Consider the following 72,089-nt stretch of genomic DNA (forward strand, 5'->3'; position numbering starts at 1 on the left):
TAAGACATAGATCTACAAGTTTGTAGTTTTGACCGAAACCCGAAACCAAGGGAACTAGGCCGTTCGGCTAGGTTAAACTAGTATCCCGAAATCCAGCAATTTGCAATGAAATGCAAGAAAACGCAATATACATAGAATTGAGTTTGGTAACACGTACCAATCCTAAAATATTATCGAATGTGACATATTAATGACACTAAAACCTAATTTACCTAGAAAACATCGAGGGTCGGTATATTAGGTGATTAAGCAAATAAAGGTATTCAGTGAATTGTTTATCGAACATTATCGTTAGAGGCAAATTAATTTAGCACTGAAACACTTCAAATTGTGTTTCTCAGTTAGGACTCAGCAAAAGGGAAAGAAATACTGAGTCAAGACCAGGGGACAAATATCAGAGGTTTGTGCACAACAACTATTTCTTTTGAATTATTTTCAATTGAAATAAATATTGACTATTTGTATATTATTGTTTTAAATTGTGGAAATGTATTTGAATGAATATTTATTGCTTGAAAAGCATTGTAAATGATTTGAAACTGTGAGAAATTGTTTGAATGACATTGATGGATACTTATTGATTTAAAAGCATTGGAAATGGTTTGAAACCACAGCTATCATGTATATTGATTGTATTCCTCATTAGCTTGTCTAGTGGGACGAATTGAATTCCCTCTCTGGCTGAAGTGTTGAGGTGTGTGCCTGTTGAGGACGAATTGGATGAGTACTCATATTTTTGCTAGCTAGCTATGTTATTCCTCATTAGTCATCGACTTTTGGGACGAATTGAATACCTCATTAGCCATTGGCTTTTGGGACAAATTGAACTATGGATCATGATTAAGCTGTGTGTGATTTATTGATATGTATTGTGAGATTGTGAAATGGATTTAAACTCTCATTGACATATACTGTCTTTTGAATTCAAACATGATCTAACTTATGAAAATTATTGTGATATTGACTAATGGAGTTTAAATTCTTGTTGACAATTATTGTCTTGAATTTAACTATGATTTTAAGTATCCACTATTTACATGACTTATGAATTGTGATTTAAATTGTATTTGGTTAATGTTGTGCACCATTGAGACATTGTCTCAGCGATAGCTTTCTATTGCTGTCGCAGGTAGAGAGACGGACAGGGCAGCAGACTAGGCTGCTAGTACATCCAGCGAGGGATTACCTGGTATAATGAGTATACCAATATTTTGCATTTGTACAGTAATGTATGACACTGTATGTACATTTTGCTTTTGGTTTTGAGCAGTTATAAATTCAAATTGTAACTTGAGGTTGTAAAATAATTATGAGTTATTTTGACTTGTAAAAATTGTATTATATTTCCTTATCTCAAACTTTGAAAAATTTCTATGGAATTGAGTTGATAAATTGTTGTGTTGAGAAATGTATTGGAGTTGAGATTTGGAAAATTATTGAAGTGTCTTTTTACAAGTTTTCTAAAGAACTGTTTTATCCAAAATACAGATGGCACTCTGCCAAAATTTTTACAAAAATTCCAAATAAATCAAATGAGTTAATTGTTTCACTTCTGTTCACCAAAGTCTTTAACACCTGTAAATAGTGCTCACCACTGTAAAAGAAGTAAGAGAAGTTTTTAAAATCCCTTCTAGTGTATTTAATGGGTTATCAGTAGACGGAGTTGGTAATTCATTAAGTATACTACGGGATCATGTTATACCTTACAGAGGGGTAGGGTGTGACATCTGGCATCTTGGAGATTCTTTTGGGAGCAAAAAGAAAAGGAAAGGAAGAACTTTATCAAATTGGAAAGCTCACTCCTTTAAGGTTAGTGACCTAACCATAAATTTTTACTTTGAATACATGTTTAGGGACTTGAATAAGTGTGAGTTGCAAAGAAAAATTATTGAATACCATTTGGATGGAAACCCTAGATTTTGGGCAGCCATGGTTAGGGTTTGATTGGGTTGAGTTTAATGAAGATAAAAGACTATTATGGTTGCCCACAACATGTATTTACTAAGTGGATTGATGAAATGCAAGTTAAATGCATGATTTGAGATGTTAGGGTTAGAGTTTGGGTATAAAAATGGGATTTTGACCATGTGATGATGAAAATAGATTTTAATGGTCAATTAGTGACCATTTAGTTTTGTTTAAATTAAAAATGAAGTGTGTTGAGTGATGGGATTGGGTTTGGTGTGGCTGCCATGAAAGGGACCTGCAGAATGGAGTGACCTGCAAAATTGGACTTGAGTCCAACAGGTTTGGACAGCCATAACTTGAATTGTAGAGATTCAATTGGTGCAAGGCCAATTGGACATGAAACTAGACACATAATGGCACAACTTTGGTGAAGAAATCATGCCCATAAAACCAAACCAAGTGGACCAAAAGCTTGCTCAAATCCGGGTGACCTGCAGTCTGATTCTGCAAAATGACCAAATGAACAGTGATTGTTCATTTGGCCATAACTCAATGTAGAAAGGTCCAATTGACCTGAAATTTTACCAGAAACAAGCTGAGATGTATACCAACAACTTTCATGAAGAAACCTACCCCAAATTATGACCATAACCTATCCAACAAGTGAGTTGCAGTCGGTGACGTGCAGTCTGATTCTGCAGAATGACCAAATGAACAGTGATTGTTCATTTGTCCATAACTCAATGTAGAAAGGTCCAATTGACCTGAAATTTTACCAGAAATAAGCTGAGATATAGACCAACAACTTTCATGAAGAAACCTACCCCAAATTATGACCAGAAACTATCCAACAATTGAGTTGCAGTCACTATTCACTGTACTATAGATATGGTCAGCCCTGAAAAATTTTAATCCGGCCAGTTGTGGTTTTTGGACCATAACTTGAGCTACAAAACTCCAAATGGAGTGATTCAAAAAATGAAATTCAACTAGACAAAATAAGGAACAACTTTCATGTTGATCATTTTGCCAAATTCCCGCTGCAAAAATAACTAATGGAACAGTAAATATAAGGTATAAAAACTAAAAATTCTGCTCAATTAACTTTAAGCTTAGAAATGGTATTGGCAACCAATACCGACAAATTTTAAATGCAAAAAGTGGTATGTTGGGAGTGTTAAAACCAATGTACCTATTGTCTATGCAAAAGTCAACATTTTGGTTGACTAATGAAGTGAATAGTAACACAAAAACTTAAAATTTAAAAATTGTAGAACTTAAAAATGTAATATGCCCTAGTATACCTAGCAAGATTGGTTTGGATAGCTTGGCATGCCAATAGGGTTCTATTAGCAGTACTGCATATGGCTTTATGCCATTCTTTGTTTCATGGCTTTCCCATGCCATTCTGTGAAATAATAGCCTTTGGCTATGTTATTTGAGTTGATATACTTGAGTTTTAACTCTGATCATTATTACAGCTTATTAGCTGTTCTGTTGCACACCGGGAGACACAATGTGACCGATGGTGTGATGGTCCGAGGTATTTAGTACCCAGTGCCAGTTTACCCATTTATCCAGTCCAGTCAATTAGTAAGGGTTACTCGGGCAATGTTAAAGAACCTTACCAAAATTTTAATTGAATAATAATGCAAATAATATCAGAAGTTAAGTCTACCAAAAATTGTAAACACACATTCTGCATCTTTGTTTTATTTTATTTTATTTCATTTTATTTTATTTTATATTGTCACCACTAAGCAGAATTGCTTAGCGCGTCGCTTTTGCCACGCGCAGTAATCGGAGACCTATTGGTGAGCCCAGCAGACATCGACCGGTGAGCCTTCAGATTTGCATCCGGAGTCCCGAGTCACCTCACACCTGCAGTGCATATGGTAGGACATAGGATTTTGGGAGTATTTTGTATTTTGGCATTTTGTATTAATTTGGATTGTAACTATAAACTCCTGTAATTATGTATTAATGTAAATATATGAAATTTCATATTATTGAGATTTTCTGCATTATATATGTTGATAAATGAAATGTTGAGAATTATTTGTGAATATGCTTCAAGTGATGAAGTGAACAGAAAAGTTTTGAAAATAATATCGTTGTCACACGTACCCCTCTGTAAGGTATAACATGATCCCGTAGTATACCTAATGAATTACCAACTTCGCCTACTGATAACCCATTAGATACACTACAAGGGATTTTCAAAACTTTTCTTACTTCTTTTACAGTGGTGAGCACTATTTACAGGTGTTAAAAACCTTTTTGAATTGAAGTGATAGGACTAACACATTTGAATTATTTAGAATTTCTGTAAAAATTTTGGCAGAGTGCCATCTGTATTTTGGATAAAACAGTTCTTCAGAAAACCTGTAAAAAACACTTCAATATTTTTCCAAATCTCAACTCCAACATATTTCTCAACTCAAATCCACAGTGATTTTCAAAGACTGAGATAAAAGAAATATAATATAATTTTTTTACAAGCCAAAATAACTCATAATTATTTTACAACTTCAATGTACAATTTGAATTTACAATTGCTCAAAACCAAAAACAATATGTACATACAGTGGTCATACATTACAGTACAAAATGTAAAATGTTAGTATACTCATTATACCCGGTAATCTCTCGCTGGAGGTACTAGCAGCCTAGTCTGCTGCCCTGTCTGTCTACTGCATGACAAAGAATAAAGCTATCATTTGAGACAATGTCTCAGTGGTGCACAACATTAACCAAATACAATTTTAAATCACAATTCATAAATCATATAAATAGTGGATACTTAAAACCATAGTTAATTTCAAGACAGTAATTGTCAACAAGAATTTAAACTCCATTTCTCAATATCACAATAAATTTCAATAAGTCAGATCATGGTTGAATTCAAAAGACAGTATATGTCAATAAGAGTTTAAATTCATTTCACAATCTCACAATACATATCAATAAATCACACACAGCTTAATCATGTTCCAAAGTTCAATTCGTCCCAAAAGCCGATGGCTAATGAGGTATTCAATTCGTCCCAAAAGTTGATGACTAATGAGGAATAATATAGCTAGCTAGCAAAAATATGAGTACTCATCCAATTCGTCCTCAACAGGCACACACCTCAACACTTCAGCCAGAGAGGGAATTCAGTTCGTCCCACTAGACAAGCTAGCGAGGAATACAATCAATATACATGATAGCTGTGGTTTCAAACAATTTCCAATGCTTTTCAATCAATAAGTATCCATCAATATCATTCAACAATTTCTCACAGTTTCAAACCATTTACAATGCTTTTCAAACAATAAATATCTATTCAAACATATTTCCACAATTTAAAACAATAATGTACAAATAGTCATAATTCATTTCAATTGAAAAATTCAAAAGAAATAGTTGTTGTGCACAAACCTCTGATAATTGTCTCTTGGTCTGGACTCAATGTTTCCTTCCCTTTCCCTGAGTCTTTACTAACTGAGAAACACAATTTGAAGTGTTTCAGTACTAAATTAAACTATCTCTATCGATGATGCTTGATAAGTAATTCACTGAAAGCTATTATTTGCTTAATCACCTAATATATCGACCCTCGATGCGTTCTAGGTAAATTAGGTTTTAACGTTACTAATATGTCACATTCGATAGTCTTTTAGGGTTGGTACATGCTACCAATTTCATTTCCTTGTTTAGTGCATTTTATTGCAACTTGCTGGATTCCGGGATACTAGTTTGACCTAGTCGGACGACCTAGTTCCCTCAGTTTTCGAGTTTTGGTCAAAACTACAAACTTGTAGATCTATGTCTTATGGAACGCGGGGCAAAATTTCAGGTCATTCTGAGTTATGTAGATCAAGTTATGGTCATTTTCCTATTGCTGGTCAAATGGCATCAAATTAGGTCATTTTAGGTCAATTTTGGTCAACTTTGGTTCAGCCAGTTTTTGGACCCGAACTTGTGCAAGTTGTTTGACTTGCTTATGGTCATTTCTGGGCTTTTGTAACACCCTCCCGGTAACTACTCCGTACATCCTACTGTTCCGGTGACCGGTGTCGGTCCGGACAGCTAGAATGTCCGGAAAAATATTTAAATTAAAGTCAGGAACCATAATTAACTCAAATATTAATAAGAAAAATTTAGTAAAAATTTTAGGAATAAAATACAACCGAGTTAAACGAGCCGGTGCCCAAGCGATGGGTAACCAGAGGGAAGTTGCGGTTCTTCCAACGAGGAGCCCTAGACCCGGGAGAAAAATTATAAAATAATTTTTGGGACTCCAGAGAAGGGTTATTGAGGTTCCCATAGCATTAGAATGCCAAGAAAATACCTAGAAAAATTTTTCAATCGGTACAGACAATTTTGACCCGTTAAGCCAAACGGAGGGCATTTTGGTCATTTCGCCTTCAGAGGTGATTTTTGGCCGACTTGTCCAGTTGAGTAAATAATTAATATGACATAAAATATGAATAAGCATTACTAGAAATTAAATTGAAATTGAGTAGTGGAGGAAAGAAAAGAAATTGAGGAAAAAGGGCTATTTATGACATCATGGTGATGTCATTTATAATTACCAACCAATCACAATTAAGCCCTTATTTGACTAACTAATAAAGAGACAAATTGAAGACTAAATTCATCAAAGATCCAGCAGCCATCTCCTTCCCCAAAACCAGCCAAAAACGTAGAGAGAGAAAAGAGAGGGTTTCCACCATAGTTCAAGCTTCCAAGCTTTGAAACCTTGCTTATCTTGCACCAAAAACCCTAGATCCCTTCAATAAAAATTACCCCCACACCTTGTTGGAGTGTTTGGCAGCCAAGAAAAGCCAAGAAAGTGAAGGAATTGCTTGGGAAAAATCTGCCCTAATCAAGGTTAGTGCATTAGATACTTAAAACTCCTTATTTTCATGATTTGCAACTTGAATTGAGTAAGAATTGTAACTAAAATGAACAAGATTTATGTGTACACATACTATGAATTTTTGGCAGCCCTTGTGAAGGAATTATTTTGATTGTTTTGATGGACTTAAAGTGGGCTATAGATCAAGTTTAAACCATGTGTGTATGTGATTATTGAAGGAGCTAGTAATTAAGGTGTTGTGAAAACCTATAATGGAACTAGGGTTTTGAAGAGTGAAAAATTAGCTTGGCTTGGGAAATTGTTAGAGCACATTTTAATGGTCAATTAGTGACCATTTTAGGTAAGTTGACCATAATTAGAACTGAAAAATAGTATGGTAAAGTGAAGGTGTAATCTACCCTAGGGACAAAGAAGAATGGTGAGATTTCAGTCCAATTACACAGCCATAAATTTGGCTGTGTTAGTCCAATTGGTGTTTGGCCAATTGGACATGAAACTAGGCTTATAATGGCACATTTTTACTGAAGAAACCATACCCAAAAGACCAAAGCAAGAGGGCCAAAACTTGGCCCCAATCCGGACACCCAGCAACTGATTCTGCAGAATTGACCAAATGAACAGTAACTGTTCATTTGGCCATAACTCACTGTAGATATGGTCAATTGACCTGAAATGTTTACAGCAACAAGTTAAGACCTAGAAAAACAAATTTCATGAAGGAACCTACCCCAAATTATGGCCAGAACCTAACCCAAATGGCAGTGGAAGTCACTGTTCATGTTACTGTAGATATGGTAATTTCTGCAGAATGCAAATCCGGCCAGCTGTGGTTTTTGGACTATATCTGGAGCTACAAAACTCCAAAATGGAGTGATTCAAAAAAAGAAATTCAATTAGACAAAATAAGGAACAACTTTCATGTTTTACATTTCTTCAAATTCCCACGATGATTGTCCAATGGAACAGTGAAGTTGACTCACCAAAACTGAAAATTCTGCTTGTGTTGGTTTAAACTTGAAATGGTATTAACACTTAATGCCAACAAGTTTTAAACACAAAATGTGGTATGTTGGGAGTGCCAAAGTCAATGTACATATTTTCTATCCAAAAGTCAACATTTTTGTTGACCAATGAGGTGAATAGTAACACCAAAACATGAAATTCACAAATTGAAGAATTTAAAAGTTTCAAATGCCCTAGTATACCTAACAAGATTGGTTTGGATAGTTTGGCATGCCAATAGGGTTCAGTTAGCAGTACTGCACATGGCAATATGCCATTCCGTGATTTCATGGCTTTTAGCCATTCTGACTTTGTATTGAGACTTGGCCTTGTGCCTGATATTATTTACAGCTTGTTAGCTGTTCTGTTGCACACCGGGAGATGCATATGTGACCGATGGTGTGACGGCCCGAGGTGCTAGGTACCCAGTGCCAGTTTACCCGTTATCCAGTCCAGTCGTCTAGTGTAGGTTACTTGGGGCAACCAAATGAATAAAAGTGGACAAAGTAAATGATATACAAATACCAAACAAATAAAACGTACACATTCACTACACATTTAATTTCTTACTATTTTCTTTTATTATATTATTGCACCACTAAGCATTATTGCTTAGCGCGTTGCTTTTGCCACGCGTAGGTACTGGAGATACAGATCGTGAGCCCAGTAGACCACAGACTGGGTGAGTCCATCCTGCAGCTCTGCACAGTGTCCGTGTCACCTCAACTTCTGCAGTGCATTGGTAGGACATTAGGTGTCATTTTGACATTTTGTAACTTAACTTTATTTTTCTCCTATGTAATTAAACTTGCGTAATGTATATTGATGTTTATGTAAATTATGAAAATTGTACTTGTGAATGGAAAAGTAAATGTTTACTTGTGATTTATATGTGATCATCACATGTGATGGATGATTGAGAACTGGAATTGAAATGTTGTTGAGATCTTAATATTGAGATTTTGTTGATAAATTGAAGTTGGGATTATTTGGTAATTATTTGGAAGTGTTTTTAACAGGTTCCGAAGAACTGTTTTCTCCATTTTTAGCCGGTACTCCGCCGGATTTTCTTTAAAATTTTCGGAACCTCAAATAAATAATAATTTCGATAAATGGCTTAAATAAATCATATTTCATAAATTAGCTTCAAAAGCATGATACAAATTAAGTAAGGTATATTAGAGTGTGCAAGACACCGTGTGGCATTACTTACTCGTATACTTTGATAAGGGTAAGGGGTGTCACATTTAGTGGTATCAGAGCACGGTTTAGGCGTTTCTGGTCCTAGATTGAGTCCATACCATGCATTGCATTTGTAAGAGTCGAGGTGACACTAATGCAGATCTGTTTGTTTTTGTTATTTTGAATAGGATATGGACCCTTCATCTCAGAGAGCTGTTGAGGAGGAAGTGGAGAGTCATACTCCACTGCGGCGGTGAGGCTGGGGCATGAGAGAATCTGCTCCACCGGCTCAAGCGAGCACCTCGCCTCCACGAGCCATGTTTTAGCAAATGGCCGACTTCTTTAGACAAATGGCCGAGTAATGCCAAGACCACCACCACCACGGCTCCACGCAGTAAATCACACCTGGAAAGGCTAAGAAAGTTTGGGGCGGTGGATTTCTTCGGCAAGAGAGAAGATGATTCTGTGGCAGCCGAGAATTGGTTGAACAGAACAGGCAGAGTTCTAAAATAACTCCACTGCAACCCAGAGCAAAATTTAGAGGCTGCCATATCTCTGTTGCAAGATGATGCTTATGAGTGGTGGGACACGGTGTCCAGTGAAGTGCAGCCAGAAGCTGTAACTTGGGACTTCTTTCTCTCTGAATTCAAGAAGAAATATGTGGGTACTGTATACCTGGAAGAGAGAAGAAGAGAGTTTATTAACTCGAGGCAGACACCGTCAGTGGCCGAATATGAGAAAGAGTTTGTTCGATTAAGCCGTTATGGAAGGGAGATAGTCCCTAATGAAGCTGAAAGGTGCAAGAGATTTGAAGAGGGACTAAATGACAACATCAAGATCCAGCTCACTGCCTTGGGAATCACAGAATTTAGCAAGCTAGTGGAAGCTGCAATAAGAGTTGAAAAAGTGAGAATCAGTGAGCAGACCAGAAGGGAAAGACAGCAAAAGAGGGGACCCGGTCAGTCTAGCTCAGCCCCTGCATTTGGAAAGAAGTTCAAGGGTCCGCCTGCACAGAGTTCAGCTCAGCCACATGGTCGTGGTCACCTCGGGGCCCAGCCACGCTCACCCCTAGGAGAGGTCACCCACACCATCGTGGGCGCCTCTCGAGGATGGGGTTCAGGGGACCAGCCCCAACATCTTCTGCATGTCCACACTGCCTTAAATGGCACAAGGGGGAGTGTTGGAGAGTAACTGGTGCCTGCTTGAGATGTGGGTCGACAGAGCATCAGTTGAGAAATTGTCCACGCAGAACCACTACAACTGCTCCAACACAAGCAGACAGACCTGCTCCTGCACCACAGAGAGGTAGAAAATCTGGCAAATCTGACGCAGTGGGACCATCACAGAGGCCTGCATCTGAGCCAGCAGAGAGGCCAGATAACAGACCACCTGCCAGAAATTATGCCCTGAGAGCTCAGGAGGAGCAAGATGCCCTGGACGTCATCAGGGGTACGTTCTCCCTCTACAATACTCCTGTGCATGCATTGGTGGATCCAGGATCCACTCATTCCTACATTTGCATCAACTTACCCCGTAGTAGGGGAGAGTGACCAAGACATTCTGGTCACTAATCCATTGGGCCACAGTGTGGTAGTGAACAAAGTATACAAGGGTTGCCCGTTAAGGATTCAGGGGTATGAATTCTTGGCAGACCTAATTGAGTTGCCCTTCCATGAGTTTGACGTGATATTGGGAATGGACTGGTTGTCACGTCATCAGGCAATAGTTGATTGCAAATTGAAGAGAATTTCTCTAAAAACTTCAGAGGGTAATGAGATCACAGTTGTGGGGGAAAGGACAGATTTCTTGTCCAATGTCATCTCAGCCACAGTTGCAAGAAGAATGATGAGAAAAGGCTGTGAAGCCTACCTAGCACATGTGGTGGATACTAGGCAGGCTAAGCCAAACTTGAGTGACATACCCACAGTAAGAGACTTCCCAGAGGTATTTCCTGAAGAGTTGCCTGGTTTGCCATCAGAAAGGGAAGTTGAATTTGCTATTGAGACACTGCCAAGATCTGACACCCATTTCCATTGCTCCTTATAGGATGGCACCTTTGAATTGATAGAGTTGAAAACTCAGTTGCAAGAGTTGTTAGATAAGGGGTTCATACGCCCCAGTGTGTCACCATGGGGAGCTCCAGTGCTGTTTGTGAAAAAGAAGGATGGGACTTTGAGGCTATGCATCGATTACCGGCAGTTGAATAAAGTGACTGTGAAGAATAAATATCCGTTGCCTAGAATTGATGATCTGTTTGATCAGTTGAAGGGAGCAGGAGTGTTTTCCAAGATTGATCTCAGATCAGGATATCATCAGTTGAGGGTGAAGGATGCAGATGTGCCAAAGGCGCATTCGGGACCCGATATGGGCATTATGAGTTCCTAGTGATGCCCTTTGGCTTAACAAATGCACCGGTATTCATGGACCTTATGAACCGTATCTTCCATCCACACTTAGATCGGTTCGTAGTGGTCTTTATTGATGATATTTTGGTGTATTCTAAGACCAAAGAAGAACATAATGAGCATTTGAGGATTGTTCTGCAAACCCTGAGAGAAAAGAAGGCGTATGCTAAATTGTCCAAGTGTGACTTTTGGTGAATGAGATAGCATTCCTTGGACACATAGTGTCGGTGATGGGATTAGGTGGATCCCAAGAAAATAGAAGCGATGATGGAATGGAAGCCTCCCGGGAATACAAGCGAGTCGAAGCTTTTGGGGCTATTTGGGTATTACAGGAGATTTGTGAAGGGATTTTCCCTAATAGCTGCTCCAATGACCAAGTTGTTACACAAGAATGTCAAATTTGACTGGAATGACAAGTGTCAGACCAGTTTTGAGAAGTTGAAGGCTATGTTGACAGAGGCACCCGTATTAACACAACCAGTGTCAGGAAAGGACTTCGTGGTCTACAGTGATGCCTCTCATAATGGGTTAGGGTGTGTATTGATGCAAGAGGGGAAGGTAGTCGCCTATGCTTCCAGGCAGTTAAGGCCACATGAACAGAACTACCCTACCCATGATCTAGAGCTGGCAGCAATTATCTTCGCACTGAAGATATGGAGGCATTACTTGTATGGTGAAAAGTGCTACATTTACACAGACCACAAGAGTCTAAAATATTTGCCAACTCAGAGGGAGCTCAACCTTAGACAGAGGCGATGGATTGAGTTCCTGAAGGACTATGATTGTGTGATTGACTATCATCCTGGGAAGGCAAATGTAGTTGCTGATGCTTTGAGCAGAAAGTCCATCACAGCTTTGAGATCATTGAATGCCCGTCTAACTTTGATTCGAGATGGAACTATTTTGGCTGAGTTGCAAGTGAGGCCAAACCTGCTACAGCAGATTTTAGATGGGCATAAGGCAGATGGAAAGTTAACGGCCATTATGAGCAAAATCCCAGAAGGAAAAGCAACTGACTATGAGGTAAAAGCAGATGGGTGTCTGTACTACAAAGGAAGACTGTGTGTATCAGATGATAGGGAATTGAAGACCAGTATTCTAAAAGAGGCACACACCAGTGTATATGCTATGCACCCAGGAAGTACAAAGATGTATCATGATCTGAAGCTTGATATTGGTGGCACAGTATGAAGAGGGATATAGCTGACTATGTGACTAAATGCTTGACATGTCAGCAAGTCAAGGCAGAACATCAAGTTCCATCAGGTTTGCTACAGCCTATACGCATACCTGAATGGAAATGGAATCGGGTCACCATGGATTTTGTAAGTGGTCTACCTCTCACCCGGAAGAAACATGATGCAGCATGGGTGATAGTTGATAGATTGACAAAGTCAGCACACTTCTCGCGATTAGGATGACTACTCCTTTGGAGAAGTTAGCAGAATTGTATATCAGTGAGATAGTTAGACTACATGGAATTCCACTTTCCATCATATCTGATCGAGACCCAAGATTTACATCGAGATTTTGGAAGAAGTTGCATAAATCCTTGGGTACACAACTCCATTTCAGCACAGCTTTCCATCCTCAGACGGATGGGCAATCCGAAAGAGTAATCCAGGTAAACAATTGAAACCAATGAAATTGATACAAATATTGAATTGAAATGATAACAATAACGTGAAATACTTGTCAGGTCCTTGAGGATATGCTGAGGAGTTGTGTCATTGAGTTTGAGGGAAGTTGGGATAGATACCTCCCACTGGCAGAATTTGCATACAACAATAGCTACCAAGCTAGTATCCAAATGGCCCCGTATGAAGCCCTGTATGGGAGAAAATGTAGAACTCCAGTGTGCTGGACTGAATTGGGCGAAGATAAACTGGTAGGGCCAGACCTGGTGAAATAGGCTGAGGAAAAGGTGAAATCAATCAAAGCCAACTTAAAGGTTACCTCAGACAAACAGAAATCTTATGCCGACCTGAAGAGGAAAGAAATAGAATATGGGGTTGGCGACAAAGTGTTCCTCAAGGTGTCACCATGGAAGAAGGTATTGAGGTTTGGAAGGAAAGGTAAGTTAAGCCCTAGGTTCATTGGCCCATATGAAGTCATTGAACGTGTGGGTCCAGTGGCCTATAGGCTAGCTTTACCACCAGAGCTGGACAAGATCCACAATGTGTTCCACGTATCCATGCTTAGAAGATATCGCTCAGACCCTTCACATGTCATCTCCAGAGAAGAAATTGAAATACAACCGGATTTGACATATGAAGAAGAACCTCTACGAATCCTAGCTCGGGAAGTGAAAGAGTTGAGAAACAAGCAAATTCCATTGGTGAAAGTGCTTTGGAGGCACCACAACACCGAGGAGGCAACTTGGGAAAGTGAAGAGACGATGAGACAACAGTTCCCTCGACTGTTTGCATCAGGTAAATTTCGAGGACGAAATTTAAATTAGAGGGGAAGAGTTGTAACACCCTCCCGGTAACTACTCGTACATCCCTCATTAGGTGGCCAGGTGTCGGTCTGACGACTAGAATGTCATGAAAAATATTTAAAATAAAGTCATGAAAGATAATTAACTAAAATATTATTATTAAAAATTTATTAAAAATTTTATAAATAAAATACAACAGAGTTAAGCAGTAGGTGCCCAAGCGATGGGTAACTGGAGGAAGTTGCGGTTCGCAACGAGGAGCCCTAGACCGGGAGAAAAATTATAAAATAATTTTTGGGACTCAGAGAAGGGTTATTGAGGTTCCCATGGCATTAGAATGCCAAGAAAATACCTAGAAAAATTTTTCAATCGATGCAGATAATTTTGACCGTTAAGCCAACCGGAGGGCATTTTGGTCATTTCGCCTTCAGAGGTGATTTTTGGCCGACTTGTCCAGTTGAGTAAATAATTAATATGACATAAAATATGAATAAACATTACTAGAAATTAAATTGAAATTGAGTAGTGGAGGAAAGAAAAGAAATTGAGGAAAAAGGGCTATTTATGACATCATGGTGATGTCATTTATAATTACCAACCAATCACAATTAAGCCCTTATTTGACTAACTAATAAAGAGACAAATTGAAGACTAAATTCATCAAAGATCCAGCAGCCATCTCCTTCCCCAAAACCAGCCAAAAACGTAGAGAGAGAAAAGAGAGGGTTTCCACCATAGTTCAAGCTTCCAAGCTTTGAAACCTTGCTTATCTTGCACCAAAAACCCTAGATCCCTTCAATAAAAATTACCCCCACACCTTGTTGGAGTGTTTGGCAGCCAAGAAAAGCCAAGAAAGTGAAGGAATTGCTTGGGAAAAATCTGCCCTAATCAAGGTTAGTGCATTAGATACTTAAAACTCCTTATTTTCATGATTTGCAACTTGAATTGAGTAAGAATTGTAACTAAAATAAACAAGAATTATGTGTACACATACTATGAATTTTTGGCAGCCCTTGTGAAGGAATTATTTTGATTGTTTTGATGGACTTAAAGTGGGCTATAGATCAAGTTTAAACCATGTGTGTATGTGATTATTGAAGGAGCTAGTAATTAAGGTGTTGTGAAAACCTATAATGGAACTAGGGTTTTGAAGAGTGAAAAATTGGCTTGGCTTGGGAAATTGTTAGAGCACATTTTAATGGTCAATTAGTGACCATTTTAGGTAAGTTGACCATAATTAGAACTGAAAAATAGTATGGTAAAGTGAAGGTGTAATCTACCCTAGGGACAGCAGCAATGGACTGAGATTTCAGTCCAATTACACAGCCATAACTTTGGCTGTGTTAGTCCAATTGGTGTTTGGCCAATTGGACATGAAACTAGGCTTATAATGGCACATTTTTACTGAAGAAACCATACCCAAAAGACCAAAGCAAGAGGACCAAAACTTGGCCCCAATCCGGACACCACAGCGATTCTGCGAAATTGACCAAATGAGCGATGAATCGTTCATTTGGCCATAACTCACTGTAGATATGGTCAATTGCCTGAAATTTTTACAGCAACAAGTTAAGACCTAGAAAAACAACTTTCATGAAGGAACCTACCCCAAATTATGGCCAGAACCTAACCCAAATGGCAGTGGAAGTCACTGTTCATGTTTCTGTAGATATGGTAATTTCTGCAGAATGCAAATCCGGCCAGCTGTGGTTTTTGGACTATATCTGGAGCTACAAAACTCCAAAATGGAGTGATTCAAAAAAAGAAATTCAACTAGACAAAATAAGGAACAACTTTCATGTTTTACATTTCTTCAAATTCCCACGAATGATGTCCAATGGAGCAGTGAAGTTGACTCACCAAAGCGAAAATTCTGCTTGTGTTGGTTTAAACTTGAAATGGTATTAACACTTAATGCCAACAAGTTTTAAACACAAAATGTGGTATGTTGGGAGTGCCAAAGTCAATGTACATATTTTCTATCCAAAAGTCAACATTTTTGTTGACCAATGAGGTGAATAGTAACACCAAAACATGAAATTCACAAATTGAAGAATTTAAAAGTTTCAAATGCCCTAGTATACCTAACAAGATTGGTTTGGATAGTTTGGCATGCCAATAGGGTTCGATTAGCGATCGCACATGGCAATATGCCATTCGTGATTTCATGGCTTTTAGCCATTCGACTTTGTATTGAGACTTGGCCTTGTGCACGATATTATTCTGACTTGTTAGCCATTACATTTGCACCGGAGATGCATATGTAACCGATGGTGTGGCCCGAGGTGCTAGGTATCCATGCGGTTACCCGTTATCGATCCGATCGTCTAATGTAGGTTACTTGGGGCAACCAAATGAATAAAAGTGGACAAAGTAAATGATATACAAATACCAAACAAATAAAACGTACACATTCACTACACATTTAATTTCTTACTATTTTCTTTTATTATATTATTGCACCACTAAGCATTATTGCTTAGCGCGTTGCTTTTGCCACGCGTAGGTACTGGAGATACAGATCGTGAGCCCAGTAGACCACAGACTGGGTGAGTCCATCCTGCAACTCTGCACAGTGTCCGTGTCACCTCAACTTCTGCAGTGCATTGGTAGGACATTAGGTGTCATTTTGACATTTTGTAACTTAACTTTGTTTTTCTCCTATGTAATTAAACTTGCGCAATGTATATTGATGTTTATGTAAATTATGAAAATTGTACTTGTGAATGGAAAAGTAAATGTTTACTTGTGATTTATATGTGATCATCACATGTGATGGATGATTGAGAACTGGAATTGAAATGTTGTTGAGATCTTAATATTGAGATTTTGTTGATAAATTGAAGTTGGGATTATTTGGTAATTATTTGGAAGTGTTTTTAATAGGTTCCGAAGAACTGTTTTCTCCATTTTTAGCCGGTACTCCGCCGGATTTTCTTTAAAATTTTCGGAACCTCAAATAAATAATAATTTCGATAAATGGCATAAATAAATCATATTTCATAAATTAGCTTCAAAAGCATGATACAAATTAAGTAAGGTATATTAGAGTGTGCCAGTACACCGTGTGGCATTACTTACTCGGGTATACTGTACACGGGTAAGGGGTGTCACAGCTTTGGTGTCCTCATAAGACTTGTAGATATGGGTCTTAATATTCATGGTTAGAATTTCAAGTCAATTGGACCTGCTTTGAGTGAGTTATGGCCTAAACACTAACTGCTGCCCAAATGGTCGATTCAGCCTCACTTGCACTTAATCCGGATTTGGTCATTTTTCAAGCTACCTTGCAAGCAGAATTTTGGTATGTTTCCTTCATGAAAGTTGGCACATTTTGTGCCTAGTTTCACCTCCAATTGGTCTCATACCAATTGGAGTTACACATTTAAAGTTATAGGCTAAAATGCATACTGCCCTTAAATACATTGCATAAACATGTATCAATTACACATTTGCCTTGCTACAAGTCCACTTCTCTTACCAATTCTGTTTTGGTACATTACCAAAACCATATATCACTTCACTTTAAAGTCACTTTGGGTAGAATACAAATATCTTCAATACACCAAATGAAACTCTAATTCACAAAGTCCAATTACAATAATATATATACACATAACATTCCTAATTATTACATACACTTTCCACAACCAATTTACATACATATTCATCAATCCTCAATGTCACAATTTACCCAATATCTTCATGAATTTAAACACTCATCAAGAAGCCTCAAGGCTGCCGAAATACTTCACATTGCCAAAATTCCCCATAGTTTCTTCCACTTCAATTCCAAATGCACAATCACCACATATACATGGAAATAACTTACTAGGACATTAATCACCCTACTCAACATAATTTCCCATCAAACAAATGTAAGAATAAATCATCAAATATACAACTCCATGGCTGTCCAAACTGGATATATCAAGAACTCCTCAAAACTTAAAAATTCCTTCACAAAGCACACCCCCATAACATGTATACAAAGTTTAACAAAGCAATATTCAAAAATACAAACTTACTTATTGTTAGGACTTGTTAAACCTTCACTAAACTTCTTGATTTTGCTATCAAACTCTTCCTTATGATGTGGAGATAAACTTTGATGAAGAAACCTAGGTGTTTAGAGGTGAAATGAAGGAGTGAATGAAGGTTTAAGCAAAACGGCAATGGAGGTTCTCACTTTCTTCATTTCGGCATGGTTGAGGGAAATGGAGAAGATGAAGATTTCAGATTGTATAATGGACTTACACCTGCCATTTAATGTTTAATTTATTCTATAGTGGTCCACTTTCACAAAGTAATTCATTTTATATGTTAAATTTTCCTTTATTCCACATTAAACCCATAATTTTTGCTATTTACTTTAGGTACCACCAAATTAATTTTTCATTATATTTTCTAAGTGTAATATTATTTATTTTTAATGGACATTTAGGTCAAAAGACAATTCAGGATGTCAAATGACCATAATGCCCCTGTTCGGGTTGCATTCCCGATTTTTCGGTAACATCGGGTTTTGTCTGTTTTTTGATTTCTCACTTTTCTTTGTACTAATTATTTAATTTTTATTTAATATTTCTAATGATATTTATACTTCAATTGATGTCTCTTTAAGTCCTATAAATATTTTCCGTGGTTCCTCGATCCGTGTATTAGTCAACGGTCCACGCCGTGACTTCCTGCAAGGGTCACCCATCGCTAGGGTTCTCGGCTCGCTTAACTTGGTTACCTTTCTTTGCTATTATTTTTCCTTTGTTTTTCTTATATTTTCTTTTCTTGTATTTCATTATTTTATGTCTCCTCACTCATAACGAAGTGTAGTTCTAGGCATCCTAGCTGTCCGGACAACACTGGTCACCGGAACAGTAGAACGCACTACCGAACATAGGGGTGTTACAATTCTCCCCCCCTTAAATAAATTTCGTCTCGAAATTTTACCTGGCATTAGTCTCTGAACAGCTGTGGGTGCTGTCTCCTCATATCCTCTTCACGTTCCCAAGTAGCTTCTTGACCTGAATGATGGTTCCACAAAGACTTTAACTGTGTGTATCTGTTTGTTCCTCAGCTGCTTCACCTCATAAGCCAGAATTTTTATGGGTTCTTCCTCATATGAGAGGTCTGGATTTACCTCAATCTCTTCAACTGATAGTACATGAGATGGGTCAGATCTGTACCTCCTTAACATGGACACATGGAAGACATTGTGTATCCTTGCTAACTCTGGAGGTAATGCCAACCGATATGCCAAAGGACCCACTCTTTCCAGAACTTCATATGGTCCGATGAAACGAGGACTCAGTTTCCCCTTTCTGCCAAATCTCACAATTCTCTTCCAAGGAGAAACTTTGAGGAATACCTTATCACCCACTGCATATTCAATATCCCTTTTCTTCAGATCAACATAGGACTTCTGACGGTCTGATGTAGCTTTGAGTCTATCTCTGATCAATCTAATCTTTTCCTCTGTCTGCTGAACAATTTCTGGTCCAATCATCTTCCTTTCACCTACTTCATCCCAACATAAGGGAGTTCTGCACTTTCTGCCATACAAAGCTTCATATGGAGGCATCCCAATGCTTGATTGGTAGCTGTTGTTATAAGTAAACTCAATCAAAGGCAAGTGTGTATCCCAACTACCTTCAAATTCAATCACACAAGCCCGTAGCATATCCTCCAATATTTGAATAACCCTCTCAGACTGGCCATCTGTCTGTGGGTGGAATGCTATGCTGAAGTTCAATCTAGTTCCTAGGGCTCTCTGAAGACTACCCCAGAATCTAGAAGTGAACCTAGGATCTCTGTCAGACACAATTGATACTGGCACTCCATGCAATTTTACAATCTCATATATGTACAATCCGCCAATTTTTCCAGCTATAGTCCATCCAAGACTGCAAAAAGTGAGCAGACTTGGTTAATCTGTCAACTATAACCCATACTGCATCATGACTACTCTGTGTCCTTGGAAGTCCTGTAACAAAATCCATAGTTATTCGTTCCCATTTCCACTGCATCGACAAAGGATGTAATGCATCACTGAACTTGATGTTACGCCTTTACTTCGACAAGTTAGGCATTTGGAAACAAACTCAGCTATATCTCTCTTCATACCTATCCACCAGTAATGCTCTTTCAGCCCACTGTCCATTATAGTTCCACCAGGGTGCATAGCAAATGGAGACTCATGTGCTTCCTTCATAATGATCTGTCTCAATTCAAAGCATCATTAGGAACGCACATTCTCGCTTCGATGTAGCAATAAACCATCATCTCTCACAGAGAATTCGTGTTTCTTGCCTGCTGACTTCTTTCAAAGCTTCCGATATTTTCATCACTCGAGCAGCCATTCGACCGATCAATCAACACCGTTGTACATGCCATGCAACTACTGTCTGTCCCTCATCATCAATCTCTAAACTGGCATGCTGTGCTTTCAATTCATATACCATGGACAAAGGAGAAACTCTGAGACTTGCCATAGTCTTGCGACTTAAGGCGTCAGGCACCACATTTGCTTTCCCTGGCTGATAGTCTATTAAGCAATCATAATCTTTGATGAGTTCTAACCATCTCCTTTGCCTCAAATTTAATTCCTTCTGGGTGCCTAAGTACTTCAAGCTCTTGTGATCTGTGTAAATGTAGCATTTCTTCCCATACAAATAGTGTCTCCAGATCTTCAGAGCAAAAACAATAGCTGCTAACTCCAGATCATGTGTTGGGTAATTCCTCTCATGCGGTTTCAGCTGGCGTGATGCATAAGCAATGACATTCCGATCTTGCATCGATACAGCCTAACCCATTGTGAGAAGCATCACTATAAACTGTGTATTCTTTACCCGGAGTAGGTAAAGTGAGAACTGGAGCTTCAGTCAAACACCTCTTCAACTCATCAAAACTTTGCTGGCATTTATCAGTCCACTGAAATTTTACATCTTTCCGCAACAGTTTGGTTAGTGGAGAAGATAACATAGAAAACCCCTTCACAAACTGACGGTAATATCTAGCTAGACCCAGAAAACTGCGAATTTCTGTGATGTTCCTGGGCGGCTTCCAATTAAGGATAGCTTCTACCTTGCTGGAATCTACCTTGATCCCTTCAGCCGACACAACATTTCCCAAAAAGGAGATTTTTTTCAGCCAAAATTCACACTTCGACAATTTGGCGTATTGTTGTTTCTCCCTTAAAGTCTGTAGTACAATCGGCAGATGTCTGTCATGCTCCTCTGCATTCCTTGAATATATCAAAATGTCATCAATAAACACCACCACAAATTGATCAAGATATGGTCTGAAGATAGTGTTCATCAGATCCATAAAAGCAGCTGGAGCATTTGTTAACCCGAATGGCATTACTAGAAACTCATAGTGGCCATACCGAGTTCTGAAAGCAGTTTTTGGAATACTCTGCTCTTGCACCTTCAACTAATAATAACCAGATCGCAAATCAATTTTGGAGAATACAGCTGCACCCTTCAACTGATCAAATAGATCATCAATGCGAGGCAATGGATATCTGTTCTTTATTGTCACCTTATTCAACTGTCGGTAGTCAATGCATAAGCGGAGAGTACCATCCTTCTTCTTAACAAACAACACTGGTGCTCCCCAAGGTGACATGCTAGGGCGGATGAAGCCCTTTTCAAGTAATTCTTGCAACTGTATCTTCAACTCCTTCAACTCTGCTGGTGCCATTCTATATGGCGTTATGGAGATTGGATCCACACCAGGCATAACATTAATTTCAAACTGCACTTCTCTTCCGAAGGTAATCACGCAATTCATCAGAAACACATCCGAAAGTCATGTACTATAGGGATGTCCTTCAATGCCGACTCCCCACTTGGGTGTCTACCACATGTGCCAAGTAGGCTTCACACCCTTTCTCGATCATTTTTCTCGCTAGTGCAATTAAATGATGTTTGATGGCAATAATCGCCTTTCCCATGTATTACCACATCATCAGATCGAGGAAGGCCAAAAGTGACTGTCTTCAGCCTACAGTCAATCATGGCATGATGCCTAGCTAACCAATCCATGCCCAAGATGATATCATAATCTCTGAAGGGCATTTCAATGAGATCAGACAGAAAAGTGTGTCCTTGGATCACCAAAGGACAATCTCTATACATTCTATTAACCACGACTTCTGTCTAGTGGACTTGTTACTAGCACCTCAAAGTCCATTTTTGTACATGGAACAACAATGCAATCAATGATGCTAGCACTCACATAAGAATGGGTAGAACCGGGTCAAATAACACAAACACATTACGATTAAAAGTTGAGAAGGTACCGGTACAACATCGGATGTCTCGGCCTCTTCCCTCTGTCTCATTGCATACATTACGATTGGAGCCTTTGTCTTGCTCGATTGTTTCATCGTGCCTTGGCTTTCTTTGAGCTACCTCTACCCCTGCCTCTACCTCTGCTGGGTGGTTGTGAACTTCTGGTGACAGGGCTCTGAACTGACCCTTCTGCAGTAGTAGGAGATGGTCCAACTCTGAGACTACTAGTTCAGTCCTTGGCAAAGTGTCCTATGCCTCCACAATTATAACAGGCTCCAATAGCCTTGTAGCAGATCCCACCATGATTTCTTCCACAAGTTTCACATTGGCGGAGAGGGTAGGAACCTCTGGTACTCTGCTGACCAGATAGGGGAGGCTTCTGTCCTGAATATCTTCCCCTACCAGATTTCTTGCCACCTCTGCTGTGTCCCCCATGATTCTTCCTCTTTCCAGTAGGACCACTGGAACTCTGTTCTACAGATTTTCCCTCTTTCTCTGTCTTCTTTGATTTCTTTTTCTCAGGAGCAGCTTCAGACTCAATTCTTTCTAACTCTAGAGCTTGAGAAATAAGTTCAGAGAAGTTAGTGTTTTTAAAGCCGACTACTTGTAATCTGATACTGGGCTTCAAGCCAGTTTCAAACCTCTTGCATCTCTCCCTGCTAGTAGAAAGTAAACTCACTACATAATGGCTCAGACGGGAAAATTCTCTTTCATACTCAGCCACTGATCTGCCCCCCTGTTTTAGACTTAGGAATTTTTGTAACTTCTAGTCTACATAAGCATCAGGGACATATTTCTGTCTGAATTCCCTGAGAAAGTCATTCCATGTTAGCACTGCAGGTTCTACCAGACTGTGGGGAATGGTTTTCCACCAGTCATAAGCATCTCCCTGTAACAAAGATACAGAGTATTCGAATCTGAGCTCCTCTGCGCAATGTAGTTTCTTGAATAACCTATCCATCCTTTCTAACCACTGTTCAGCCTCTAGAGGATCTACTGTCCCCTTAAACTCTGTAGCCCCATACTTCATCAATTTGTCATACTGCCTAGAAGGAGATTGTGGTTGTACCACTGGTGTCTGTATTGGGACTTGAGTAGGCACATTACCAGCTATTTATTGGAACATTGCAGCCATCTGCTGAGCGAATTGAGCAGGAAACTGCGGTACTGCAGGGGCTGGTGCTGCTGAACCACTGACATTATGTAGGCTTGGCGCATCCCCTTGCACCTCAGCCTCAATAGATTGATCGACTGAACGATCACCCTCTTCCATAGTCAATGCAAGGATTTTAGATCTCCTGAACAAATAACACAAGGAGATTTCCTCCCATTAGTGCATATTTATAATGTAATGTACTGTATGTATCAAACAATGATGTTGAGCAGTTGTACTATGAAGAAAGAATATTCAAGTAACATGTGAAAGCAGAATTTAAAAACTTTGCTCTGATACCACTAAAACATGTCACACCCTACCCCTCTGTAAGGTATAACATGATCCTGTAGTATACCTAATGAATTACCAACTTCGCCTACTGATAACCCATTAAATACACTACAAGGAATTTTCAAAACTTTTCTTACTTCTTTTACAGTGTTGAGCACTATTTACAGGTGTTAAAAACCTTTTTGAACTGAAGTGATAGGACTAACACATTTGAATTATTTGGAATTTCTGTAAAAATTTTGGCAGAGTGCCATCTGTATTTTGGATAAAATAGTTCTTCAGAAAACCTGAAAAAAGCACTTCAATATTTTTCCAAATCTCAACTCCAACATATTTCTCAACTCAAATTCACAGTGATTTTCAAAGACTGAGATAAAAGAAATATAATGCAATTTTTTTACAAGCCAAAATAACTCATAATTATTTTACAACTTCAATGTACAATTTGAATGTACAACTGCTCAAAACCAAAAACAATATCTACATACAGTGGTTATACATTACAGTACAAAATGTAAAATGTTGGTATACTCATTATACCCGGTAATCTCTCGCTGGAGGTACTAGCAGCCTAGTCTGCTTTGCCATGCTGTCTGTCTACTGCGCGACAATAAAAAGCTATTGCTGAGACAATGTCTCAGTGGTGCACAACATTAACCAAATACAATTTTAAATCACAATTCATAAATCATATAAATAGTGGATACTTAAAACCATAGTTAGTTTCAAGACAGTAATTGTCAACAAGAATTTAAACTCCATTTCTCAATATCACAATAAATTTCAATAAGTCAGATCATGGTTGAATTCAAAAGACAGTATATGTCAATAAGAGTTTAAATTCATTTCACAATCTCACAATACATATCAATAAATCACACACAGCTTAATCATGTTCCAAAGTTCAATTCGTCCCAAAAGCCGATGGCTAATGAGGTATTCAATTCGTCCCAAAAATCGATGACTAATGAGGAATAACATAGCTAGCTAACAAAAATATGAGTACTCATCCAATTCGTCCTCAACAGGCACACACCTCAACACTTCAGCCAGAGAGGGAATTCAATTCGTCCCACTAGACAAGCTAGCGAGGAATACAATTAATATACATGATAGCTGTGGTTTCAAACCATTTCCAATGCTTTTCAATCAATAAGTATCCATCAATATCATTCAACAATTTCTCACAGTTTCAAACCATTTACAATGCTTTTCAAACAATAAATATCTATTCAAACATATTTCCACAATTTAAAACAATAATGTACAAATAGTCATAATTCATTTCAATTGAAAAATTTAAAAGAAATAGTTGTTGTGCACAAACCTCTGATAATTGTCTCCTGGTCTGGATTCAGTGTTTCCTTCCCTTTCCCTGAGTCTTTACTAACTGAGAAACACAATTTGAAGTGTTTCAGTACTAAATTAAACTATCTCTATCGATGATGCTTGATAAGTAATTCACTGAAAGCTATTATTTGCTTAATCACCTAATATATCGACCCTCGATGCGTTCTAGGTAAATTAAGTTTTAACGTTACTAATATGTCACATTCAATAGTCTTTTAGGGTTGGTGCATGCTACTAATTTCATTTCCTTGTTTAGTGCATTTTATTGCAACTTGCTGTATTCTGGGATACTAGTTTGACCTAGCCAGACGACCTAGTTCCCTCGATTTTCGGATTTCGGTAAAAACTACAAACTTGTAGATCTATGTCTTATGGAACGTGAGGCAAAATTTCAGGTCATTCTGAGTTATGTAGTCAAGTTATGGTCATTTTCCTATTGCTGGTCAAATGGCATCAAATTAGGTCATTTTAGGTCAATTTTGGTCAACTTTGGTTCGGCTAGTTTTTGGACCCGAATTTGTGCAAGTTGTTTGACTTGCTTATGGTCATTTCTGGGCTTTGGTGTCCTCATAAGACTTGTAGATATGGGTCTTAATATTCATGGTTAGAATTTCAAGTCAATTGGACCTGCTTTGAGTGAGTTATGGCCTAAACACTAACTGCTGCCCAAATGGTCAGTTTTCAGGCCTCACTTGCACTTAATCCGGATTTGGTCATTTTTCAAGCTACCTTGCAAGCAGAATTTTGGTATGTTTCCTTCATAAAAATTAGCACATTTTGTGCCTAGTTTCACCTCCAAATGGTCTCATACCAATTGGAGTTACACATTTAAAGTTATAGGCTAAAATGCATACTGCCCTTAAATACATTGCATAAACATGTATCAATTACACATTTGCCTTGCTACAAGTCCACTTCTCTTACCAATTCTGTTTTGGTACATTACCAAAACCACATATCACTTCACTTTAAAGTCACTTTGGGCAGAATACAAATATCTTCAATACACCAAATGAAACTCTAATTCACAAAGTCCAATTACAACAATATATATACACATAACATTCCTAATTATTACATACACTTTCCACAACCAATTTACATACATATTCATCAATCCTCAATGTCACAATTTACCCAATATCTTCATGAATTTAAACACTCATCAAGAAGCCTCAAGGCTGCTGAAATACTTCACATTGCCAAAATTCCCCATAGTTTCTTCCACTTCAATTCCAAATGCACAATCACCACATATACATGGAAATAACTTACTAGGACATTAATCACCCTACTCAACATAATTTCCCATCAAATATACAACTCCATGGCTGTCCAAACTGGATATATCAAGAACTCCTCAAAACTTAAAAATTCCTTCACAAAGCACACCCCCATAACATGTATACAAAGTTTAACAAAGCAATATTCAAAAATACAAACTTACTTATTGTTAGGACTTGTTAAACCTTCACTAAACTTCTTGATTTTGCTATCAAACTCTTCCTTATGATGTGAAGATAAACTTTGATGAAGAAACCTAGGTGTTTAGAGGTGAAATGAAGGAGTGAATGAAGGTTTAAGCAAAACGGCAATGGAGGTTCTCACTTTCTTCATTTCGGCATGGTTGAGGGAAATGGAGAAGATGAAGATTTCAGATTGTATAATGGACTTACACCTGCCATTTAATGTTTAATTTATTCTATAGTGGTCCACTTTCACAAAGTAATTCATTTTATATGTTAAATTTTCCTTTATTCCACATTAAACCCATAATTTTTGCTATTTACTTTAGGTACCACCAAATTAATTTTTCATTATATTTTCTAAGTGTAATATTATTTATTTTTAATGGACATTTAGGTCAAAAGACAATTCAGGATGTCAAATGACCATAATGACCCTGTTCGGGTTGCATTCCCGATTTTTCGGTAACACCGGGTTTTGTTTGTTTTTCGATTTCTCACTTTTCTTTGTACTAATTATTTAATTTTTATTTAATATTTCTAATGATATTTATACTTCAATTGATGTCTCTTTAAGTCCTATAAATATTTTCAGGGTCCCATGATCCGAGGGCTAGTCAACGGTCCACGCCGTGACTTCAGTCTGATCACCATCGCTAGGGTTCTCGGCTCGCTTAACTTGATTACCTTTCTTTGCTATTATTTTTCCTTTGTTTTTCTTGTATTTTCTTTTCTTGTATTTCATTATTTTATGTCTCCTCACTCATAGCTAGGCATCCTAGCTATCCGGACAACACTGATCACCGGAACAGTAGAACGCACTACTGAACATAGGGGTGTTACAATCGTGATTGAGATTGAGATTTTGAGATTGACTTGAATATATATAATGGAGTTTGGATTTGGAAATTATTTTGGAAGTGTTTTTAAACAGGTTCAGAAGAACTGTTTTTCCAATTTACAGCTAGCACCCTGCCGGATTTTCTATAAAATTTGCGGTTAAATTCAGATTTATCAAAATTGAAAATAAATGAATTATAAAGGGATAAATTGTAATAGAAACATAAATTGGTGCTCCGGCACATTGAGTGGCATAACTTACTCGGCTACACTGTAGACGGGTAAGGGGTGTCACAATTATATTTTGAGTTGACATGTCAAATTCATCTATATTGTTGCTGGCCATAATCTTTTAAGATCTTGGAGAATATTTAGTGGTCAAATATATGCCAAATTGACTCCCAACCCATATAAGAATATAAAAGACATCAAAAATACCAAAATCTCTTTAATATGAGCTTTCAAAAGCAAATAAATAATAGCATATTATGGACCCATGAATTTTAAAGAATAAAGGCCCATCACAAGTCAGCCCAATACCTACTCAAATAGTGTGCTCCATTTGGGCTTAATTTTCTTAACCCCAAATAAGCTTAACTCTTTTGCTTTCACTAAGCCCATGTAATCACAATGAAATAGTTTCCCACGTTCTTTCCACTTTAAATGCTTGTGATGAACATGCTTCAAAGTTCTAAAATTGATGAAAATTCTTGAAACCCTTGTAGGTACATTAAATACCACACACTCTAAAGGGATGTAAAAGTGCTCCATAAGCCAAAGAAGAAAAAGAAATTACACTAGCAACTAGATCAAGCAATTAACACTTTTGAATGCACAAAGAGGAAATTTGGCCACAATGAGTAGAAGAGAATTTTTTAGCTATAGATCTATATTTTGACTCTTTTTATAGGGAAGAATAGGTTAACTAGGACTCTAAATCTACTTTGGAAGTCTTAGTTACGTTTTGACTTAAAACTCTCTCAAGAATCCTAGTTAAAGTAGGAAGACAAATTAAAAATAAATCTTCTTATAGAAATCTGTCACTTGCATCACCATGGGCACCCACACACCTTTATTTTATTTATTTTAGGCTATTTTATTTATTTTAGGCCTTAAATAAAATAATTAAACCCACTAATTAGGGCCCTAACTCCTGGTCTCATATAACTCAACATAAAGAGCCAAAACACACTAAACATGTGACCCTGAAAGTAATCTGGCCCAATTGCTATCATTTTTCATATATCACCTCAAAATATGTCAAATATGGTCCTTCTAAGCCCTTCTAGACTCTATGTCATGCGTTGATTCTAATTTTTTGGAATTTACTTTTCTATCCATAAACCTTTGGACTCTATGTCATATGTTAATTTTCATTTTTTGTAACTAACTTTTTTGTCTAACAACATTTGGACTCTCTGTCATAAATTGCTTTTAATTTTCTGCAATATACTTTTCCGTCTGCTAACCATTGGACTTTATGTTGTTTGCTTATTTTAGTTTTTTGTAATTTACTTTTATATCTTCCAATCTCTGGACTCAATGTCGTATGTGGATTTTAATTTTATGCAATTTACTTTTCTGTCTATGAACCTTGGGACTTTATATCGTATGCATATTTTAATTTTCTATAATTCACTTTTCTATTTAGCAACCTTTGGACTCTATATCGTATGTTGATCTTCACTTTCTGCAATTTGATTTTTGGTATATTAGCCTCAGGACTCTATGTCGCACGTTGATTTTAACTTTTTACAATTTATTTTTCTGTGTAGCATCCTTTGGACTCTATGTCGATTTTGATTTTTATTTTCTGCAATTTACTTTTCTTTCTCCAAACCTCTGGACTTTATGTTGCTTCTTGTTTTTAATTTTTTGCACTTTACTTTTTTGTCTAACAGCCTTGGGACTTTATGTCTTGTATTGATTTTAATTTTCTGCAATTTACTTTTCTATGTAACAACCTCTGGATTCTATGTCGTGTGCTTTTTTTTTTTAATTTTTTGTTGTTTACCTTACTGTCTAACAACCTTTAGACTCTATATCGTATATTTATTTTAATTTTCTATAATTTACTTTTCTGTCTACCAACCTCTAGACTCTATGTCTTTTTTTTATTTTCATTTTCTAAAATTCACTTTTCTGTCTATCGACCTCTAGACTCTATGTCATGTATTGATTTTAATTTTCAATAATTTACTTTTTTATCTAACAACATCTGAACTCTATGTTGTAAGTTGATTTTAATTCTTTGCAATTAACTTTTCTGTCTGCCATGCTCTAGACTCTATGTGGTCATGTTAATTTTAATTTTCTGTAATTGACTTTTTTGTTAAGCAATTTGGGACTCTATGTTTAATGTTGATTTTAATTTTCTAGAATTTACTTTTCTATCCCTCAACCTCTGGACTATATGCCACTAGATGATTTTAATTTTCTGCATTTTATATTTCTGTCTAGCAATCTCAGGACTCTTTATCGTGTGTTAATTTTAATTTTCTATAATTTACTTTTCTATTTAACAACCTCTGGACTCTATGTCATGGGTTAATTTTAATTTTCTACAATTTACTTTTTTTTTCTCCCAACGTTTGGGCACTATGTCAAAAGTTTATTTTAATTTTTTACAATTTACTGTTCTGTCTACCAACCTCTAGATTCTATGTCGTATGTTGATTTTAATTTTTTGCAATTTGCTTTTCTATCGAGCAACCTCTCTATGTCGTGTGTTGATTTTAATTTTCTACAATTTATCATTTTGTTTAACAACCTCTGGACTTTATGTCTTGTGTTAATTTTAATTTCTTGCAATTTACTTTTTTGTCTACCAAGCTCTAGACTCTGTGTCGGCTATTGATTTTCATTTTTGCAATTCACTTTTCTATCTATCAACCGCTGCACTCTATATCGTGCATTGATTTTAATTTTTTGTAGTTTAATTTTCTATCTAACAACATATGAACTCTACATCGTAAGTTGATTTTTATTTTCTACAATTTACTTTTCTGTTTGCCAACCTCTGGATTTTATGTTGTATGTTGATTTTAATTTTCTACAGTTAACTTTTTGTGTCTAGCAACCACTTGACTCTATGTCAAATGTTGATTTTAATTTTTTGTAATTTACTTTTCTGTCTCCCATGCTCTGGATTATACGTCGCTAAATAATTTTATTTTTTTGTATTTTACTTTTCTGTCTAGCAACCTTAGGATTCTATGTTGTATGATGATTTTAATTTTCTACAATCCACTTTTCGGTTTAGCAACCTCTAAACTCTATGTCGCATGTTGATTTTAAATTTTGCAATTTACTTTTTTGTCTCTCGACCTCTGGACTGCATGTCGTATGTTGATTTTAATTTTTTATGATTCACTTCTCTATCTACCAACCTCAGGACTCCATATCATATGTATATTTTAATTTTCTACAAATTACTCTTCTGTTTAGCATCCTCTAACTCTATGTTGTGTGTTGATCTTAACTTTCTACAATTTACTTTTCAGTTTATCAGCCTCTGGACTCTATGTCGCATGTTGATTTAAATTTTTGCAATTTACTTTTTTGTCTCTCGACCTCTGGACTGCATGTTGCATGTTGATTTTAATTTTTTGTGATTCACTTCTCTATCTACCAACCTCAAGACTCTATATCGTATGCATATTTTAATTTTCTACAAATTACTTTTCTATTTAGCATCCTCTGACTCTATGTTGTGTGTTGATCTTAACTTTCTGCAATTTGCTTTTCAGTCCATCAGCCTTTGGGCTCTATGTCATATGTTGATTTTAATTTTCTATAATTTAATTTTCTTTCCAACAACCTCTGGACTCTATGTAAGATATTAATTTTAATTTTTGCTAATTTACTTTTCTTTCTCCCAACCTCTGGACACAATGTCACTTGTCATTTTTAATTTTCTATATTTTATTTTTTAGCCTAGCAAACCTGGGGCTTTATGTCGTGTGTTGATTTTAATTTTCTGAAAATTTACTTTTCTGCCTAATAATCTCTTGACTCTATGTTGTGTACTGATTTTAATTTTCTACAATTTACTTTACTATCTTACAACCCCTAAACTCCATGTCGTGTTTTGATTTTATTTTTCTGCAATTTACTTTTCTATCTAGTAATCTCTAGACTTTATGTCGTATGTCAAATTTAATTTTCTATCATTTAATTTTCTATCTAACAACCTCAAGACTCTATGTCGTATGTTTATTTTAATTTTCTATAATTCACTTCTCTCTCTAGCAACCTGTCAACTCTACTTCTTATGTTTATCTTAATTTTCTAAAATTCACTATTCAGTTTATCTTCCTCTAGACTCTATGTCATATGTTGATTTTAATTTTCTACAATTTATTTTTCTGTCTAGCAAACTCTCGACTCTATGTCGGATTTGGGTTTTAATTTTTTTCAATTTATTGTTCTTTCTGCAAACCTCTGGACTTTATGTTGCTTGTTATTTTTAATTTTCTTCATTTTACCTTTTTATTTCTAGCAATCCTGGGACTATATGTCATGTGTTGATTTTAATTTTCTGTAATTTTCTTTCCTATATTAAACTTCTGGATTCTTTGTCATGTGTTGATTTTAATTTTCTGCAACTTACTGTTTAACAAGCTCTAGACTCTATGTCATCTGTTTAATTTCATTTTTTGTGATTCACTTTTCTGTAAATCAACCTCTAGACTCTATATTATGTGTTGATTTTTATTTTTTGTGATTTACTTTTCTGTCCAGCAACCTCTGGACTTTATGCCATAGGTTATTTTTAATTTTGTGCAATTTACTTTTCTTTCTGCCATCCTTTGGACTCTATGTCGTATGTCAATTTTAATTTTCTATAATTTACTTTTTTGTCTAGCAACTGCTATACTCAATGTCGAATATTGATTTTAATTTTCTGCAAATTACTTTTCTTTCTCCCAACATCTAGGCTCTATGTCACTTGTTCATTTTAATTTTCTGCATTTTACTTTTTTATCTAGCAACCTCGGGACTCTATGTTGCATGTTGATTCTAATTTTCTTTAATTCACTTTTTTGTTTAATAACTGATGGACTCTATGTCTTGTGTTGATTCTAATTTTTTACAATTTACTTTTTTGTCCAAAAAGCTACTCATTTTCTACAACTTACCTTTCTGTCTAACAACATCTAGACTCTATGTCGTAAAATGATTTTAATTTTCTACAATATACTTTTCTGTCTGCCAACCTCTAAACTCTATGTTGTTTCTTGATTTTAATTTTTTTCAATTTAATTTTCTATTTCCCAAACTCTGGACTCCATGTCATGTGTGGATTTTAATTTTCTGTAATTTATTTTTCTACCTAAGAACCTCAGGACTTTATGGCACATGCAAATTTTAATTTTCTATAATTCACTTCTCTGTCTAGCAACCTTTGGACTTTATGTTGTATGTTGATCTTAACTTTTTGCAATTTGCTTTTTGGTCTATCAGCCTCAAGACTCTATGTCGCATGTTGATTTTAACTTTTTACAATTCATTATTCTGTGTAGCATCTACTGGACTCTATGTCGGATTTTGATTTTTGTTTTTGCAATTTACTTTTCTTTCTCCCAACCTCTGAGCTTTATTTTGCTTGTTGTTTTTAATTTTTTGCATTTTACTTTTTTACCTAGCAACCTCGGCACTCTATGTTGCGTGTTGATTTTAATTTTCTGCAATTCACTTTTCTTTTAATAACTTCTAGACTCTATGTTGTGTGTTGATGCTTATTTTATGCAATTTACTTTTTTATCCAAAAACCTCTGAACTCTATATCGTATGTTGATTTTCATTTTCTACAACTAACTTTTCTGCTTAACAATTCTAGACTCTATGTATTAAATTAATTTTAATTTTTTGTAGTATGCTTTTCTACCTGCCAATCTCTAGACTCTGTATTATTTGTTGATTTTAGTTTTCTGCAATTTACTTTTTTGTCTTCCAACCTCTAGACTCTATGTCGTATGTGGATTTAAGTTTTTGCATTTTATTTTTCTGTTTAAGAACCTCAGGACTCTATGTTATATGCATATTTTAATTTTCTATAATTCACTTTTCTATCTAGCAGCCTCTGGACTCTATGTCATATGTTGATCTTAACTTTTTGCAATTTGCTTTTCGGTCTATTAGCCTTAGGACTCTATGTCACATATTGATCTTAACTTTTTATAATTTATTTTTCTGTGTAGCATCCTCTGGACTTTATGTTGGATTTTGATTTTGATATTTCACAATTTATTTTTCTTTCTCACAACCTCTGGACTCTATGTTGCTTATTGTTTTTAAGTCTTTGCATTTTACTTTTCTATCTAGTAACCCTGGGACTCTATGTCGTGTATTGATTTTAATTTTTTGCAATTTACTTTTTTGTCAAACAACCTTGGAACTCTATGTCATGTGTTCATTTTAATTTTTTGATGTGTACCTTACTATCTAACAACTTCTAGACTCTATATCGTGTGTTTATTTTAATTTTTTGTAATTACTTTTTTGTCTACCAACCTCTAAACTCCATATCATTTGTTGACTTTCATTTTTTGCAATTCACTTTTACGTCCACCAACCTCTAGACCCTATGTCATATATTGATTTTAATTTTCTATACTTTACTTTTTTCTCTAACAACAATTGAACTCTATATCATAAGTTGATTTTACTTTTTTGCAATTAACTTTTCTATCTGCCAAGCTCTAGACTTTATTTAGTATGTTAAATTTAATTTTTTGTAATTAACTTTTTGGTCAATCAATATATGGACTCTATGTCAAATGTTGATTCTAATTTTCTAGAATTTACTTTTCTATCTCCAAACCTTTGGACTATATGTCGCTAGATGATTTTAATTTTCTACATTTTACATTTCTATCTAGCAATAATGGGACTCTTTATCATGTGTTGATTTTAATTTTTTGCAATTTAGTTTTCTATCTAACATCCTCTGGACTCTATGTCATCTGTTGATTTTAATTTTTTACAATTTACTTTTTTTCTCCCAATATTTGGACTCTATGTCAAAAGTTTATTTTACTTTTCTGCAATTACTTTTCTATCTGTCAACCTCTAGATTCTATCTCGTATGTTGATTTTAATTTTCTGTAATTTACTTTTCTATCCAGTAACCTCTCTATGTTGTGTGTTGATTTTAATTTTCTGCAATTTATTTTTCAATCTAACAGCCTCTAGATTCTATGTCGTGTGTTAATTTTAAGTTTTTGTAATTTACTTTTTTGTCTGCCAACCTCTAGACTCTATGTCGACTGTTGGTTTTCATTTTCTGCAATTCACTTTTTTATCTATCAAACTCTGGACTCTATGTTGTGTGTTGATTTTAATTTTTTGTAATTTACTTTTTTGTCTGACAACATCTGGACTTTACGTCATAAGTTGAATTTAATTTTCTGTGATTCACTTTTTTGTCTGCAAATTTTTGAACTTTATGTTATATATTAATGTTAATTTTATATAATTAACTTTTATGTCTAGCAACCTCTTGACTCTATGTCAAATATTGATTTTAATTCTCTGCAATTTACTCTTTTATATCCTAAGCTCTAGATTATATGTCACTTAATGATTTTAATTTTTTGAATTTTTACTTTTCTATTTAGCAACCTCGGGATTCTATGTCGTATGTTGATTTTAATTTTCTACAATTCACTTTTCTATCTAGCAACCTCTAAACTCTAAGTCGTATGTTGATCTTAATTTTTTGTAATTTACTTTTTAATCTATCAACCTCTGGACTCTATGTCACATGTTGATTTTAATTTTTTGTAATTTACTTTTCTGTCTCCTAATCTCTGGACTATGTGTTGTATATTGATTTTAATTTTCTATGATTCATTTCTTTGTCTATCAATGTAACACCCACACTTTAGCAATTCTGTACATTCTACTGTTCTAGTGACAGGTGTTGGTTCGGACAGCTAGAATGTCTGGAAAAATATTTAGACTAGAGTGAGGAGTCATAAATAACTCAAATATGAAGGAACAGAAGCATGAAAAACACAAGTTTATACCATTGAATTCAAAAATTTTCGCCTAGGGTCACATGCATCATGCAAGATTTATTTTTATCTATTTGATTTCAATGATAAACAAAATATTAAAACTCTTTTAATATGTTTTTGGATCTGTATTTTCCATTTAAGATTTTAAAATTAATCAGATTAATTTTAGAACCCTAGATTAAATCAAGAACGATTACACTAACCTCTTGATGCACTGCAGCGTGTCTGCGCCTTTGAGATTCATCTTCAGGACACCAGATGTCGTCCCTCTAGCTTGTCCACACCAAGAACACCTATGGCAGCCCTTGAACAGCTTCTAAAGCTTTTTCTATTAATTAGAAATTCAAGTTCTGCCTTTTAAGAGATTAGAGATGTAAACAGAACACTAGAAACAATTTCTAGCGTTCTTAATTCAAGAGATTGATGGTTAATCTCTTTGAATTGATGAGAGATGAAGAAGAATAGATGAAAAGCCTCAAAGTGGCATGACAAAGGAGAGGAGTGGCTGCTGGTTACTTTTCTTTTCATAACAACACTTAAATAGCTAGGTTAACACATTAAACCCTTGCCACATGTCACCCTTTGATTAGCTCTACGTTTAAGTGACCCAATCACATTGTGCCAAGTGTCACACCTATATTTAATCTTGATTTTAATCATCTTACATGAATAAAAAAAACATTTGGCAAGCTTATGTGTAATTCCATATGTCACCATCTCATGGTGCCACGTGTGACACTGTGAAATGACCAAAATGCCCCTGTGTCTTAATTTTGAGTTCTTAACCCAAAATAATTATTTTTCTTCTTCTAATTAATTTATATCAAATATAAATTAATTAATTAATCTCTATTAATTAATTTCTCATTAATTAAATTCATATTTAAACACTTTAAATACAAATTTAATTTATACTACACGTCCAATAATCTAGATTTGGTTTCAAGTCATGCTAGGGACTTTGCAATTTAATTGCAAACCAAACCTATTTAATTAATCAATTAAACTCTTTAATTAATTAATTAATTAATATTTAAATAGGTGATAACTTGTGTATATGTGTGACTTACTAGGCTCATCACTAATTGGCAATGAGACATGATATCAACTCTTAATATCATCAGAACTCTTTCTTACCATAAATGATTTCTCTAAATCATTTTATGAACCTCATAGACCATGGTTAACACCTAGCATAGCATGCCATGGCCACCCAATTAGTAATAAGGTTTACCTTAAATGAACCTATAATCATATGTTACCATGCACTAGAATCTTTCTGTTACAAAATCTCAACTCAAGCTGGAGTCATGGTTTATGTTAAACTCCATTTGCTATGAATATTATGTTCTCTTTTAATTTCAGTTCTTGATTAAAAAGATTTTCTCATCAGAAACTCTTTTCTGAATAAATCTATCTGTCTAGCCAGGAACTTGAAACATCAAGAACAATTAAATGAACATAGGATTTTATCTCTATTTACTTAGAGGAACAGATTCCATCTTAATCAATACCTACCTCCATATATAACTAGTAGGAGCCAACAGATGCCCATATACCCATACACAGTACAAGTATGAAAGCAGTATCAAACTCAAACTACCTATATACAAGATAACTGTGCTATCTCAGGTCTAAAGATTATATGCACTGATATGATTTATGACAAAACATTGACAAGAGTAAACTCCATGTGCTTGTCATAAGTGTCACTGGTTCGGCCAACTTATCATTTATAAGTGCCTATCATGTTTGTTATATGGCATGAGACTCACCATTCCATCTTGTTTATATCTCATATAAATAACTTGGGAACAAACATGAATACAATCTTTCTGGATAAGTCATGTCCTTATTATGAAGTATCCTCGATTGTGAACCTATTTATGATACTTTGTGCTAGAAATATTGTCACTCATATTCTTAACAACTTAAGAATAATATTTCTAACAAAATATCAATGGACCTTTTCTATTACACATAAATATATTATGTAAACGGAAAAGTGGAAATGCCTTTTATTAATAAAAATATGTACAAGATACATACTAAATGATATGCTCTAGGGCATACTACTAACAATCTCCCACTAGAACTAGAGCCATTCATTATAATATCTTAGACCTATCTTCTCAAGATGTCGGTCTAACTGAGTCTGTGACATAGGCTTAGTGAATGGATCAGCTGGATTTTCAGCTGATGCTATTTTCTGCATGGCTACATCGCCTCTCCCAACTATTTCTCTGATAATGTGGTAGCGCCTTTCTATGTGTTTGGATTTCTGGTGAGACCTTGGTTCCTTAGCCTGTATGACTGTTCCATTATTGTCACAGTGTAGTGGAACTGTAAGTTCTGTCACGAACTTCTTTATCCAAACAGCTTCCTTTGCAGCATCTGATGCAACAATATACTCAGCCTCTGTAGTGGAATCTGCATTCGTGCTCTGTTTGGAACTCTTCTAACTGACTGCACCTCCATTACAAATGAACACATATCCAGAGGTAGACTTTCTATCATCGATATCTGATTCGAAATCAGAATCAGTATAAGCATCCAATTGCAAGTCTCCACCTCCATAAATCAAGAATAAATCCTTAGTTTTTCTCAAGTACTTAAGGATATTCTTGACAGCTATCCAGTGTTCCAAACCTGGATTAGATTGATACCTGCTAGTCAAACTAACAGCATATGCGATATCCGGCCTAGTACACAACATTGCATACATTAAACTTCCAATAGCCGAAGCATATGGAATCCTGGCCATCTTATCTCTTTCTTCAAGTGTCTTTGGAGACATCTCTTTAGAAAGATGGATACCATGTCTCACTGGTAACAATCCTCTCTTGGAATCAAGCATGTTAAACCTCTTTAACACCTTTTCCAAGTATAGACTTTGAGATAAACCAATTATTCTTTTCGCTCTATCTCTATAGATGCGAATCCCAAGAATATAGGTTGCCTCCCCTATGTCTTTCATGGAGAATGTATTTGACAACCATACCTTTATAATCGTCAACATATTTGTGTCATTACCCATCAACAATATGTCATCCACATATAAGACAAGGAAAGTGATAACACTGTCACTAACCTTCTTATGTACACATGGCTCATTCTCATTTTTGATAAAACCAAAGGATTTAATGGCTTCATCAAAACGGATGTTCCAACTCCTCGATGCTTGTTTCAACCCATAAATGGATCGCTTTAGCTTGCATACCTTGGAACCATCTTGGGATTCAAAACCCCTAGGTTGTTCCATGAAAATGTTTTCTTCAATGTATCCATTGAGAAAAGCTGTTTTGACATCCATCTGCCAAATCTCATAATCATAGTATGCAGCTATTGCTAATAAAATCCTAATTGATTTAAGCATGGCAACAGGCGAGAAAGTCTCCTCATAATCGATTCCTTGCCTTTGGCGAAACCCTTTAGCTACTAGCCTTGCCTTATAGGTCTCTACCTTTCCATCAGAACCAATTTATTTCTTGAAAACCCATTTGTTCCCTATAGGTACAACACCTTCAGGTGGGTCAACAAGATCCCAAACTTGATTCTTACACATGGAATCAATCTCGGATTTCATAGCATCAATCCATTTTGAAGAGTCTATATCTGATATAGCTTCTTCATAGGTTAGTGGATCATCTCCATGATCTACTTCTTCATGAGTAGACAACTCTTGTTCTTCTTCATGAAGAAAACCATATCTCACTGGTGGGTGAGATACCCTAGTTGTTCAACGAGAAACAGCTGTAGATGTTTCATCAACGGGTATAGGTTGACTAGATGGATCTATATCCATCTGATCTGTTGGTTGGACAGAATTCTCCAATTCTAACTCTATTTGCCTTCCTTTGCCTCCTTCTTGAACAAACTGTTGTTCAAGAAATGTGGCATCTCTACTTATCACAACCTTTTGTGAAGTAGGCAAATAAAAATAATATCCAAAACTATCTTTTGGATATCCAACAAATCGGCCTTTTTCTGATCTGGTCTCCAATTTATCAGTGTTCAGCTTTTTGATATAAGCTGGACAACCCCAAATCTTAACATGCTTAAGACTTGGTTTTCTTCATTGCCATATCTGATAAGGTGTGGAAGAAACTGATTTTGATGGAATCCTATTCAGAATATACAAAGCTGATTCTAATGCAAATCCCCAAAAGGAGATTGGCATATCAGTATAGCTTATCATACTACGTACCATATCCAATAGGGTACGATTTCTCCTTTCAGATACACCATTCAGCTGTGGCGTTCCTAGAGGAGTTAGCTGAGAAACAATGCCATGCTCTCTCAAGTATTCATCAAATTCAGTACTCAAATATTCACCTCCACGATTTGATCGAAGAGCTTTAATACTCTTTCCTGTTTGATTTTCTACTTCAGATTTAAATTCTTTGAACTTTTCAAAAGATTCATGTTTGTATTTCATCAAATACAAATACCCAAACCTTGATTTATCATCAGTAAAGGTAATAAAATAATGAAAACTCCCTTTAGCCATTTCTTTAAATGGACCACATACAATGTATTAGCTCCAAAATATTTTCAGCTCTTAGCCCTTGTCCAACAAAGGGTGATCTAGTCATTTTGCCCTGAAGGCAAGATTCACAAGTTGGAGTAGGCTTAGAGCCCAATGAGGATAAAATCCCCATTTTCTCCAGTTTTGTGACACCCCTTACCCGTCTACAGTATATCCGAGTAAGATATGTCACACGGTGTACCGGAACACTCTATTTTATCTTAATCATTTTTATTCTTTCTTAATTTATTTTTCTCGTAGTTTTGAATATAAATTGTGAAATATAATTTATTTGAGGTTCCGAAAATTTTATAGAAAATCCGGCAGAGTACCGACTAAAAATGGAGAAAACAGTTCTTCGGAACCTGTGAAAAACACTTCCAATAATCATATCCAATCATTCTCAAACTCCAATAATCATCAAAATCTCAATATTTTTCAATAACATTTCCATTTCTTAATCATTCATTTCTCATGGTACTCATATATATAAGCAATAAATAAATACTCAAATTTTCCATTCATAACCACAATTTTCACTATTTACATTAACATCAAAATACATTACATAAGTCTTAATTACACAAGAGAAAATAAAAGTTAGTTACAAAATATCAAAATAAAACCTAGTGTCCTACTAATGCACTGACGTCGGTGAGGTGACACGGACATTATGCAGAGCTGCAGGAGGTCTCACCCAGTCTGTGGTCTACTGGGCTCTCGGTCAGTATCTCCAGAACCTACGCATGGCAAAAGCAATGCGCTAAGCAATAATGCTTAGTGGTGCCAATAATAAAATAAAAAGAAATAAAAGAAAATAAATATATAGTGAATGTATTGATGTCTCATTGTAAATAAATTTTCGTTGAGTATTTGTAATCGTGCTTATTTTGTACTGGTTATATTCATTATTTCATTAAATTTATCCACTTTCATTTTTGGTTGCCCAAGTAACCTATACTGGACGACTGGACTGGATAAACGGGTAAACTGGCACTAGGTATCAAGTACCTCGGGCCGTCACACCATCGGTCACATATGTATCTCTCGGTGTGCAACAGAACAGCTAATAAGCTGTAATAACATCAGGCACAAGGCCAAATCTCAACACAAGATCAGAATGGCTAAAGCCATGAAATAACAGAATGGCATAATGCCATGTGCAGTACTGCTAACTGAACCCTATTGGCATGCCAAACTATCCAAACCAATCTTGTTAGGTGTACTAGGGCATTTGACACTTTTGAGTTTTACAATTTTTGAATTTCAAGTTTTGGTGTTATTATTCCCTTAATTAGTCAACAAAAATGTTGACTTTTGCATAGACAATAGGTACATTGGTTTTAATACTCCCAACATACCACATTTTTCATTCAAAATTTGTTGGTATTGGTTACCAATAACATTTCTAAGCTTAAAGTTAATGGAGCAGAATTTTCAGTTTTCATACCTTATTTTTACTATTCCATTAGTTACTGTTTTAGTTGGAATTTGGAAAAATGATAAACATGAAAGTTGTTCCTTATTTTGTCTAGTTAAATTTATTTTTTTGAATCACTCCATTTGGAGTTTTGTAGCTCAAGTTATAGTCCAAAAACCACAACTGGCCGGATTAGAATTTTTCTGGACTGACTATATCTATAGTGCAGTGAATAGTGACTGCAACTCCCTTGTTGGATAGGTTCTGGTCATAATTTGGGGTGTCTTTCTTCATGAAAGTTGTTGGTCTATATCTTAGCTTGTTGTTGGTAAAATTTCAGGTCAATTGGACCATTCTACACTGAGTTATGGCCAAATGAACCATCACTGTTCATTTGGTCATTTTGCAGAAATAGGTTGCAGGACACCCAGATTGGGGCAAGTTTTTGGTCCACTTGGTTTGGTCTTATGGGCATGGTTTCTTCACCAAAGTTGTGCCATTATGTGTCTAGTTTTATGTCCAATTTGCCAAACACCAATTGAACCTACACAGCCCAAGTTATGGCTGTCCAAACAGGCTGGACTCACATCCAAACCTGCAGGTTTCACTAGGCAGCATACCAAATCAGTTTGTAATGCTACAATTCACTCCAAGTTAATTTACCTCAAATGGTCACTAATTGACCATTAGAATGTTCATTCAGCATTACATAAGCAAAGCCCAAATTTCTCTTCAAAACCCTAGTTCCCCATTCCAATTCACACAATATACATTAATTGAACATACTAATTCATTATCAATGTATACACTTCAAACACCATCTGTAATCCACTTTAAACCCAACAAAACAACCAGAATCACTACCCCCCAATAGGCTGTTGAAATTTACCATTTACCCTAGCATGCATAATTCTCTTCAATTACCACAAATTTCTAGCCTAACTTAGTGTCTTAACATGGATATCCAAAGAAAGTAAGAGAAAGATGGCACTAACCTTAGTAGGGCAGAATTTTTTCTTGTTAATTCTTCACTTTCTTTTGTTTTCTTGGCTACCAAACACTATAGCAAGGTTGGGTGACAAATTTTTGTGAATGATTTTATAGATTTTGGGGTGAGAAATCAAAGGATTGAAGGTATGAGTAAATAAGAGTTATGGAGGAAGAGGGAGAGATTCTTGGCTGGCTGAAGAAGAAGGATAAAAACCAGAATTTTTTGGTCCATTTTCTCTCTTTTAATTGTTTTAAGAAGGCTTGTTAAATGGTGATTGGTGGAAGGTTTTAAATGACATCATTATGATGTCATAATTAGGCATTTTATTCTTTTTTTTTTCATTTCTACTAACTTCAAATTAATTTTTCATCAACATTAATTCATATTTTATGTCATATAATTCATGTACTTAATTGGACAAGTTGGTCAAAAATCATCTCTGAAGACGAAATGACCAAAATGCCCTCCGTTTGGCTTAACGGGTCAAAATTGTCTGTACCGATTGAAAAATTTTTCTAAATATTTTCTTGGCATTCTAATGCCATAGGAACCTCAATGACCCTTCTCTGGAGTCCTAAAAATTATTTTATGAATTTGTCCCCGGGTCTAGGGCTCCTAGTTGCGAGAACCGCAACTTCCCACTAGGTTACCCATCGCTAGGGCACCGGCTCATTTAACTTGGTTGTATTTTATTTCTAAAATTTTTTCCTAAATTTTTCTTATTAATAGTTGAGTTAATTATGGTTCCTCACTTTAGTTTAAATATTTTTCTGAACGTTCTAGCTGTCCAGTCCGACACTGGTCACCGGAATAGTAGAATGTACGGAGTTGCTACTGGGGGGGTGTTACAACTCTTCCCCTCTAATTTAAATTTCGTCCTCGAAATTTACCTGATGCAAACAGTTAAGGGAACTGTTGCCTCATCGTCTCTTCACTTTCCCAAGTTGCCTCTTCGGTGTTGTGGTGCCTCCACAGCACTTTCACCAGTGAAATCTGCTTATTCCTCAACTCTTTCACTTCCCGAGCCAGGATCCGTATGGGTTCTTCTTCATATGTCAAATCCGGTTGTACTTCAATTTCTTCCATGGAGATGACATGTGAAGATCTGAGCTGTATCTTCTTAGCATAGATGCGTGAAACACATTGTGGATCTTGTCCAGCTCTGGTGGTAAAGCTAGCCTATAGGCCATTGGACCCACACGTTCAATGACTTCATATGGGCCAATGAACCTGGGGTTTAACTTACCTTTCCTTCCAAACCTCAGTACCTTCTTCCACGGTGACACCTTGAGGAACACTTTATCGCCAACCTCATATTCTATTTCTTTTCTCTTTAAGTCGGCATAGGATTTACATGCATGCGAGGCAACCTTGATTGGCTTTGATTAGTTTTACCTTCTCTTGATCTGTTTCACCAAGTGCAGGCCTACCGGTTTGTCTTCGCCCAATTCAGTCCAACACCTGAGTTCTACATTTTCTCCCATCTGATTGCTTCATACGGGGCCATTTGGATACTAGCTTAGTAGCTATTGTTGTATGCAAATTCTGCCAGTGGGAGGTATCTATCCCAACTTCCCTCAAACTCTATGACACAACTCCTCAGCATATCCTCAAGGATCTGACATATATTTCATGTTATTATTATCATTTTAGTTCAATATTTGTATTAATTCAATTGGTTCAATTGTTTACCTGGATTACTCTTTCTGATTGCCCATCCATCTGAGGATGGAAAGCTGTGCTGAAGTGGAGTTGTGTACCCAAGGACTCATGCAACTTCTTCCAAAATCTCAATGTAAACCTTGGGTCTCGATCAGATATGATGGAAAGTGAATTCCATGCAGTCTAACTATCTCACTGATATACAATTCTGCTAACTTCTCTAGTGAGTAGTCAGTCCTAACTGGTAGAAAGTGTGCTGACTTCGTCAATCTATCTACTATCACCCATACTGCATCATGTTTCTTCTGGTTGAGAGGTAGACCACTTACAAAATTCATGGTGACCCGATCCCATTTCCATTCAGGTATGCGTATAGGCTGTAGCAAACCTGATGGAACTTGATGTTCTGCCTTGACTTGCTGACATGTCAAGCATTTAGTCACATAGTCAGCTATGTCCTTCTTCATACCAGGCCACCAATACTGAAGTTTCAGATCATAATACATTTTTGTACTTCCTGGGTGCATAGCATAAACACTGGCATGTGCCTCTTTCAGAATATTGGCTTTTAATTCCCCATTATCTGGTACACATACTCTTCCTTTGTAGTATAGACACCCATCTGCTTTCACCTCATAGTCAGTTGCCTTCCCTTCTAGGATTTTTCTCATAATAGCCTTTAAGCTTCTCATCTACCATCTGCCCATCTAAAATCTGCTGTAACAGGTTTGGCCTCACTTGTAACTCAGCCAAAATAGCTCCATCTCGAACCAAAGTTAGACGGTCATTGAATGATCTCAAAGCTGTGATGGATTTTCTGCTCAGAGCATCTGCAACTACATTTGCTTTCCCAGGATGGTAGTTAATTACACAATCATAGTCCTTCAGGAACTCAATCCATTGTCTCTGTCTAAGGTTGAGCTCCTTCTGGGTTGGTAAGTATTTCAGGCTTTTGTGGTCTGTGTAAATGTAGCACTTTTCACCATACAAGTAATGCCTCCATATCTTCAGTGCGAAGATAATTGCTGCAAGCTCTAGATCATGGGTAGGGTAATTCTGTTCATGTGGCCTTAGGTATGCGGAAGCATAGCGACCACCTTCCCTATTGCATCAATACACACCTAACCCATTATGAGAGGCATCACTTGTAGACCACAAAGTCTTTTCCGACAATGTGTTAACTGGTGCCTTTGTCAACATAGCCTTCAACTTCTCAAAGCGGTCCGACACTTATCATTCGGTCAAATCTAACATTCTTGTGTAACAACTTGGTCATTGGAGCGGCTATTAAGGAAAATCCTTCACAAATCTTACGTAATACCTACTAGCCCCAAGAAACTTCTGACCTCAGTTGTATTCCTGGGAGGCTTCCATTCCATCACTGCTTCTATTTTCTTAGGATCCACCCTAATCCCATCAGCTGACACTATGTGTCCAAGGAATGCAATCTCATTCAACCAGAAGTCACACTTGGACAACTTAGCATACAGCTTCTTTTCTCTCAAGGTTTGCAAAACAATCCTCAAATGCTCATCATGTTCTTCCCTAGTCTTGGAATACACCAAAATATCATCAATAAAGACCACTACGAACCGATCTAGGTATGGATGGAAGATACGGTTCATAAGGTCCATGAATGTCGCTGGTGCATTTGTTAGGCCAAAGGGCATTACCAGGAACTCATAATGCCCATACCGTGTCCTGAATGCAGTCTTTGGCACATCTACATCCCTCACCCTCAACTGATGATACCCTGATCTGAGATCAATCTTAGAAAATACTCCTGCTCCCTTCAACTGATCAAACAGATCATCAATTCTAGGCAACGAATACTTATTCTTCACTGTCACTTTATTCAACTGCCGGTAATCAATGCATAACCTCAAAGTCCCATCTTTCTTCTTTACAAACAGTACTGGAGCTCCTCATGGTGACACACTGGGGTGTATGAACCCCTTATCAAGCAACTCTTACAACTGAGTTTTCAATTCCCTCAATTCAGTGGGTGCCATCCTATAAGGAGCAATGGAAATGGGTGTTGTACTCGGCATTACCTCAATAGCAAACTCGACTTCCCTTTCTGGTGGCAAACCAGGCAATTCTGTAGGGAACACATCTGGGAAGTCTTTTACTGTGGGTATGTCACACAGATCTAGCTTAGCCTGCCTAGTATCCACCACATGTGCTAGGTGGGCTTCACAGCCTTTTCTCATCAGTTTTCTTGCACTGTGGATCGAGATAACATTGACAGAAATCATCCTTTCACCCACAACAGTGATTTCATTACCCTCAAAAGTTTTCAGAGAAATTCTCTTCAATTTGCAATCAACTATTGCCTGATGACGTGACAACCAGTCCATTCCCAAAATCACGTCAAACTCGTGGAAGGGCAACTCAATTAGATCTGCCGAGAATTCATACCCCTGAATCCTGAATGGGCAACCCTTGTACACTTTGTTCACCACTACACTATGGCCCAATGGATTAGTGACCAGAATGTCTTGGTCACTTTCCCCCACTAGTATCCCCCTTTCTACGGGTAGGTTGATGCAGATGTATGAATGAGTGGATCCTGGATCCACCAATGCATGCACAGATGTATTGTAGAGGGAGAACGTACCCCTGATGACGTCCGGGGCATCTTGCTCCTCCTGGGCTCTCATGGCATAGGCTCTGGCAGGTGGTCTGCTCTTAAGCCTCTTTGCTGGCTCAGATGTAGGCCTCTGTGATGGTCCCACTGCCTCAGATTTGCCAGATTTCCTACCCCTTTGTGGTGCAGGAGTAGGTCTGTCTGCCTGTGTTGGAGCAGCTATAGTAGTTTTGCATGGACAGTTCCTCAACTGATGCTCTATTGACCCACACCTTAAGCAGGCACCAGTCACTCTTCAACACTCCCTCTTATGCCACTTCAGGCAATGTGGACATGCAGAAGTTGCTGGGGCTGGTCCCCTGAACCCCATCCCTGGAGAGCTGCCCACTGATGGTGTGGACTGACCTCTCCTAGGGGTAAACTGTGGCCTGGGCCCCTGAGACTGACCCTGACCTTGTGATTGACCTGAACTTTGTGCAGGTGGACCCTTGAACTTCTTCCTAGATGCAGGAGATGAACTAGACTAACCTGGGCCCCTCTTCTGCTGCCTCTCTCTTCTGGTCTGCTCACTTATTCTTACTTTTTCAACTTTTATTGCAGCTTCCACTAACTTGGTGAAGTCGGTGATTCCCAAGGTAGTGATCATGATCTTTATGTTGTCATTTAATCCCTCTTCAAATCTCTTACACCTTTCGGCCTCATTAGGGACTATCTCGCTTCCATAGCGGCTCAATCTGACGAATTCCTTTTCATACTCGGCCACTGTTAGATATCTCTGCCTCAGGTTAATGAACTCTCTTCTTCTCTCTTCCAGGTATACACTACCCACATATTTCTTCTTGAATTCGGAGAGGAAGAAGTCCCAAGTTATTACTTCTGGCTGTACTTCACTGGACACCGTATCCCACCATTCATATGCATCATCTTGCAACAGAGATCAAAGACTTCTAGATTTTGCTCTGGAGTGCGGTGGAGTTGTTTTAAAACTCTGCTTGTTACATTCAACAAATTTCATTTACCATGAGAATCATCTTCTCTCTTGCCAAAGAAGTCCACTGCTCCAAATTTTCTTAGTCTTTCCAGGTGTGATTTCTACTGTGGAGGTGGTGGTGGTGGTGGTGCTAACATTACCCCAGCCATTTGTTTGAAGAATTCGGCCATTTGCTGGAACATGGCCTGTGGAGGCTGAGCAGGCTCTGTTTGAGCCGGCGGAGCAGGTTCTCCCCTACCCCCAGTCTCAGCTGCTGCAGGTGGAGCATGACTCTCCACTTCCTCCTCAACTGCCCTCTGAGATGTAGGGTCCATATCCTATTCAAAATAACAAAGACAAACAGATCTACATTAGTGTCACCTCAACTCTTACAAATGCAATGCATGGTATGGACTCAATCTAGGCCCAGAAACGCCTAAACTGTGCTCTGATACCACTAAATGTGACACCCCTTACCCGTCTACAGTATATCCGAGTAAGATATGTCACGCGGTGTACCAGAACACTCTATTTTATCTTAATCATTTTTATTCTTCCTTAATTTATTTTTCTCGTAGTTTTGAATATAACTTGTGAAATATAATTCATTTAAGTTATTTATTGAAATTATAATTTATTTGAGGTTTCGAAAATTTTATAGAAAATTCGACAGAGTACCGGCTAAAAATGGAGAAAACAGTTCTTCGGAACCTGTGAAAAACACTTCCAATAATCATATCCAATCATTCTCAAACTCCAATAATCATCAAAATCTGAATATTTTTCAATAACATTTCCATTTCTTAATCATTCATTTCTCATGGTACTCATATATATAAGCAATAAATAAATACTCAAATTTTCCATTCATAACCATAATTTTCACTATTTACATTAACATCAAAATGCATTACATAAGTCTTAATTACACAAGAGAAAATAAAAGTTAGTTACAAAATATCAAAATAAAACCCAGTGTCCTACCAATGCACTGACGTCGGTGAGGTGACACGGACACTATGCAGAGCTGCAGGAGGTCTCACCCAGTCTGTGGTCTACTGGGCTCTAGGTCAGTATCTCCAGAACCTACGGGTGGCAAAAGCAACACGCTAAGCAATAATGCTTAGTGGTGCCAATAATAAAATAAAAAAAATAACAGAAAATAAATATATAGTGAATGTATTGATGTCTCATTGTAAATAAATTTTCGTTGAGTATTTGTAGTCGTGCTTATTTTGTACTGGTTATATTCATTATTTCATTAAATTTATCCACTTTCATTTTTAGTTGCCCAAGTAACCTATCTTTGGATGATGGATCGATAAACGGTAAAGCGCTTTGGGTATCAAGTACCTCGGGCCGTCACACCATTGGTCACATATGTATCTCCCGGTGTGCAACAAAACAGCTAATAAGCTGTAATAACATCAGGCACAAGGCCAAATCTCAACACAAGGTCAGAATGGCTAAAGCCATAAAATCACAGAATGGCATAATGCCATGTGCTGTACTGCTAACTGAACTCTATTGGCATGCCAAACTATCCAAACCAATCTTGTTAGGTATACTAGGGCATTTGACACTTTTGAGTTTTACAATTTTTGAATTTCAAGTTTTGGTGTTACTATTCCCTTCATTATTCAACAAAAATGTTGACTTTTGTATAGACAATAGGTACATTTGTTTTAATACTCCCAACATACCACATTTTGCATTCAAAATTTGTTGGTATTGGTTACCAATACCATTTCTAAGCTTAAAGTTAATGGAGCAGAATTTTCAGTTTTCATACCTTATTTTTACTGTTCCATTAGTTACTGTTTCAGTGGGAATTTGGAAAAATGATAAATATAAAAGTTGTTCCTTATTTTGTCTAGTTGAATTTCTTTTTGTCAATCACTCCATTTGGAGTTTTGTAGCTCAAGTTATGGTCCAAAAACCACAACTGGCCGGATTGGAATTTTTCTAGACTGACCATATCTGATCTGATGAGCAGTGTTGCAACTCCCTTGTTGGATAGATTCTGGTCATAATTTGGGGTGGGTTTCTTCATAAAAGTTGTTGGTCTATATCTTAGCTTGTTTCTGGTAAAATTTCAGGTCAATTGGGCCATTCTACACTGAGTTATGGCTCACTGTTCATTTGGTCATTCTGTAGAAACAGGTTGCAGGACACCCGAATTGGGGCAAGTTTTTGGTCCACTTGGTTTGGTCTTATGGGCATGGTTTCTTCACCAAAGTTGTGCCATTATGTGTCTAGTTTCATGTTCAATTGTCCAAACACCAATTGAACCTACACAGCCCAAGTTATGGCTGTCCAAACAGGCTGGACTCACATCTAAACCTGCAGGTTTCACTAGGTAGCATACCAAGTTTGTAATGCTATAATTCACTCCAAGTTATAGTCAATTTACCTCAAATGGTCACTAATTGACCATTAGAATGTTTCACCATTACATAAGCAAAGCCCAAATTTCTCTTCAAAACCCTGGTTCCCCATTCCAATTCACACAACATACATTAATTGAACATACTAATTCATTATCAATGTATACACTTCAAACACCATCTGTAATCCACTTTAAACCTAACAAAACAACCAGAATCACTACCCCCCAATAGGCTGCCGAAATTTACCATTTACCCTAGCATGCATAATTCTCTTCAATTCCCACAAATTTCTAGCCTAACTTAGTGTCTTAACATGGATATCCAAAGAAAGTAAGAGAAAGATGGCACTAACCTTAGTAGGGCAGAATTTTTTCTTGTTAATTCTTCACTTTCTTTTGTTTTCTTGGCTGCCAAACACTCTAGCAAGGTTGGGTGACAAATTTTTGTGAATGATTTTATAGATTTTGGAGTGAGAAATCAAAGGATTGAAGGTATGAGTAAATAAGAGTTATGGAGGTAGAGGGAGAGATTCTCGGGCTGGCTGAAGAAGAAGGATAAAAACCAGAATTTTTTGGTCCATTTTCTCTCTCTTAATTGTTTTAAGAAGGCTTGTTAAATGTTGATTGGTGGGAGGTTTTAAATGACATCGTTATGATGTCATAATTAGGCATTTTATTCTTTTTTTTTTCTTTCATTTCTACTAACTTCAAATTAATTTTTCATCAACATTAATTCATATTTTATGTCATATAATTCATGTACTTAATTGGACAAGTTAGTCAAAAATCATCTCTGAAGATGAAATGACCAAAATGCCCTTCGTTTGGCTTAACGGGTCAAAATTGTCTGTACCGATTGAAAAATTTTTCTAAATATTTTCTTGGCATTCTAATGCCATAGGAACCTCAATGACCCTTCTCTGGAGTCCTAAAAATTATTTTATGAAATTTTCCCTGGGTCTAGGGCTCCTAGTTGCGAGAACCGCAACTTCCCACTAGGTTACCCATCGCTAGGGCACCGGCTCATTTAACTTGGTTGTATTTTATTTCAAAAATTTTTTCCTAAATTTTTCTTATTAATATTTGAGTTAATTATGGTTCCTCACTTTAGTTTAAATATTTTTCCGAACGTTCTAGCTGTCCAGTCCGACACTGGTCACCGGAACAGTAGAATGTACGGAGTTGCTACAGGGAGGGAGTTACAAGTTTTGCAATCCTATCTTCTGCAACATGACATAATCTTAATTGCCAAATATATTTTGAACTTGAGTTGGTTTTCACCATGGCATTGCATTCATTTAGATTGCTACACTCTGGCCAGTGCAAACACTTTCTTATTGGCAATAGAAACACTTTCCTATTACCAATGGAAACACTTTCCTACGGTAATAGAAACACTTTCCTGTTAGCAGTGGAAACACTTTCCTTTGCCTTTGTCAGCTTTGGTCTTCCTTTTCTGTTTAGCTATTTTCTTAGAAGAACCAGGAATCTGAGGTTTCTTTTTCTTATTGCCCTTCCTCTTGTTGGACTTTCCAGCAGAAGAAGATGCAATCAAAGTAACCTCTTTTCCTTTATTGCCTGGCATATTCTTTTGGGCAATAACCAGCATGTTGAGTAAACCAGCTAAGGTTCATTCCTGTTTAGTCATATGAAAATTTGTCTCAAAATTCCCAAAAGACTTAGGAAGGGACTGAAGGATCAAATCTGTTTGTAGTTGGAAATCCATGTTGAAGTACAGATGTTCCAACTGCTCAATCAGCCGAATCATCATGTGGACATGATCCCCAACATTCTGTCCCTCAGACATCCTCATACGGAATAGCTGTCTAGATATCTCATACCTAGCATTCCTGCTGTGCTCACCATACAACTCTTGTAGGTGAAGGAGGATCTCACTCGCACTCTGCATGTTCTCATGTTGCTTCTGTAACTCATTACTCATGGAATCAAGCATGTAACACTTAGCTCTCATATCATGCTCCTTCCACTTGTCCAAAGTTTCATGTTCCTCTTGTGTGGCCTCTGGAGGTAAGGGACTAGGAACATTTGAATCTAGAACATATCCTATATGTTCAAGGTTCAGGACAAGTTTCAAATTTCTTAGCCAATCAGACAGATTAGGTCCTGTCAACCTATTGTGATCAAGTATGCTTGCAAGGATATTGGATGGTGGTGGTTGTTTTGTGCTCATTTTTATCAGAAAATTAACTGCAGAAAATAACCAGATTAATTAGTAAATGTATCATGTAATTAACCAAATTGATTATGGTCTTTTAATCAAATTGGTCCTCCCACTAACTTAGCGAATCCTACACTTCCAAAGTAGAAAACGGAAATCCTTGTTGGATGGATTTCTAGTGGGTGATTGAATTCTTATAATTCTATTGATCATCCTCAAGTACATTTATTATTGGAATTACAATAAACTATAAGTGAGCAACTCCTTGCCCATCACATCTCATGTGAGGTTCAATCCTTTACCTAGCCCCTAATGCTCAAAATCTCAGGTACATCCATTATTGACTTATCTTGCATTAGTTAAGTTGATCCCATTGAGCCAGTAATTATGTAAATAATTTTAATGTCCTCAGGTACATCCAATATTGGCCACCAAACCATTTACATATTTACAACATCTCATGCTTAACAATTATTCTTAAGAAAATCTCTTAAATTAATTGCATCTTATGCAACTATTTAAAATTTCTTAAAATAATTGCCCCAATGGAGGGCCTATGTTATAATTACTTTAATTATAGTATTTCCAACTTAATCATTTGTTTGGAAGATTTTATGGTCATTCTAATTACTATTAAGGTCTCACTTTGCACATTATCCATTTAGCATGTATATATCATATAATTGCATACATTCCCATACATCTCATGCATTCATGGATAAGCAGTAAATATGGTATGATCATGGACTTTCCAAGGGATTCAATTCTGAGCCACCAAGAATTGAATCAGGGCATTCCTAGGTGCATTTCATTCATTCATTCATTTTACAAGAGTTCTTGAAGAATCTTGTGACACCCTTACCCGACTACGGTGTGGCCAGAGCAAGTTATGCCACTCGGTGTCTGAGCACTCTATTTTATCGATTTCATTACAGTCCTTGATTTATTTATTCAAAAACTTTATTGAAGATTTAGGCTATTTTTACTTTTATCAAAATCTAACTAAGTTGGAAATTTCAAAAATTTTAACGATAATCCGACAAAGTGTCGGCTGTAATTTGGACTAACAGTTCTTCTGAACCTGCCAAAGACAATTTCAATATATACTAAATTTCTCAAACTTAATAGTCTCAAAAATTTTCAAACATAATTTATATAAATGCGGTATCCAGTTTCTCGAAATCTCATTAGATTTTCAATATCTCAATATTCACAAGTATAATATCAATATAACTCAAATTCAATTAAAATAATAAAATAATTACTTTGAATAGCTTCCATAATTCATAGGTTAATTACATGAGTTTATTTTGTACAAGATATACAAATAATTTACAATGTGCTAGGAATGAACAATATACATAACATGTATAAAATGAGCCCTATCTACATGCATTGCTGAGGAGGTGACAATCTTGAACTCTTCTGACACTTCTGCAGATCTGGACTCCAAAAATCTCAGTCGACAGTCTACTGGTTTTACCTTCAGTACCTGCGCGAGGAAGCAAATCCATCGCGCTAAGCAATTCTGCTTAGTGGTGCAATAACATAACCAGAAATAATATATACAAGTAAAGAAAGAAATAAATGATAATTCAGATACTCAAGAATCAATTTAATTTGGTATGGTATTTCTAGTATCAACGATCTTATATACTAGTTTGTTCCTCTTTGGAAGTGCTTAGTTTATAACTTTTCAGTAATACTGGTAGGTATATAATTTATTCTATCGTATTGTATTTCAAGTCATGCAGTTACGCAATTTATATTTTTTTTATGTTTCTTTTGCTAATCTCTTTTGCTTATTCATTCAATACTTAATTTAATTGTACTGGATTTTCATTATACTTAACTTAACTTAGCTACCTGAATTGAATAATACTTTAATTGACTGCCCAAGTAACCTATACTAGACTCTTTGGATCGATAACGGTCGTTGGCACTGGACACCGCGGTGCCTCGGGCCGTCATACCATGGGACGCAGAACGTCAACCATGTATGCAGTCAGTATGGCTAAAAAGCCATGATATCACATAATCGGGCATAAAAGCCATGCATACGGGCATAAAAGCCATGAATACGGGCATAAAGCCATGAATACAGGCATAAAGCCTTTCGCAGTACTGCTAAAACAATACCCTATTGGCATGCCAAACTATCCAAACCAATCTTGTTAGGTATACTAGGGCATTTGATACTTTAAAATATTAATATATTGTGCTTTATGACTTCATTATTTCATGATAAATTTCAATCATAATTCATACATTCATTTGATCATTTATATGATCACAATTCACATCAATTATCCTTTTATACCATTGTACTCAAAATACTTCTCCTCTTTACAATAATGAGAACTAATGTCTCATTCATACATTAATATGGTTTATTTATCTATTCATTATGTTATTCATATTGATCCCAATTCTAAACAATGGTTCACATGTACCATTGTATTCAAAACATTTTTCCTTTCTCATTTATACATTCAAGAGTCTACTTATGTAATTACAAATTTTATATTTCAAGTTGAGTTACTAATATTTTATGAATTTCATTTGTGATGGGCATATATGCCCTAACTATCTATTCACATCAATTAGGTGACTTATTTTTCATGTTTCAAGTAATCCATGAATATTTCATGGATTTCAAATTTATGGCCTAAATTTCTTTTTAACAATTTTGACTAGGATGCATAGTCCATATTTGTCATACAATTCTAAGCATTTAAGCTTAGAATTGGTTCTAGGTCTTCATCTTAATTCACTAATCATTTTGATTACTATTCACTTCATTAGTCAACTAAAATGTTGACTTTTGCATAGAAAATATGTACATTGACTTTGGCACTTCAAACATACTACATTTTTCATTTAAAACTTGTTGGTTTTGGTCACTTTCTCAAAGCTTAGGTCATTTTGGCAAAATTGCCAATTTTCGGTTTTGGTGCTCCGAAGTTGCACTGTTTCATTGGTCAATTTACTGTTGGAATTTGACAAAACTTCCTTCATAAAAAATGTTCCTTATTTTGTCTAGTTGAATTTCTTTTTTTGAATCACTCCATTTGGAGTTTTTTAGCTCAAGTTATGGCCAAAATAAATTTACTGTTCACGTGCACTGTTCATGCTGCACTTTTGGGTTTTGGCAGATTTTGGTCCAACTTTGGTCAGTAATTTGATCAAGTTAAGTTCATAATTTGGCCTAACTTTCTTCATGTGAAATGTTCTACTATGCCTTAGGTTTTCATCGGTTCAAGAATCGCCTAAATCCGAGTTTTCTAGAGAGAGTTATAGCCATCCAAACATTACCGCTCAAATGAAAATTCTAGAAATCTCAGTACAGTAAACTTCATTTTGCTCAATGATTTGATTAGGTTAATGGCATAATTTAGATTGGTGTCCTTCATGAAAGTTGTTTGTCTATATCTTATCTTGTTTCTGTAAAAATTTCAGGTCAATTGACCATATCTACAGTGAGTTATGGCCAAATGAACAGTTACTGTTCATTTGGTCATTTCTGCAAGGGTTGTTTGCAGGGTATCCGGATTGGGGCCAAGTTTTGGTCCTCTTGCTTTGGTCTTTTGGGCATGGTTTCTTCAGAAAAAATGTGCCATTATAAGCCTAGTTTCATGTCCAATTGGCCAAACATCAATTGGACCTACACAGCCAAAGATATGGCAGTCCAAGTGGGCTGGAATCACAGCCTCCCTACTGGTTACCCTAGGCAGCCTACCAATTAAGTTTGCATCACTCTAAATCTCTTCAAATTATGGTGAACTTACCTCAAATGGTCACTAATAGACCCTTAAAATGTTCTTTCACTATTACCTAAGCAAGGTCCAAGTTTCTCTCTAAAATTTCCAGCTCATGCAATATACATGTTACTAGAATGAATAGTGCACTCAATGCACAATTAGCATGCAGAAACAGGGTGCAAAAATAATCACTATAATTTATAGAAACAAGATTTGAAGACCATATTTTCCAGAACTCAACCCTCATATATCTAACTCAATCTCCAATTGGAATCACATCAAAATCAGATCGGAAATTGCAGAACTAATTAAAAAGGTGCAACCTGTCCAGAATCCAGTACATGCAGGATAGTAGTAAGGAAATGTAAAAATATCACCCAGCAGCTACCACAATTAGCTCTTGGCCATAACTACAAGGTTTTAGAGCATTCAATAAGCGTTTCAAGGACTTAAGAATCACATCATTTCGAGTTTTATAGCTCCAGTTATGATTTATTGAAGGTGGCTGTCATGTTGCAGGAAATCAGCAGAACAGGGTCCACATCTGAGCAATAAAATGTTTTGTCCTCAAACCCTAACCTAACATTAGAATCAAGTCTGACATAAAACTACAAAGTTTTAGAACATTCCTTAAGGTTTCTTGTGACATAAAAATCACCCTGACATGAGATTCCTAACTCCAGTTATGAATTTTTAAAATTTACTGTTCACGCATACACTGTACAGATTCCAGATTTTCACTCATCTACAAGTTTCTATGGCATCTAGTTGTAGGATTTACTAATTTCTTCTATAAAACACAGAAATAAACATAAATTAAAGCACTAACCTTGGTTGAAAATCCAGCTAGTCACTCCCTTTTGCTTCCAATCTCTCAAGCTAAGTCAAAAATCAAGTTTTTTTTTTTGGTGTTTGATGATTGAGAAAATATGAATGATTTTGATGGGAAATTAGAGCTTCAAAAAGCATCCATGGAGGAAGGCTCAAGAAGTGGTTCAGCTAACATGAACCAAATGAAGAAGATGAGCTGATTTGGTTCTAATTAAGCTCTTTTTAATTGGGTTTTAGTGGCTTGTTGCAAGATGATTGGGTGGAAATGATTTAATGACATCATGTGATGTCAAAATTCATATTTTTATCCATTTTCTTTTCTTTTCATTTCTACTCATTTTCAATTCAATTTTTAGCAATATTTATTCATATTTTGAGTCATAATAATTATTTACTTAACTGGACAAGTCGGCCAAAAATCACCTCTGAAGGCAAAATGACCAAAATGCCATCCGTTTGGCTTAACGGGTCAAAATTGTCTGTACCGATTGAAAAATTTTTCTAAGTATTTTCTTGGCATTCTAATGCCATGGGAACCTCAATAACCCTTCTCTGGAGTCCCAAAAATTATTTTATAATTTTTCCCCCGGGTTTAGGGCTTCTCGTTGCAAGAACCGCAACTTCCCTCTGAGTTACCCCTCGCTAGGGCACCGGCTTGTTTAACTTGGTTGTATTTTATTTCTAAAATTTTTACTAAATTTTTCTTACTAATATTTGAATTAATTATGGTTCCTTATTTTAGTTTAAATGTTTTCCGGACGTTCTAGCTGTCCGGACCGACACCGATCACCGGAACAGTAGAATGTACGGAGTTGCTACAGTGAGGGTGTTACAAGTACATAATCAACACTTGATCTTGAATTCCTCCCACTGGTCCCACCAATGCTCTTGACCTCCTTGAACTTCTTGCAATCCAATATTACATAGTAATTCTTAGCATACCAAGGCGAATTTACAAGAACTTAAATAAATGAAATTACAACCCAAAAATTATTACAAACTTAATAATACATGCCCAAAATAAATTAAAACAAATTAATTAATTTACAATCCCAAAGAAACATAAAAGAAATAAATCCAATCACATTGGTCTTTTATAGTCCATGATCATCCATCATGCAAACAAATGATTAAGTTGGAAATGCTATAATTAAAGTAATTATAACATAGGCCCTCCATTGGGGCAATTATTTAAAGAAATTTTAAATAGTTGAATAAGATGCAATTAATTTAAGAGATTTTCTTAAGAATAATTGTTAAGCATGAGATGTTGTAAATATGTAAATGGTTTAGTGGCCAATATTGGATGTACCTGAGGACATTAAAATTATTTGCATAATTATTGGCTCAATGGGATCAACTTAACTAATGCAAGATAAGTCAATAATGGATGTACCTGAGATTTTGAGCATTAGGGGCTAGGTAAAGGATTGAACCTCACATGAGATGTGATGGGCAAGTAGTTGCTCACTTATAGTTTATTGTAATTCCAATAATGGATGTACCTGACGATGATCGATAGAATTATAAGAATTCAATCACCCACTAGAAATCCATCCAACTAGGATTTCCGTTTTCTACTTTGGAAGTATAGGATTCGCTAAGTTAGTGGGAGGACCAATTTGATTAAAAGACCATAATCATTTTGGTTAATTACATGATACATTTACTAATTAATCTAGTTATTTTCTGCAGTTAATTTTCTGATAAAAATAAGCATAAAACAACCACCACCATCCAATATCCTTGCAAGCATACCTGATCACATTAGGTTGACAGGACCTAATCTGTCTGATTGGCTAAGAAATTTGAAACTTGTCCTGAACCTTGAACATATAGGATATGTTCTAGATTCAAATGTTCCTGGTCCCTTACCTCCAGAGGCCACACAAGAGGAACATGAAATTTTGGACAAGTGGAAGGAGCATGGTATGAGAGCTAAGTGTTACATGCTTGCTTCCATGAGTAATGAGTTACAGAAGCAACATGAGAACATGCAGAGTGCGAGTGAGATCCTCCTTCACAAGAGTTGTATGGTGAGCACAGCAGGAATGCTAGGTATGAGATATCTAGACAGCTATTCCGTATGAGGATGTCTGAGGGACAGAATGTTGGGGATCATGTCCACAAGATGATTCGGCTGATTGAGCAGTTGGAACATCTTGACTTCAACATGGATTTCCAACTACAGACGGATTTGATCTTTCAATCCCTTCCTGAGTCTTTTGGGAATTTTGTGACAAATTTCCATATGACTCAATAGGAATGCACCTTAGCTGGTTTACTCAACATGCTGGTTATTGCCCAAAAGAATATGCCAGGCAATAAAGGAAAAGAGGTAGCTTTGGTTGCATCTTCTTCTGCTAGAAAGTCCAACAAGAAGAAGGGCAATAAGAAAAAGAAACCTCAGATTCTTGGTCCTTCCAAGAAAATAGCTAAACAGATGAGGAAGACTAAAGCTGATGGAAGCAAAGGAAAGTGTTTCCACTGCCAAAAGGATGGGCACTGGAAAAGGAACTGCCCAGAGTATCTTGCTTCTCTGAAGGACAAGAAGGATACACCTTCGAAAGGCATGTCCATATCTTGTTATTTAGATTCTGATGATACTCATAGTTCATCTACAGCTTGGGTTTTAGATCTCGGTGCGGTTCTCACATTTCTAATGATATGCGGGAACTAGCAAACGATGGCGACTTGCGTTCTCAAGATATTAGAGTCCGGATTGGCAATGGCTCAACTGTTGAAGCTTTAGCCATAGGATCTAAATCTTTTTACATGTTTGGACATGTTTTGTATTTGGATAATATTTTATATGTACTTGATGCTTTTAAGAACATCATTTCTATATCTAGTTTGACTAGAAATGGCTAAGAATTTCAGTTCACAGATGATGTTTGCAATATTTATTTTGGAAATAAATATGTTGGTTCGGGTTATATGAATGATGGTCTTTATTATTTGGATAATAATGACAAACACAAATTGAATGCAAGTGATCTAAAAGAATGCAATGCCATGGTGAAAACCAACTCAAGTTCAAAATATATTTGGGACTTAAGGTTATGTCATGTTGCAGAAGATAGGATTGCAAAACTGGAGAAAATGGAGATTCTATCCTCATTGGGATCTGAGCCTACTCCAACTTGTGAATCTTGCCTTCAGGGCAAAATGACTAGATCACCCTTTGTTGGACAAGGGCTAAGAGCTGAAAATATTTTAGAGCTAATACATAATGATGTATGTGGTCCATTTAAAGAAATGGCTAGAGGGGGTTTTCATTATTTTATTACCTTTACTGATGATAAACCAAGGTTTGGGTATTTGTATTTGATGAAATACAAACATGAATCTTTTGAAAAGTTCAAAGAATTTAAATCTGAAGTAGAAAATCAAACAGGAAAGAGTATTAAAGCTCTTCGATCAGATCGTGGAGGTGAATATTTGAGTACTGAATTTGATGAATACTTGAGAGAGCATGGCATTGTTTCTCAGCTGACTCCTCCAGGAACGCTACAACTGAATGGTGTATCTGAAAGGAGAAATCGTACCCTATTAGATATGGTACGTAGTATGATGAGCTATACTGATATGCCAATCTTCTTTTGGCGATTTGCATTAGAATTAGCTTTGTATATTCTAAATAGGATTCCATCAAAATCAGTTTCTTCCACACCTTATGAGATATGGCATGGAAGAAAACCAAGTCTTAAGCATGTTAAGATTTGGAGTTGTCCAGCTTATATCAAAAAGCTGAACACTGATAAATTGGAGACCAGATTAGAAAAAGGTCGATTTGTTGGATATCCAAAAGATAGTTTTGGATATTATTTTTATTTGTCTACTTCACAAAAGGTTGTGATAAGTAGAGATGCCACATTTCTTGAATAACAGTTTGTTCAAGAAGGAGGCAAAGGAAGGCAAATAGAGTTAGAATTGGAGAATTCTGACCAACCAACAGATCAGATGGATATAGATCCATCTAGTCAACCTATACCCGTTGATGAAACATCTACAGCTGTTCCTCGTAGAACAACCAGGGTATCTCACCCACCAGTGAGATATGGTTTTCTTCATGAAGAAGAACAAGAGTTGTCTACTCATGAAGAAGTAGATCATGGAGATGATCCACTTACTTATGAAGAAGCTATATCAGATATAGACTCTTCAAAATGGATTGATGCTATGAAATCCGAGATTGATTCCATGTATAAGAATCAAGTTTGGCATCTTGTTGACCCACCTGAAGGTATTGTACCTATAGGGAACAAATGGGTTTTCAAGAAGAAAATTGGTTCTGATGGAAAGGTAGAGACCTATAAGGCAAGGCTAGTAGCGAAAGGGTTTCGCCAAAGGCAAGGAATCAACTATGAGGAGACTTTCTCGCCTGTTACCATGCTTAAATTAATTAGGATTTTATTAGCAATAGCTGCATACTATGATTATGAGATTTGGCAGATGGATGTCAAAACAGCTTTTCTCAATGGATACATTGAAGAAAACATTTTCATGGAACAACCTAGGGGTTTTGAATCCCAAGATGGTTCCAAGGTATGCAAGCTAAAGCGATCCATTTATGGGTTGAAACAAGCTTCGAGGAGTTGGAACATCCGTTTTGATGAAGCCATTAAATCCTTTGGTTTTATAAAAAATGAGGATGAGCCATGTGTATATAAGAAGGTTAGTGACAGTGTTATCACTTTCCTTGTCTTATATGTGGATGACATATTGTTGATGGGTAATGACACAAGTATGTTGACGACTATAAAAGGTATGGTTGTCAAATACATTCTCCATGAAAGACTTAGGGGAGGCAACCTATATTCTTGGGATTCGCATCTATAGAGATAGAGCGAAAAGAATAATTGGTTTGTCTCAAAGTCTATACTTGGAAAAGGTGTTAAAGAGGTTTAACATGCTTGATTCCAAGAGAGGATTGTTACCAGTGAGACATGGTATCCACCTTTCTAAAGAGATGTCTCCAAAGACACCTGAAGAAAGAGATAAGATGGCCAGGATTCCATATGCTTCGGCTATTGGAAGTTTAATATATGCAATGTTGTATACTAGGCCGGATATCGCATATGTTGTTAGTTTGACTAGCAAGTATCAATCCAATCTAGGTTTGGAACACTGGATAGCTGTCAAGAATATCCTTAAGTACTTGAGAAGAACTAAGGATTTATTCTTGATTTATGGAGGTGGAGACTTGCAATTGGATGGTTATACTGATTCTGATTTCCAATCAGATATCGATGATAGAAAGTCTACCTCTGGATATGTGTTCATTTGTAATGGAGGTGCAGTCAGTTGGAAGAGTTCCAAATAGAGCATGACTGTAGATTCAGAGGCTGATTATATTGCTGCATCAGATGCTGCAAAGGAAGCTGTTTGGATAAAGAAGTTCGTGACAGAACTTACAGTAGTTCCTTCCATTGAGTCAGCAGTTCCACTACACTGTGACAATAATGGAGCAGTCATACTGAGCTAAGGAACCAAGGTCTCACCGTAAATCCAAACACATAGAAAGGCGCTACCACATTATCGGAGAAATAGTTGGGCGGCGATGTAGCCATGCAGAAAATAGCATCGGTGAAAATCCGGTGATCCATTCACTAAGCCTATGTCACAGACTCAGTTAGACCGACATCTTGAGAATATAGGTCTAAGATATTGTAATGAATGGCTCTAGTGCTAGTGGGAGATTGTTATTAGTATGCCCTAGAGCATATCATTTAGTATGTATCTTGTACATATTTTTATTAATAAAAGGCATTTCCACTTTTCCGTTTACATAATATATTTATGTGTAATAGAAAAGGTCCATTGATATTTTGTTAGAAATATTATTCTTAAGTTGTTAAAAATATGAGTGACAATATTTCTAGCACAAAGTATCATAAATAAGTTCACAATCGAGGATACTTCATAATAAGGACATGACTTATCCAGAAAAATTGTATTCATGTTTGTTCCCAAGTTATTTATATGAGATATAAATAAGATGGAATGGTGAGTCTCATGCCATATAACAAACATAATAGGCACTTATAAATGATAAGTAGGCCGAACCAGTGACACTTATGACAAGCACATGGAGTTTACTCTTGTCAATGTTCTGTCATAAATCATATCAGTGCATATAATCTTTAGACCTGAGATAGCATAGTTATATTGTATATAGGTAGTTTGAGTTTGATACTGCTTTCATACTTGTACTATGTATGGGTATATGGGCATGTGTTGGCTCCTACTAGTTATATATGGAGGTAGGTGTTGATCAAGATAGAATCTGTTCCTCTAAGTAAATAGAGATAAAATCCTATATTCATTTAATTGTTCTTGATGTTTCAAGTTCCTGGACAGGACAGATAGATTTATTCAGAAAAGAGTTTCTGATGAGAAAATCTTTTAATCAAGAACTGGAATTAAAAGAGAACATAATATTCATAGCAAATGGAGTTTGACATAAACCATGACTCCAGCTTGAGTTGGGATTTTGTAAAAGAGAGATTCTAGTGCATGGTAACATATGATTATAGGTTCATTTAAGGTAAACCTTATTACTAATTGGGTGGCCATGGCATGCTATGCTAGGTGTTAACCATGGTCTATGAGGTGCATAAAATGATTTAGAAAAATCATTTATGGTAAGAAAGAGTTCTGATGATATTAAGAGTTGATATCATGTCTCATTGCCAATTAGTGATGAGCCTAGTAAGTCACACACATACACAAGTTATCACCTATTTAAATATGATTTAATTAATTAATTAAAGAGTTTAAATGATTAATTAAATAGGTTTGGTTTGCAATTAAATTGCAAAGTCCCTAGCATGACTTGAAACCAAATCTAGATTATTGGATGTGTAGTATAAATTAAATTTATATTTAAAGTGTTTAAATATGAATTTAATTAATGAGAAATTAATTAATAGAGATTAATTAATTAATTTATATTTGATATAAATTAATTAGAAGAAGAGAAATAATTATTTTGGGTTGAGAACTCAAAATTAAGACACAGGGGCATTTTGGTCATTTCACAGTGTGACACGTGGCACCATGAGATGGTGACACATGGGATTACACATAAGCTTGCCAAATGTTTTTTAATTATGTAAGATGATTAAAATCAAGATTAAATATAGGTTTGACACTTGGCACAATGTGATTGGGTCACTTAAACCTAGAGCTAATCAAAGGGTGACATGTGGCAAGGGTTTAATGTGATTAATAGGTAAATGTGATTAACATGGTGATTTACATGTGGTGTGCATAAATTGAGACCTTGAGTTAGGGTTTGAGTTAATTTTGTTACCTTGGTGATATGGCTTGAGATTGATCTTGTTGAGGCTGTTTGTTGATCATTTGAAGTGTTATGAGTGATAAATTGTAGTTGGGAGTTAGGAGGATGGAATATTGGAAGTGATGTTTCATGTGCAAAAATTTGGACCTATGAGTCCAGGGTTTTGTTTGACCTATAACTGAAGTTGTGTGACTCCAATTGGTATGAAGCCAATTGGAAGTGAAACTATACTCAAAATATCCCATTTTTCATGAAGAAACCCTGCCCAAATTCTGTCCATAAGTTGACCAATTTGCTAGTCCAATCCGGATATCCAAACACTGAACCCAGAAAAATGACCAACCTGTTCATTTGGCCATAACTCTCTTTAGATAGTCCAAATGACCTAAATCTTATACCATTGGAAAGCTTATACATAGTACTACAACTTTCATTAAGAACACCAAGCCTAGAAATGCCTCTAACCTAATGAAATTGTTGACTTAAATTAGGACACCAAACTGACCTGAACCATTCTGCCCAAAATTTTTTTGGACATAGACTACCGACCAGTTTTGGCAAAATAGCAATAACTTGGTCTATAAAAATTTAAATGCAATGAAATCAATGGTAAAAGTTTTATAAGACATAGGTCTATAATATTGGTCTTTTGACCAAAACCCATAACCCAAAGGAACTAGTTCAAATGGTTAGAAGAAATTAACACATTAAAACTAGGAGTTTGACCAAATCACCTCAAAAGCCCATCTTCCCTTCACAAAAACTTGTCATCACCACTAGAGCAAGACTTGAGCAGCAAAAAGAAGTGAAAATAAAGGAGTTTGTCAAGCTTGGATTGACACACAACAAGGTTAGTGCTATCTCTCTCTCTTTTCTTGTTTTCATGTTAGGATACCAAAAAAAAAAATCAACTAGAAATTGTGGAAAAAGAAGAAAAATATGCATGAGAGGACCACTTCAAATTTTGGCAACCAAGAGAGTGTGAGGGTTTTGATGATTTACTTATAATTAAATTTGTGTATTGATGTCAATTGATGTGTATATAAGGATTGGAGTTGGGGATTTTAGGAGTTGCATTTGATTGAAACTTTATTTAATTAGGGTTTATGATGAATTGAAGGCTATTATATTTTAATATTAAGTGGAGTTTTAATGGTCAATTAGTGACCATTTGGCTGAGTATAATAAGGAATTGAAGTGAATTGTAGCTTTAAATGTGAGGTTTGGTGTGCTGCCTTGAGTACCCTGCAAGTCTGGATGTGAGTCCAGCATGTTTGGGTAGCTATAACTTTGGTTGTGTAGGTTCAATTGGTGCAAGGCTAATTGGATATGAAATTAGACACATAATGGCACAACTTTGATGAAGGAATCCTATCCAGAAACTAAACTTAGGATGCCCTAAAAATTGACCAAATCCGGGTAACTTACAATCTGCCTGGGCAAAATGACCAAATGAACAGTGTTCATTCATTTGGTCATAACTCAATGTAGAAAGATCTAATTGACCTAAAATTTATATCAATGGAAAGCTGAGGAAATTTAGAACAACTTTCATGCAGAACACAAACTCAAATTCTAGACTTAGCTAAATGAAATTGCTAGCCAAATTTGGACTACCAAATCTGGTAGAACTAGACACAATAAAGAACAACTTTGATTGAGAACACTTGGCCAAATTCTCACTGTAGAATGGCCTAATAGAACATTGAACTCTAGCATTCAAAACTGAAATTTTTGATTTATTTTCCATTGGTTAGAAGCAATGATTGGTAACTAATGCCAACACTTTTGGGAATCAAAATATGGTAAATCTATGTGATTAAAACTCATGTAACTATTATATATGAGAAAGTCAATATTTTGACTTAAATGACCAAATGAATAGTAACCTTACATGTATATACAAATATTCAAGAAATAACTTTGTAATATGCCCTAGTAGGCCTAATGTGATTGGTTTGGATAAGTTGGCATGCCAATAGGGTTCTGATAGCAGTACTACATATGATGTATGGCTCCATGTCATTCTGTGATATGATAGCCTATGGCTATACTGATTATGATGTTATACTTGGCTTTATGCCTTATTGCTTTTATGGCTCATTAGCCATTCTGTTTGCACACCGGGAGACACATTGTGACCGATGATGTGACCCAGTGCTAGTTTGCCCATTTATCTAATCCGATCAATTTGTATAGGTTACTTGGGCATGGAAAAGTATAAATGTAAGTGAATTGATTATTAAAGGAAGTAAGAAAATTAAATATCAAGATAAAGAACAAGAATGATTACAATAAAATGAGGCTCAAAGTCATCAAAGAAAATGATTAATAAAATGCTAGAAAGAATTGAAATGAACTGGACTGCTGATAAAAAAAAAAGTTATCTATTATTGAATGCACTGGGAACTTTAATTATTATGAAATAATTTAAGATAACCTAGAAGGCATTGAATTAAATGATACAAAAAGATTAATAATAGAAATATAATTTAAATAAATATTACAAATGTACCTTGAATAATAATATTAACTTAAGAATAATGCTATTAGAATATTAGTATATTGTATATTCTTACTATAACCTTATGAACTAAGCACCTCCAAAGTGGACTAAATTAAGGAAAAAAAAAGGGGGTATATTAAATTTTAGAAACCTTATTGAAGCATAATTAGATTTAAATTATCTAAACCATGTTTTATTTCCATCTATATTTTGTATATTATTTTCTTTATTATATTATTGCACCACTAAGCAGAAATGGTTAGTGTAATGGATTTGTTTCCTCACGCAGGTACTAAAGGTAAAGCCCAGCGAATATTAAATAGAGATTTTGGAGTTCTGATCTGCAGAAGTGTCTAAAGTATTCAAGGTTGTCACATCATCAGCAATGCATGTAGATAGGGCCCATATAAGTTATTTTATGTATTTTGTATATTATGTAAATTATGAACTTGTGTAATTAGTTTATAAATCATGTAAATTTATGTAATTTGAAAATTTTTATATATGAATTCAGTATGAATGGAAATGTATGGAAATGATTATGGAATTGAAATATATGGATGAGATTTGAAATATGAGATAATTATGAGAATGATTGATGAGATAATCATGATTTGCACGGATAAGATTTTATTGTGAAAATATTATTGAAAATTTCAAATAGGTGAATAGTGAAACACGTCAAAAGTAAATAAAATAGGGGAAACTCCATTAGTTTCTCCGTCGAAAAATAATTGACGTTAAAAGATAATAATTTGAAAATGATTAAAGGAATAAAGTAAGATAAGATAGGGTACTCCAGCACCTAATGTAGCACGCCTTGCTCGGCTACACTGTAGTCAAGTGAGGGGTGTTACAATCAACCTCAAGACTCTATGTCGTATGTATATTTTAATATTCTATAAATCACTTTTCTGTTTAACACTGACTCTATATTGTATGTTGATCTTAATTTTTTGCAATTTGCTTTTTGGTTTCTCAGCATCTAGACTTTATGTCGTATGTTGAGTTAAATTTTCTATAATTTATTTTTCTGTCTAGCAACTTCTAGGCTCTTTGTTAGATTTTGATTTTAATTTTCTACAATTTATTTTCCTTTCTCCCAACCTATAGGCTCTATGTCAGTTGTTGTTTTTAATTTTTACATTTTACTTTTCTGTCTAGCAAACTCGGGGCTCTATGTCATGTGTTGATTTTGATTTTCTAAAAATTTACTTTTCTGTCTAACAACCTCTGGACTCTATGTCATGTATTGATTTTAATTTTTTATATTTTACTGTCTTACAACCTCTAGACTCTATATCGTGTTTTCATTTTATTTTTTTACAATTTACTTTTCTTTTTACCAACCTCTGAACTTTATGTCATCTATTGAATTTTAATTTTCTGCAATTTACTTTACTTTCTTACGAAGCTCTGGACTCTATGTCATATGTTGATTTTAATTTTTTACAATTTACTTTTCTTTCTGCCAACCTCTGGACTCTATGTTGGTTGTTGTTTTTAATTTTCTGCATTTTACTTTTTGGTCAATCAGCCTCTGGACTTTATGTCACACATTGATTTTAATTTTTTACAATTTTTTTCTGTCCAGCAACCTCTAGACTCTGCGTTAGATTTTGATTTTAATTTTTTGCAATTTAGTTTTCTTTCTCCCAACCTCTAGACTCTATGTCAATTGTTGTTTTCAATTTGCTGTATTTTATTTTTCTGTCTAGCAAACCCGAGGCCCTATGTCATGTGTTGATTTTGATTTTCTAAAAATTTACTTTTCTGTCTAACAACCTTTGGACTCTATGCCATGTATTGATTTTAATTTTTTGCAGTTTACTGTCTTCCAACCTCTAGACTCTATGTCGTGTTTTGATTTTAATTTTATAAAATTTACTTTTCTTTCTACCAACCTTTGAACTCTATGTCGTCTCTTGAATTTTAATTTTTTGCAGTTTACTTTACTTTCTTACCAAGCTCTAGACTCTATGTCATATGTTGATTTTAATTTTCTGTAATTTACTTTTCTTTATGCCAACCTCTGGACTCTATGTTGTGTATTGATTTTATTTTTCTGTAATCTACTTTTCTCTGCATCATCCTCTAGACCATATGCCATATGTTGATGTTACTTTTCCATAATCTACTTTTCTCTATATCAACCACTGGACTCTATTTTCTACGTTGATCTTCATTTTCTGTTATCTACTTTTCTATCTATCAACCACTGGACTCTATGTCCTATTTTGATATTAATTTTTTGTAGTCTACTTTTTTGTCTATCAACCTCTGTGCTTCAAGCCGTTTGTTGATTGTAAGTTTCTGTAATTTACTTTTCTATCTACCAACCTGTGGACTCTATGTCATATGTTGATTTTAAGTTTCTGAAACTTAATTTTATGTCTATCAACCTCTAGATTCTATGTTATATGTTGATTTTAATTTTCTACAATTTACTTTTCTATCTACTAACCTCTTGACTCTATGTCATACGTTGATTTTAATTTTTTACAATTTACTTTTCTGTCTATCAATCTCTGGACTCCATGTTTAATGTTGATTTTAATTTTCTGTAATTTATTTTTCTATCTATTAACCTCTGGACTATTTTAGTTTTATGCAATCTGCTTTTTTGACCGTCAACCTCTGGATTCTATGCCATATGTTTATTTTAGTTTTTTGCAATTTATATTTCTGTTTACCAATCTCTGAGCTCCATATCATTTGTTGATTTTAATTTTTTACAATTTAGTTTTCTGCCTCCCAACATATGGACACCATATCGTATGTTGATTTTAATTTTTTTTGCAATTTGTTTTTCTGTCTCCTAACCTCTAGACTCTATGTCATATGTTGATTTTAATTTTTTGTAATTTACTTTTTTTTTTCTATTAGTATTTGGACTCTATGTCGTATGTTGATTATAATTTTCTGCAATTTGCTTTTCGATTTAAAAACCTCTGTACTCCATCCTTTTCTTTCTACCAACCTCTAGATTCTATGTCGTATGTTGATCTTAACTTCTTGCAATTTAAATTTTCGTCTAATAACTTCTAGACTCCATGTCATATGATGATTTATTTTTTGTAATTTGCTTTTCTGTCTCCCAACCTGTAGACTCTATGTCGTATGTTGATTCTAATTTTCTATAATTTACTTTTTTTTTTCTATCAGTCTCCAAACTCTATATTATATGTTGATTATAATTTTTTGCAATTTACTTTTCTATCTAATAATCTCTGGACTCTATGTCTTATGCTGATTCTAATTTTTTGAAATTTCCTATTTTATCTACCAACCTCTAGATTCTACGTCGTATATTGATTTTAATTTTTTACAATTACTTTTCTGTCTATCCACCTTTGGACTCTATATCATGTGTTAATTTTAACTTTCTGCAATTCACTTTTCTATTTAACAATCTTTAGACTATATGCTGTGTGTTGATTTTAACTTTTTGTATTTTACTTTTCTGTCTTTCAACCTTTGGACTCTATATTATATGTTAATTTTAATTTTCTGCAATTTACTTTTCTTTCTATCATTCATTAGACTCTATGTCGTATGTTAACTTTAATTTTTTGCAATTTACGTTTGTTTCTACCAACCTCTAGACTTTATGTTATATGTTGATTTTAGTTGTTTGCAATTTACTTTTCTTTCTATTAATCTCTGGACTCCATGTCGTTTGTTGATTTTAATGTTCTGCAGTTTACTTTTCTATCTAGCAACCTTTGGACTCTATCTCGGATGCTGATTTTAATTTTATGCAATTATGTTTTCTTTCTCCCAACCTTTGTACTATATGTCATCTGTTGATTTTAATTTTAAGAAATTAACTTTTTGGTCTAGCAACCTCTGAACTCTATGTCGCATATTATTATTATTTTTTTTTTTTGCAATTTACTTTATAGTCTTCCAATCTCTATACCATATGTTGCTAGATGATTTTAATTTTCTACATTTTACTTTTTAGACTAGAAACCTCAGGACTTTATGTTGTATGTTGATTTTAATATTCTACATTTCATTTTTCTATCTAGCAAGCTCTGGACTCAATGTCCTCTGTTAATTTTAATTTTCTACAATTTACTTTTTTTATCTAACAACCTATGGACTCTATGTCATTTTGATTTTATTTTTTTGCAATCTACTTTTTCGTGTATCAACCTCTAAACCCTATGTCATATGTTGATCTCACTTTTCTACAATATACTTTTCTCTCTATCAACCTTTGGACTCTATGTTGTACATTAATCTTCATTTTCTGCAATATAATTTTCTATCTATCAACCACTAGATTCTATGTCCTATTTTAATTTTAATTTTCTGCAATCTACTTTTCTGTCTATTAACCTTTGTGCTTCATGTGGTATGTTGATTTTAATTTTTTGCAATTTACTTTTTTGTCAACTAACCTCTAGACTCTATGTCATATATTGATTTTAACTTTTTGCAATTTACTTTTCTGTCTATCAACATCTAGATTCTGTTGTAAGTTGATTTTAATTTTTTGTAATTTATTTTTTTGTCTACTAACCTCTTGACACTATGTCATGTGTTGATTTTAATTTTTTACAGTTTACTTTTTTGTCTATCAACCTCTAGACTCTATGTTGAATGTTGATTGTAATTTTATACAACCTACTTTTTGATCTATTTATCAAAGGACTCTATGCCATATGTTGATTTTAGTTTTATCTACTTTTTTTACCATCAACCTCTTGACTCTATGTCGTATGTTTATTTTAGTTTTCTGCAATTTACATTCATGTCTGCCAATCTCTGGGCTCTATATCTTTTATTGATTTTCATTTTTTGCAATTTAGTTTTCTACCTCCCAATATGTGGACTCTATGTCGTATGCTAATTTTAATATTTTGCAATTTCCTTTTCTGTCTGGCAACCTCTAAACTCTATGTTATAGGACAATTTTAATTTTCTACAATTTACTTTTCTATCTCCTAACCTCTAAACTCTATGTCGTATGTTGATTTTAATTTTTTTCAATTTACTTTTTTTTTCTATCAATCTCTAGACTCTTTGTTGTATGTTGATTATAATTTTCTGTAATTTCCTTTAATGTCTAACAACCCCTGGACTCTTTGTCGTATGCTGATTTTTAATTTTTGCAACTTCCTTTTGTTTGTCAATCTCTAGATTCTATGTAGTATGTTGATTTTAATTTTTTATAATTTGCTTTTCTGTCTATCAACCTTTGGACTATATGTGGCATGTTGATTTTAAATTTTTGCAATTCACTTTTTTGTCTAATAGCTTGTGGACTATATGTCGTGTGTTGATTTTAATTTTCTACATTTTACTTTCTATCTATCAACCTCTGGACTCTATGTCATATGTTAATTTTAATTTTTTGCAGTTTACTTTTCTTTCTATCATTCTCAAGACTCTATGTCGTATGTTGATTTTAATTTTTTGCAATTTACTTTTCTTTCTATCAACCTTTGGACTCTATGTCACAAGTTGATTTTAATTTTTTGCAATATACTTTTCTGTCTATCAACCTCTGAACTCTACGTTGAATGTTGATTTTAATTTTCTACAACCTACTTTTCTATCTATCAACTTCTGGACTCTATGTCGTTTGTTGATTTTAGTTTCATGAAATCTACTTTTTGGACCATCAACCTTTGGAATCTATGTCATATATTTATTTTAGTTTTTTGCAATTTACATTTTTGTCTACCAATCTCTGGGCTCTATATTGTTTGTTGATTTT

The sequence above is a fragment of the Hevea brasiliensis genome, chromosome 8 (genome assembly GCF_030052815.1).
Source record: "Hevea brasiliensis isolate MT/VB/25A 57/8 chromosome 8, ASM3005281v1, whole genome shotgun sequence".
NCBI classification, from domain to species: Eukaryota; Viridiplantae; Streptophyta; class Magnoliopsida; order Malpighiales; family Euphorbiaceae; genus Hevea; species Hevea brasiliensis.